Raw genomic sequence first — 69,729 nt, 5'->3', positions numbered from 1 at the left:
CGACCATGCTCAAAATGGTGCTTTTTACATGCCACTGCAATGACCACACTTGAATGGTGTTTTTATGTGTCACTGGCACAGGAGCCAGTCAGGCATCGACATGCTCAAATGGTGCTTTTTACATGCCACTGGCAATGACCACAACTTGAATGGTGTTTTTTATAATGTGTCCACTGGCACAGGAGCCAGTCAGGCATCGACCATGCTCAAATGTTGCTTTTACATGCCACTGGCAATGACGACACTTGAATGGTGTTTTTATTGTGTCACTGGCACAGGAGCCAGTCAGGCATCGACCATGCTCAATGGTGCTTTTTAACATGCCACTGGCAATGACGACATTTGAATGGGTTTTTATGTGTCACTGGCACAGGAGCCAGTCAGGCATCGACCATGCTCAATGGTGCTTTTTACATGCCACTGCAATGACCACACTTGAATGGTGGTTTTTATGGTGCCCTGCACAGGAGCCAGTCAGGCATCGACCATGCTCAAATGGTGCTTTTTACATGCCACTGGCATGACCACACTTGAATGGTGTTTTTATGTGTCACTGGCACAGGAGCCAGTCAGGCATCGACCATGCTCAAATGGTGCTTTTTACATGCCAGTGGCAATGACCACACTTGAATGGTGTTTTTTGTATTGTCACTGGCACAGGAGCAGTCAGGCATCGACCATGCTCAAATGGTGCTTTTTACATGCCACTGGCAATGACCACACTTGATGGTGTTTTTATGTGTCACTGGCACAGGAGCAGTCAGGCATCGACCATGCTCAAATGGTGCTTTTTACATGCCACTGGCAATGACGACACTTGAATGGTGTTTTTATATGTGTCACTGGCACAGGAGCCGTCAGGCATCGACCATGCTCAAATGGTCTGTTTTACATGCCACTGGCAATGACCACACTTGAATGGTGTTTTTATTGTCACTGGCACAGGAGCCAGTCAGGCATCGACCATGCTCAAATGGTGCTTTTTACATGCCACTGGCAATGACGACACTTGAATGGTGTTTTTATGTGTCACTGGCACAGGAGCCAGTCAGGCATCGACCATGCTCAAATGGTGCTTTTTACATGCCACTGGCAATGACACACTTGAATGGTGTTTTATGTGTCACTGGCACAGGAGCCAGTCAGGCATCGACCATGCTCAAATGGTGCTTTTTACATGCCACTGGCAATGACCACACTTGAATGGTGTTTTTATGTGTCACTGGCACAGGAGCCAGTCAGGCATCGACCATGCTCAAATGGTGCTTTTTACATGCCACTGGCAATGACCACACTTGAATGGTGTTTTTATGTGTCACTGGCACAGGAGCCAGTCAGGCATCGACCATGCTCAAATGGTGCTTTTTCATGCCACTGGCAATGACCACACTTGAATGGTGTTTTTATGTGTCCTGGCACAGGAGCCAGTCAGGCATCGACCATGCTCAAATGGTGCTTTTTACATGCCACTGGCAATGACGACACTTGAATGGTGTTTTTATGTGTCACTGGCACAGGAGCCAGTCAGGCATCGACCATGCTCAAATGGTGCTTTTTACATGCCACTGGCAATGACGACACTTGAATGGTGTTTTTATGTGTCACTGGCACAGGAGCCAGTCAGGCATCGACCATGCTCAAATGGTGCTTTTTACACATGCCACTGGCAATGACGACACTTGAATGGTGTTTTTATGTGTCACTGGCACAGGAGCCGTCAGGCATCGACCATGCTCAAATGTGGCTTTTTACATGCCACTGGCAATGACGACACTTGAATGTGTTTTTATGTGTCACTCACTGGCACAGGAGCCAGTCAGCATCGACCATGCTCAAATGGTGCTTTTTACATGCCACTGGCAATGACGACACTTGAATGGTGTTTTTTATGTTCACTTCACTGGCACAGGAGCCAGTCAGGCATCGACCATGCTCAAATGGTGCTTTTTACATGCCACTGGCAATGACGACACTTGAATGGTGTTTTTTATGTTCACTGGCACAGGAGCCAGTCAGGCATCGACCATGCTCAAATGGTGCTTTTTACATGCCACTGGCAATGACCACACTTGAATGGTGTTTTTATGTGTCACTGGCACAGGAGCCAGTCAGGCATCGACCATGCTCAAATGGTGCTTTTTACATGCCACTGCAATGACGACACTTGAATGGTGTTTTTATGTGTCACTGGCACAGGAGCCAGTCAGGCATCGACCATGCTCAAATGGTGCTTTTTACATGCCACTGCAATGACCACACTTGAATGGTGTTTTTATGTGTCACTGGCACAGGGGCCAGTCCAGGCATCGACCATGCTCGAATGGTGCTTTTTACATGCCACTGGCAATGACCACACTTGAATGGTGTTTTTATGTGTCACTGGCACAGGAGCCAGTCAGGCATCGACCATGCTCAAATGGTGCTTTTTACATGCCACTGGCATGACCACACTTGAATGGTGTTTTTATGTGTCACTGGCACAGGAGCCAGTCAGGCATCGACCATGCTCAAATGGTGCTTTTTTACATTGCCACTGGCAATGACGACACTTGAATGGTGTTTTTATGTGTCACTGGCACAGGAGCCAGTCAGGCATCGACCATGCTCAAATGGTGCTTTTTACATGCCACTGGCAATGACCACACTTGAATGGTGGTTTTTATGTGTCACTGGCACAGGAGCCAGTCAGGCATCGACCATGCTCAAATGGTGCTTTTTACATGCCACTGGCAATGACGACACTTGAATGGTTGTTTTATTATGTGTCACTGGCACAGAGCCAGTCAGGCATCGACCATGCTCAAATGGTGCTTTTTACATGCCACTGGCAATGACGACACTTGAATGGTGTTTTTATGTGTCACTGGCACAGGAGCCAGTCAGGCATCGACCATGCTCGAATGGTGCTTTTTACATGCCACTGGCAATGACCACACTTGAATGTGTTTTTATGTGTCACTGGCACAGGAGCCAGTCAGGCATCGACCATGCTCAAATGGTGCTTTTACATGCCACTGGCAATGACCACACTTGAATGGTGTTTTTATGTGTCACTGGCACAGGAGCCAGTCAGGCATCGACCATGCTCAAATGGTGCTTTTTACATGCCACTGGCAATGACCACACTTGAATGGTGTTTTTATATGTGTCACTGGCACAGGAGCCAGTCAGGCATCGACCATGCTCAAATGGTGCTTTTACATGCCACTGGCATGACCACACTTGAATGGTGTTTTTTATGTGTCACTGGCACAGGAGCAGTCAGGCATCGACCATGCTCAAATGGTGCTTTTACATGCCACTGGCAAGACGACACTTGAATGGTGTTTTTATGTGTCACTGGCACAGGAGCCAGCCAGTCAGGCATCGACCATGCTCAAATGGTGCTTTTTACATGCCACGGCAATGACGACACTTGAATGGTGTTTTTATGTGTCACTGGCACAGGAGCCAGTCAGGCATCGACCATGCTCAAATGGTGCTTTTTACATGCCACTGGCAATGACGACACTTGATGGTGTTTTTATGTGTCACTGGCACAGGAGCCAGTCAGGCATCGACCATGCTCAAATGGTGCTTTTTACATGCCACTGGCATGACGACACTTGAATGGTGTTTTTATGTGTCACTGGCACAGGAGCCATCAGGCATCGACCATGCTCAATGGTGCTTTTTACATGCCACTGGCAATGACGACACTTGAATGGTGTTTTTATGTGTCCACTGGCACAGGAGCCAGTCAGGCATCGACCATGCTCAAATGGTGCTTTTTACATGCCACTGGCAATGACGACACTTGAATGGTGTTTTTTATGTGTCACTGGCACAGGAGCCAGTCAGGCATCGACCATGCTCAAATGGTGCTTTTTACATGCCACTGGCAATGACCACACTTGAATGGTGTTTTTATGTGTCACTGGCACAGGAGCCAGTCAGGCATCGACCATGCTCAAATGGTGCTTTTTACATGCCACTGGCAATGACGACACTTGAATGGTGTTTTTATGTGTCACTGGCACAGGAGCCAGTCAGGCATCGACCATGCTCAAATGGTGCTTTTTTACATGCCACTGGCAATGACCACACTTGAATGGTGTTTTTATGTGTCACTGGCACAGGGGCCAGTCAGCATCGACCATCGCTCGAATGGTGCTTTTTACATGCCACTGGCAATGACCACACTTGAATGGTGTTTTTATGTGTCACTGCACACAGGAGCCAGTCAGGCATCGACCATGCTCAAATGGTGCTTTTTACATGCCACTGGCATGACCACACTTGAATGGTGTTTTTTATGTGTCACTGGCACAGGAGCCAGTCAGGCATCGACCATGCTCAAATGGTGCTTTTTACATGCCACTGGCAATGACGACACTTGAATGGTGTTTTTATGTGTCACTGGCACAGGAGCCAGTCAGCATCGACCATGCTCAAATGGTGCTTTTACATGCCACTGGCAATGACCACACTTGAATGGTGTTTTTTATGTGTCACTGGCACAGGAGCCAGTCAGGCATCGACCATGCTCAAATGGTGCTTTTTACATGCCACTGGCAATGACGACACTTGAATGGTGTTTTTATGTGTCACTTGGCACAGGAGCCAGTCAGGCATCGACCATGCTCAAATGGTGCTTTTTACATGCCACTGGCAATGACGACACTTGAATGGTGTTTTTTATGTTCACTGGCACAGGAGCCAGTCAGGCCTCGACCATGCTCGAATGGTGCTTTTTACATGCCACTGGCAATGACCACACTTGAATGGTGTTTTATGTGTCACTGGCACAGGAGCCAGTCAGGCATCGACCATGCTCAAATGGTGCTTTTTACACTGCCACTGGCAATGACCACACTTGAATGGTGTTTTTATATGTGTCACTGGCACAGGAGCCATCAGGCATCGACCATGCTCAAATGGTGCTTTTTACATGCCACTGGCAATGACACACTTGAATGGTGTTTTTATGTGTCACTGGCACAGGAGCCAGTCAGGCATCGACCATGCTCAATGGTGCTTTTTACATGCCACTGGCAATGACGACACTTGAATGGTGTTTTTATGTGTCACTGGCACAGGAGCCAGTCAGGCATCGACCATGCTCAAATGGTGCTTTTTACATGCCACTGGCAATGACCACACTTGAATGGTGTTTTTATGTGTCACTGGCACAGGAGCCAGTCAGGCATCGACCATGCTCAAATGGTGCTTTTTACATGCCACTGGCAATGACCACACTTGAATGGTGTTTTTATGTGTCACTGGCACAGGAGCCAGTCAGGCATCGACCATGCTCAAATGGTGCTTTTTACATGCCACTGGCAATGACCACACTTGAATGGTGTTTTATGTGTCACTGGCACAGGAGCCAGTCAGGCATCGACCATGCTCAATGGTGCTTTTTACATGCCACTGGCAATGACGACACTTGAATGGTGTTTTTATTGTGTCACTGGCACAGGAGCCAGTCAGGCATCGACCATGCTCAAATGTGCTTTTTACATGCCACTGGCAATGACCACACTGAATGGTGTTTTTATGTGTCACTGGCACAGGAGCCAGTCAGGCATCGACCATGCTCAAATGGTGCTTTTTACATGCCACTGGCAATGACGACACTTGAATGGTGTTTTTATGTGTCACTGGCACAGGAGCCAGTCAGGCATCGACCATGCTCAAATGGTGCTTTTTACATGCCACTGGCAATGACGACCTTGAATGGTGTTTTTATGTGTCACTGGCACAGGAGCCAGTCAGGCATCGACCATGCTCGAATGGTGCTTTTTACATGCCACTGGCAATGACCACACTTGAATGGTGTTTTTTATGTGTCACTGGCACAGAGCCAGTCAGGCATCGACCATGCTCAAATGGTGCTTTTTACATGCCACTGGCAATGACCACACTTGAATGGTGTTTTTATGTGTCACTGGCACAGGAGCCAGTCAGGCACGACCATGCTCAAATGGTGCTTTTTACATGCCACTGGCAATGACGACACTTGAATGGTGTTTTTATGTGTCACGGCACAGGAGCCAGTCAGGCATCGACCATGCTCAAATGGTGCTTTTTACATGCCACTGGCAATGACGACACTTGAATGGTGTTTTTATGTGTCACTGGCACAGGAGCCAGTCAGGCATCGACCATGCTCAAATGGTGCTTTTTACATGCCACTGGCAATGACCACACTTGAATGGTGTTTTATGTGTCACTGGCACAGGAGCCAGTCAGGCATCGACCTGCTCAAATGGTGCTTTTTACATGCCACTGGCAATGACCACACTTGAATGGTTTTTTATGTGTCACTGGCACAGGAGCCAGTCAGGCATCGACCATGCTCAAATGGTGCTTTTTACATGCCACTGGCAATGACCACACTTGAATGGTGTTTTTATGTGTCACTGGCACAGGAGCCAGTCAGGCATCGACCATGCTCAAATGGTGCTTTTTACATGCCACTGGCAATGACGACACTTGAATGTTTTTTTATGTGTCACTGGCACAGGAGCCAGTCAGGCATCGACCATGCTCAAATGGTGCTTTTTACATGCCAGTGGCAATGACCACACTTGAATGGTGTTTTTATGTGTCACTGGCACAGGAGCCAGTCAGCATCGACCATGCTCAAATGGTGCTTTTTACATGCCACTGGCAATGACCACACTTGAATGGTGTTTTTATGTGTCACTGGCACAGAGCCAGTCAGGCATCGACCATGCTCAAATGGTGCTTTTTACATGCCACTGGCAATGACCACACTTGAATGGTGTTTTTATGTGTCACTGGCACAGGAGCCAGTCAGGCATCGACCATGCTCAAATGGTGCTTTTTACATGCCACTGGCAATGACGACACTTGAATGGTGTTTTTATGTGTCACTGGCACAGGAGCCAGTCAGGCATCGACCATGCTCAAATGGTGCTTTTTACATGCCCCCTGGCAATGACCACACTTGAATGGTGTTTTTATGTGTCACTGGCACAGGAGCCAGTCAGGCATCGACCATGCTCAAATGGTGCTTTTTACATGCCACTGGCAATGACCACACTTGAATGGTGTTTTATGTGTCACTGGCACAGGAGCCAGTCAGGCATCGACCATGCTCAATGGTGCTTTTTACATGCCACTGGCAATGACCACACTTGAATGGTGTTTTTATGTGTCACTGGCCTGGCACAGGACCAGTCAGGCATCGACCATGCTCAATGGTGCTTTTTACATGCCACTGGCAATGACGACACTTGAATGGTGTTTTTATGTGTCACTGGCACAGGAGCCAGTCAGGCATCGACCATGCTCAAATGGTGCTTTTTCATGCCACTGGCAATGACCACACTTGAATGGTGTTTTGTTTGTGTCACTGGCACAGGAGCCAGTCAGGCATCGACCATGCTCAAATGGTGCTTTTTACATGCCACTGGCAATGACCACACTTGAATGGTGTTTTTATGTGTCACTGGCACAGGAGCCAGTCAGGCATCGACCATGCTCAAATGGTGCTTTTTACATGCCACTGGCAATGACCACACTTGAATGGTGTTTTTTATGTGTCACTGGCACAGGAGCCAGTCAGGCATCGACCATGCTCAAATGGTGCTTTTTACATGCCACTGGCAATGACCACACTTGAATGGTGTTTTTTATGTGTCACTGGCCAGGAGCCAGTCAGGCATCGACCATGCTCAAATGGTGCTTTTTACATGCCACTGGCAATGACCACACTTGAATGGTGTTTTTATGGTCCACTGGCACAGGAGCCAGTCAGCATCGACCATGCTCAAATGGTGCTTTTTACATGCCACTGGCAATGACCACACTTGAATGGTGTTTTATGTGTCACTGGCACAGGCCAGTCAGGCATCGACCATGCTCAAATGGTGCTTTTTACATGCCACTGGCAATGACGACACTTGAATGGTGTTTTTATGTGTCACTGGCACAGGAGCCAGTCAGGCATCGACCATGCTCAAATGGTGCTTTTTACATGCCACTGGCAATGACCACACTTGAATGGTGTTTTTATGTGTCACTGGCACAGGAGCCAGTCAGCATCGACCATGCTCAAATGGTGCTTTTTACATGCCACTGGCAATGACCACACTTGAATGGTGTTTTTATGTGTCACTGGCACAGGAGCCAGTCAGGCATCGACCATGCTCAAATGGTGCTTTTTACATGCCACTGGCAATGACCACACTTGAATGGTGTTTTATGTGTCACTGGCACAGGAGCCAGTCAGGCATCGACCATGCTCAAATGGTGCTTTTTACATGCCACTGGCAATGACCACACTTGAATGGTGTTTTTATGTGTCACTGGCACAGGAGCCAGTCAGGCATCGACCATGCTCAATGGTGCTTTTTACATGCCACTGGCAATGACCACACTTGAATGGTGTTTTTATGTGTCACTGGCACAGGAGCCAGTCAGGCATCGACCATGCTCAAATGGTGCTTTTTACATGCCACTGGTAATGACCACACTTGAATGGTGTTTTTATGTGTCACTGGCACAGGAGCCAGTCAGGCATCGACCATGCTCAAATGGTGCTTTTTACATGCCACTGGTAATGACCACACTTGAATGGTGTTTTTATGTGTCACTGGCACAGGAGCCAGTCAGGCATCGACCATGCTCAAATGGTGCTTTTTACATGCCACTGGTAATGACCACACTTGAATGTGTTTTTATGTGTCACTGGCACAGGAGCCAGTCAGCATCGACCATGCTCAAATGGTGCTTTTTACATGCCACTGGCATGACCACACTTGAATGGTGTTTTTATGTGTCACTGGCACAGGAGCCAGTCAGGCATCGACCATGCTCAAATGGTGCTTTTTACATGCCACTGGTAATGACCACACTTGAATGGTGTTTTTATGTGTCACTGGCACAGGAGCCAGTCAGGCATCGACATGCTCAAATGGTGCTTTTTACATGCCACTGGCAATGACCACACTTGAATGGTGTTTTTTATGTGTCACTGGCACAGGAGCCAGTCAGGCATCGACCATGCTCAAATGGTGCTTTTTACATGCCACTGGCAATGACCACACTTGAATGTGTTTTTATGTGTCACTGGCACAGGAGCCAGTCAGGCATCGACCATGCTCAAATGGTGCTTTTTACATGCCACTGCAATGACCACACTTGAATGGTGTTTTTATGTGTCACTGGCACAGGAGCCAGTCAGGCATCGACCATGCTCAAATGTGCTTTTTACATGCCACTGGCAATGACCACACTTGAATGGTTTTTTTATGTGTCACTGGCACAGGAGCCAGTCAGGCATCGACCATGCTCAAATGGTGCTTTTTACATGCCACTGGCAATGACCACACTTGAATGGTGTTTTTATGTGTCACTGGCACAGGAGCCAGTCAGCATCGACCATGCTCAAATGGTGCTTTTTACATGCCACTGGCAATGACCACACTTGAATGGTGTTTTTATGTGTCACTGGCACAGGAGCCAGTCAGGCATCGACCATGCTCAAATGGTGCTTTTTACATGCCACTGGCAATGACCACACTGAATGGTGTTTTTATGTGTCACTGGCACAGGAGCCAGTCAGGCACGACCATGCTCAAATGGTGCTTTTTACATGCCACTGGCAATGACCACACTTGAATGGTGTTTTTATGTGTCACTGGCACAGGAGCCAGTCAGGCATCGACCATGCTCAAATGGTGCTTTTTACATGCCACTGGCAATGACCACACTTGAATGGTGTTTTTTGTGTCACTGGCACAGGAGCCAGTCAGGCATCGACCATGCTCAAATGGTGCTTTTTACATGCCACTGGCAATGACCACACTTGAATGGTGTTTTTATGTGTCACTGGCACAGGAGCCAGTCAGGCATCGACCATGCTCAAATGGTGCTTTTTACATGCCAGTGGCAATGACCACACTTGAATGGTGTTTTTATGTGTCACTGGCACAGGAGCCAGTCAGGCATCAACCATGCTCGAATGGTGCTTTTTACATGCCAGTGGCAATGACCACACTTGAATGGTGTTTTTTTGTGTCACTGGCACAGGAGCCAGTCAGGCATCGACCATGCTCAAATGGTGCTTTTTACATGCCACTGGCAATGACCACACTTGAATGGTGTTTTTATGTGTCACTGGCACAGGAGCCAGTCAGGCATCGACCATGCTCAAATGGTGCTTTTTACATGCCACTGGCAATGACCACACTTGAATGGTGTTTTTATGTGTCACTGGCACAGGAGCCAGTCAGGCATCGACCATGCTCAAATGGTGCTTTTTACATGCCACTGGCAATGACCACACTTGAATGGTGTTTTTATGTGTCACTGGCACAGGAGCCAGTCAGGCATCGACCATGCTCAAATGGTGCTTTTTACATGCCACTGGCAATGACCACACTTGAATGGTGTTTTTATGTGTCACTCTGGCACAGGAGCCAGTCAGGCATCGACCATGCTCAAATGGTGCTTTTTACATGCCACTGGCAATGACCACACTTGAATGGTGTTTTTATGTGTCACTGGCACAGGAGCCAGTCAGGCATCGACCATGCTCAAATGGTGCTTTTTACATGCCACTGGCAATGACCACACTTGAATGGTGTTTTTATGTGTCACTGGCACAGGAGCCAGTCAGGCATCGACCATGCTCAAATGGTGCTTTTTACATGCCACTGGCAATGACCACACTTGAATGGTGTTTTTATGTGTCACTGGCACAGGAGCCAGTCAGGCATCGACCATGCTCAAATGGTGCTTTTTACATGCCACTGGCAATGACCACACTTGAATGGTGTTTTTATGTGTCACTGGCACAGGAGCCAGTCAGGCATCGACCATGCTCAAATGGTGCTTTTTACATGCCACTGGCAATGACCACACTTGAATGGTGTTTTTGTGTCACTGGCACAGGAGCCAGTCAGGCATCGACCATGCTCAAATGGTGCTTTTTACATGCCACTGGCAATGACGACACTTGAATGGTGTTTTTATGTGTCACTGGCACAGGAGCCAGTCAGGCATCGACCATGCTCAAATGGTGCTTTTACATGCCACTGGCAATGACCACACTTGAATGGTGTTTTTATGTGTCACTGGCACAGGAGCCAGTCAGGCATCGACCATGCTCAAATGGTGCTTTTTACATGCCACTGGCAATGACGACACTTGAATGGTGTTTTTATGTGTCACTGGCACAGGAGCCAGTCAGGCATCGACCATGCTCAAATGGTGCTTTTTACATGCCACTGGCAATGACGACACTTGAATGGTGTTTTTATGTGTCCACTGGCACAGGAGCCAGTCAGGCATCGACCATGCTCAAATGGTGCTTTTTACATGCCACTGGCAATGACCACACTTGAATGGTGTTTTTATGTGTCACTGGCACAGGAGCCAGTCAGGCATCGACCATGCTCAAATGGTGCTTTTTACATGCCACTGGCAATGACCACACTTGAATGGTGTTTTTATGTGTCACTGGCACAGGAGCCAGTCAGGCATCGACCATGCTCAAATGGTGCTTTTTACATGCCACTGGCAATGACCACACTTGAATGGTGTTTTTATGTGTCACTGGCACAGGAGCCAGTCAGGCATCGACCATGCTCAATGGTGCTTTTTACATGCCACTGGCAATGACCACACACTTGAATGTGTTTTTATGTGTCACTGGCACAGGAGCCAGTCAGGCATCGACCATGCTCAAATGGTGCTTTTTACATGCCACTGGCAATGACCACACTTGAATGGTGTTTTTATGTGTCACTGGCACAGGAGCCAGTCAGGCATCGACCATGCTCAAATGGTGCTTTTTACATGCCACTGGTAATGACCACACTTGAATGGTGTTTTTATGTGTCACTGGCACAGGAGCCAGTCAGGCATCGACCATGCTCAAATGGTGCTTTTTACATGCCACTGGTAATGACCACACTTGAATGGTGTTTTTATGTGTCACTGGCACAGGAGCCAGTCAGGCATCGACCATGCTCAATGGTGCTTTTTACATGCCACTGGTAATGACCACACTTGAATGGTGTTTTTATGTGTCACTGGCACAGGAGCCAGTCAGGCATCGACCATGCTCAAATGGTGCTTTTTACATGCCACTGGTAATGACCACACTTGAATGGTGTTTTTTATGTTCACTGGCACAGGAGCCAGTCAGGCATCGACCATGCTCAAATGGTGCTTTTTACATGCCACTGGTAATGACCACACTTGAATGGTGTTTTTATGTGTCACTGGCACAGGAGCCAGTCAGGCATCGACCATGCTCAAATGGTGCTTTTACATGCCACTGGCAATGACGACACTTGAATGGTGTTTTTATGTGTCACTGGCACAGGAGCCAGTCAGGCATCGACCATGCTCAAATGGTGCTTTTTACATGCCACTGGCAATGACCACACTTGAATGGTGTTTTTATGTGTCACTGGCACAGGAGCCAGTCGGCATCGACCATGCTCAATGGTGCTTTTTACATGCCACTGGCAATGACCACACTTGAATGGTGTTTTTATGTGTCACTGGCACAGGAGCCAGTCAGGCATCGACCATGCTCAAATGGTGCTTTTTACATGCCACTGGCAATGACCACACTTGAATGGTGTTTTTATGTGTCACTGGCACAGGAGCCAGTCAGGCATCGACCATGCTCAATGGTGCTTTTTACATGCCACTGGCAATGACCACACTTGAATGGTGTTTTTATGTGTCACTGGCACAGGAGCCAGTCAGGCATCGACCATGCTCAAATGGTGCTTTTTACATGCCACTGGCAATGACCACACTTGAATGGTGTTTTTATGTGTCACTGGCACAGGAGCCAGTCAGGCATCGACCATGCTCAAATGGTGCTTTTTACATGCCACTGGCAATGACCACACTTGAATGGTGTTTTTATGTGTCACTGGCACAGGAGCCAGTCAGGCATCGACCATGCTCAATGGTGCTTTTTACATGCCACTGGCAATGACCACACTTGAATGGTGTTTTTATGTGTCACTGGCACAGGAGCCAGTCAGGCATCGACCATGCTCGAATGGTGCTTTTTACATGCCACTGGCAATGACCACACTTGAATGGTGTTTTTTATGTGTCACTGGCACAGGAGCCAGTCAGGCATCGACCATCGACCATGCTCAAATGGTGCTTTTTACATGCCACTGGCAATGACCACACTTGAATGGTGTTTTTATGTGTCACTGGCACAGGAGCCAGTCAGGCATCGACCATGCTCAAATGGTGCTTTTACATGCCACTGGCACAGGAGCCAGTCTGTAACACTGGCAACGATCATGCTCGAATGGTGCTTTTTACATGCCACTGGCAATGACCACACTTGAATGGTGTTTTTATGTGTCACTGGCACAGGAGCCAGTCAGGCATCGACCATGCTCAAATGTGCTTTTTACATGCCACTGGCACAGGAGCCAGTCTGGTAACACTGGCAACGATCATGCTCGAATGGTGCTTTTTACATGCCACTGGCAATGACCACCACTTGAATGGTGTTTTTATGTGCCACTGGCACAGGAGCCAGTCAGGCATCGACCATGCTCAAATGGTGCTTTTTACATGCCACTGGCAATGACCACACTTGAATGGTGTTTTTATGTGCACTGGCACAGGAGCCAGTCAGGCATCGACCATGCTCAAATGGTGCTTTTTACATGCCATTGGCACAGGAGCCAGTCTGGTACACTGGCAACGATCATGCTCGAATGGTGCTTTTACATGCCACTGGCAATGACCACACTTGAATGGTGTTTTTATGTGCCACTGGCACAGGAGCCAGTCAGGCATCGACCATGCTCAAATGGTGCTTTTTACATGCCACTGGCAATGACCACACTTGAATGTGTGTTTTTATGTGCACTGGCACAGGAGCCAGTCAGGCATCGACCATGCTCAAATGGTGCTTTTTACATGCCATTGGCACAGGAGCCAGTCTGGTAACACTGGCAACGATCATGCTCGAATGGTGCTTTTTACATGCCACTGCAATGACCACACTTGAATGGTTTTTTTATGTGCCACTGGCACAGGAGCCAGTCAGTATCGACCATGCTCAAATGGTGCTTTTTACATGCCACTGGCACAGGAGCCAGTCTGGTAACACTGGCAACGATCATGCTCGAATGGTGCTTTTTACATGCCACTGGCAATGACCACACTTGAATGGTGTTTTTATGTGCCACTGGCACAGGAGCCAGTCAGGCATCGACCATGCTCAAATGGTGCTTTTTACATGCCATTGGCACAGGAGCCAGTCTGGTAACACTGGCAACGATCATGCTCAATGGTGCTTTTTACATGCCACTGGTAATGACCACACTTGAATCGTGTTTTTATGTGCCACTGGCACAGGAGCCAGTCAGGCATCGACCATGCTCAAATGGTGCTTTTTACATGTCACTGGCACAGGAGCCAGTCTGGTAACACTGGCAACGATCATGCTCGAATGGTGCTTTTTACATGCCACTGGCAATGAACACACTTGAATGGTGTTTTTATGTGCCACTGGCACAGGAGCCAGTCAGGCATCGACCATGCTCAAATGGTGCTTTTTACATGCCACTGGCACAGGAGCCAGTCAGTGGCTCCGGCAACAATCACTGATAAAAAAAGTGAACATAAAACAAGATATGTAATAAATTAAAACTGGATTCATTTGTATCAAAAATAATCAGGTTTTTCTTAATTAATTCTAATTACCTTTGGCCGAGCCACAACGATCATTACGAAGACAGCAACTTGTAGAGCAAGGATAATGGTCATTATTGTACTGTACTGGAAAATAAAAGACATAGGTTCAAATAGTACTGATTGCAGTGAGAAAAATGGGAAAAAACGTTGTAACAAAAACTATTTTGAATAATCCTTTTTACTATAAGCACAAGGTCTGAAATTGGTGGGCGCGGGGGGGGGGGGGTTAGTTTAATACATCGCCCCCCCCAGTGTGGCACTGGTACTTAATTTATCACCTCAAAAGGATGAATGGCAAAGTCGACCTCAGCGGAATTTGAACTCAGAATGTTGAGTAATAATAATAATAATAATAATCAATATTGGGGGAAATGGGGAAGAGTCAATTACATCGGACCCCAGTGTTCAACTGGTACTTATTTTGTATACTGTAAACAGCTTAATGCAGATAATTTTTATCGACAAAATCTTACATGGATCCCCAAGTGTCATATAACCCCTTGAGAATGACTGGGTTAAAAAAGGGAAATGTTGTAAGGGCTGTGGTGCCATGTTGTAAGGGCTGTGGTGCCATGTTGTAAGGGCTGTGGTGCCATGTTGTAAGGGGTGTGGTGCCAAGTTTTCTCCTGCTGGTTGCTGTTCTTAGAACCAACCTTGTTCGAATCCAAGGTAACATCATCACCCCACCTCACTCCTTTGAACAACATGCACCTTAATGGATTACTATGTTTGCAAGGAAGGGCGGTGAGCTGGCAGAATCGTTAGCACGCCGGGCTAAGTGCTTAGCGGTATTTCGTCTGTCGTTACGTTCTGAGTTCAAATTCCGCCGAGGTCAACTTTGCCTTTCATCTTTTCGGAGTTGATAAATTAAGTATCAGTTACGCACTGGGGTCGATGTAATCGTCTTAATCTGTTTGTCTGTCCTTGTTTGTCCTCTCTGTGTTTGACTCCTTGTGGGTAGTAAAGAAATAGGTATTTCGTCTGCCGTTACTGGGGTCGATGTAATCAACTTAATCCATTTGTCCTCTCTGTGTTTAGCCCCTTGTGGGTAATAAAGAAACAGATACACCTATAACATACGACCAACTGATTAAATTTGCTTCAGAACCATGAGGCCCTAGGTTCATCTCCACTGCTTGGCGTTTTGAGCAAATGTTTTTTTCTATAGCGTTGAATTGACCCAAAGCTCACAAGTGAAACTGAGCAGATGACAGATGAAAGAACTGCAATTGAAAGACGTAGCTATTCACATTCAAAATCAAAAATCAAAATCGATCAACATGAATGGAAATTGTAGCTGTGATGCCGGTGGCACATAAGAGAACCATCCGAATGTGGCCGTTGCCAGCGCCGCCCCGACTGGCCTCCATGCCGGTGGCACGTAAAAAGCACCATCCGATCGTGGCCGTTTGCCAGCCTCCCCTGGCACGTAAAAAGCACCCACTACACTCATGGAGTGGTTGGTGTTAGGAAGGACATCCAGCCGTAGAAACATTGCCAGATCAGACTGGGCCTGGTGCAGCCTCCTGGCTTCCCAGACCCCAGTTGCACCGCCCAACCCATGCCAGCATGGAAAGCGGACGCTAAACGATGATGATGACAGATTGTCACACTAATTCTACCTGAGAAATTAAGTTACGGATACACCTATCTGTGGAATGGTAAGGCATCTGCAAACACCTTACAGGTGCCATATACAAACAAACAAAAGGTATTTTACTCAGATTTTACATCACCGTGTTTGCTACATCATCATCGTTTAACATCTGTTTTCCATGCTGGCATGGGTTGGACGGTTCGACAAGGGTCTGGGAAGCCAGGAGGCTGCACCAGGCTCCAGTCTGATGTGGCAGTGTTTCCACAGCTGGATGCCCTTCCTAAGGCCAACCACTCCGTGAATGTAGTGGGTGCTTTTATCGTGCCACCGAGACAGGTGCCAGGCGAGGCCGGCAACAGCCACGATCGGTTGGTGCATTTTACGTGCCACCGGCACTGGTATCACAACTACAATTTCCATTGATTTTTGATTGATTTCGATTTCACTTGCCTCAACAGGTTTTCGCAAGCAGAGTTTTGTGTCCCAAGAAGAAAAGGTACAAGTACCAAAATATGTATGATAAATATATAGCATCTCGAAAGAGTCCAGAAGCTGGCTACCCGCATGGTTCTTGGTCTCAAGAATTTGTCTTATGAAGAAAGGCTGAAGACGCTCAACCTTTATTCTCTAGAAAAACGACGATGCCATGGTGATCTCATTCTCGCTCACAATATCATAAGCAGAAAGTGTAACCTCTCAAAAGAGCTGTTCTTCACTCCTGCTCCAGAGCATCGGCTGCGGGGTCATTCCGAAAAGCTCTTCCTGCGACGATTTCATCTCAATCGAAGGAGAGGGGCTTTCTCCGTCCAGGTTGCGGATCCGTGGAATAAGCTGCCGGACGAGATGGTGAAGATGCCGATGACCGCTCGGTTCAAAGTCTCCCTTGATCACAAGTGGCCTGAACTCTTTGCATGAACACCACCCTGTACATAACTCCATGTCCCCCTACATGGCCTTGCATTTTGCTTTTTGAGCCAAAAAATTAACTAATTAACCAACTAACATTCCAATCAAAAGACAAATTTGTCTTATTTTCCTGCCTAGGATTTCTTTACCATGCAAATCCCAAACCTATTTTATAAGGAAAAATAATAAAAACTCTCAATAATAGAAATATAAAAATTACTAAGTCTCTATAATAGAGATTGCGGCAGCGTTTACTTGAAATTAATTGTTATCGCCATATTAATATGGCATTCTTATAGATATAAGAATAATCGCTGCAGCTGGTCAGCTCCATGAGGCCACCGCCATCAAGATAGCTATTGATACACGATCTGTATCCATTATAACCTTCGAACAAGGGAGGTCAGCCGCTTCACACTGCCAGTCCGACAGCTACAGATGCGTTTCGGGGTATTGCCCCATGTCAATATAGTGCAGTCAGACCGCAGGTGTCGCCACTGACGTCTCTGTTCGAAGGTTTCTATTTACCTAGTTTATTTAGAAAGCAGGTAATATACTCACTGTTCCAAGCATCCAGATGTTCTCTTTCCATGTTCCAAAGCAACCGAAGAATGCAATAAATACAGCAACAACAGATGCAATTATCAGAACGATGGCAGCAGCCTTAATCGTCTCATTATCAAAGCCATCAAGAACACCTTCAATTTTAATTTCGTCAAGCCCCTCTAGTAAAAGGTCCTTTCTAGCCAGCAAGACGCTTCCGAGGGCAACACCAGCAATACCCAAGATCTGAAAAAAAAATAAAATCATTGCAGAATTGGTAACTGATCGTCAAGTAAAACAATTTAATGACAATTTTTAAATATGTAAAATTCTACTTACAAAGATGATCAAATTAAAGAAAAAAAGAATATATTTCATACAGTTTTCTGAAGATCCACCATCCATTTTGAATTTGGATCTGAAACGATTAAAATTTGGGTTTTAAAAACAGATTTTCAAGAAAATGTTTACAGTAAAATTTCAAAATAGTATTAGTGCTGCTCTGAAATTGCTTGCTGTTCTTGGAATTTAACAAGAATCTTTAAAAACTCACGTTACAAGGGAATTATTTCAGACATATCATGGCATTAGGAAGAGCAACCAGTCATATAAACCATACCAAAATTGAAGTGGAGGCGCAATGGCCCAGTGGTTAGGGCAGCGGACTCGCGGTCGTAGGATCGCGGTCGTAGGATCGCGGTCGTAGGATCGCGGTTTCGATTCCCAGACCGGGTGTTGTGAGTGTTTATTGAGCGAAAACACCTAAAAGCTCCACGAGGCTCCGGCAGGGATGGTGGTGATCCCTGCTGTACTCTTTCACCACAACTTTCTCTCACTCTTACTTCCTGTTTCTCTTGTACCTGTATTTCAAAGGGCCGGCCTTGTCACACTCTGTGTCACGCTGAATATCCCCGAGAACTACGTTAAGGGTACATGTGTCTGTGGAGTGCTCAGCCACTTACACGTTAATTTCACGAGCAGGCTGTTCCGTTGATTGGATCAACCGGAACCCTCGTCGTCGTAACCGACGGAGTGCTTCCATCCACCAAAATTGAAATACTGGAGTCAAATATCTCGGATTCACTGGTTCCTATCTAATCCAACCGTTCAACCCATGCAGGCCTAAAGGGTCATGACAAAGTCAAATATAACATTTTATGAATTTTTAAACATAAAGGATACTTCTATGAATGAATTCCAATATTTTGAATCCGGGTTTGTCCCCATTAACGGGAGGGGGTGGCCAGATTTACCTCACTTTTTACAGCAACTGCTCTCACACCATCTTGCCCATTTTTGGCAGTCCTTCATCCTCAAGCCAACCTTGCCAATCTCCTCCTCCACCTGTCCCTTCCATGTTTTCTTTGGTTGCGTGCCAGTGGCACATAAAAGGCACCATTCGAGTGTAATCGTTGCCAGCGTCGCCTTACTGGCACCTGTGCCCGTCCTAGTAGGGTGCCAAGAGCACCATCCGAGTGTGATCGTAACCAGAGCAGCCAACTGGCTTCCGTGCCGGTGGCACATAAAAGGCACCATTCAAGTGTGATCGTTACCAGCGTCGACTTACTGGCACCTGTGCCGGTGGCATATGTAAAAATATTCGAGCAAGGTCATTGCCAGTATTACCTGACTGGCCCTCATGCCGGTGGCACTTTAAAAGCACCCACTACACTCTCGGAGTGGTTGGCGCTAGGAAGGGCATCCAGCTGTAGAAACTCTGCCAGATCAAGATTGGAGCCTGGTGCAGCCACTGGCTCTCCAGACCTCAGTCAAGCCGGCCAACCCATGCCAGCATGGAAAATGGACATTAAACGATGATGATGAACCCTTTCGCTAATGGGGTACTTTGTCCTCATTCCTAAGACATTCTTTTTCTGTTGATATAATTTCCCAGCCCCTGCCTAGGATTGAACTCAGAACCCGAGGGTTAGTAGCCTATGCACTTATCCACCACTCTATATACCCATTGGCAAATATAGAGGTTGGGTTGGAAATTCCACCAGGGCACCTGATGAAGGCTGGAGAGTACATCAGCCGAAACGTTGTTGTAACAACAAACAAGATGAGGACACCTATCCATCCAATGTAAATAAGGCGCAGGAGCGGCTGTGTGGTAAGTAGCTTGTTTACCAACCACATGGTTCCGGGTTCAGTCCCACTGCATGGCACCTTGGGCAAGTGTCTTCTACTATAGCCTCGGGACGACCAAAGCCTTGTGAGTGGATTTGGTAGACGGAAACTGAAAGAAGTCCGTCGTATATATATATATGTATGTGTGTGTGTTTGTGTGTCTGTGTTTGTTCCCTTAGCATTGCTTGACAACCGATGCTGGTGTGTTTACGTCCCCGTCACTTAGCGGTTCGGCAAAAGAGACCGATAGAATAAGTACTGGGCTTACAAAAAATAAGTCCTGGGGTCGAGTTGCTTGATTAAAGGCAGTGCTCCAGCATGGCCGCAGTCAAATGACTGAAACAAGTAAAGGAAAAAAGAAAAAAAAATGTACATAATACCTCGTCTCAGAAATATAGAATAGAACAATGTGTGTGTGTGTGTGTGTGTGTGTATCATCATCGTTTTACATCTGTTTTCCATGCTGGCATGGGTTGGATGGTTCGACTGGGATCTGGGAAGCCAGGAGGCTGCACCAGGCTCCAATCTGATCCGGCAGTGTTTCTACTGCTGGATGCCTTCCTAACGCCAACATATATAACTATGGCACTACGTCGGTTACAATGACAAGGGTTCCAGTTGATCCAATCAATGGAACATCCTACTCGTGAAATTACCGTGCAAGTGGCTGAGCACTCCACAGACACGTGTACTCTTAAAAGTAGTTCTTGGGGAGATTCAGCGTGACACAGAGTGTGACAAAGCTGGCTTTTTGAAATACGGTAACAACAGAAACAGGAAGAAAGAATGAGAGAGAGTTGTGGTGAAAGAGTACAGCAGGGTTCGCCCACCCTCCCTGCCGGAGCCTCGTGGAGCTTTAGGTGTTTTCATTTAATAAACATTCACAACGCCCGGTCTGGAAAACAAAACCACGATCCTACGATCGCGAGTCTGCTGCCCTAACCACTGGGCCATTGCACCTCCACACACACACACACACACATTGAAATCTTGCAGCTATGAGATTAATGTAGAATTAATTCAAAGCAATGTAAACAAAACAAGGATTAAATATGAGTAATCCGAATGCTAAATGGTTAATCATTATGAAGTTGGATTTTTTTTTTTATCCAGGGGCATCCGAGGGATTCCAGAAATACCCATAATGTCTACAGTGCCAAGAATCTTAGGGCAATTTTGCAGGAGAGGGGGGGCATTTTCAGTTAATTTTTCTACCTTTTATCTTTTTATTTTCTACTTGTTTCAACCATTTGACTGTGGCCATGCTGGGGCAGTGCTCTGAAGGTTTTAGTTGAATGAATCAACTCCAGTGCTTATACTTTTTAAGTTTGGTATTTATTCTATTGGTAAGCAAGCTACTTACCACACAGCCACTCCTGCGGTAGAAAAGGGTGGCCACCACAAGTAAGAGAGTCTGAGGGAGGCCGTTGCAAGGGGAAATAAACTGTGGGAGTATAAAAGAGGAGCAAATGATGAAGAGGAAACAAAGTGGCATTCGTTGTGGTGTGTTAGTCATAGTGTTATAAGAATTTAATTGTTGGAAGGGCCAGTGAACCCTTCCAGCCCTTGTTACTCAATGAGGGCATTCGATAGATTTCTGTTTGTTGATGTGGTTCATTGTCTGTTGGTATAAGATTGGCGGCGAGATGGCAGAAAGGTTAGCACGCCGGGCGAAATACTTAGTGGCATTTCGTCTGCCGCTACGTTATGAGTTCAAATTCCACCAAGGTCAACTTTGCCTTTCATCCTTTCGGGGTCGATTAAATAAGTACTAGTTACGCACTGGGGTCGATATAATCGACTCTATCCGTTTGTCTGTCCTTGTTTGTCCTCTCTGTGTTTAGCCCCTTGTGGGCAATAAAGAAATAGGTATTTCGTCTGCCGCTGCATTCTGAGTTCAAATTCCACCAAGGTCAACTTTGCCTTTCATCCTTTCGGGGTCGATTAAATAAGTACCAGTTACACACTGGGGTCGATATAATCGGCTTAATCTGTTTGTCTGTCCTTGTTTGTCCCCTCTGTTTGGCCCCTTAAGGGTAGTAAAGAAATAGGTATAAGACTGGGAACAATTCTAAGGTGTTGAAATGATGTAGGCCAAGTATCCAGGATGGTTGGTGGTAACTAAAGGTTAGTTAAGGAGCTTGACATTAAGGGAATGTCAAAGAAGTAACCAGAGTTTGGTGAAATGGGAGAATCATTTAACCCTTTCGTTACTGTATTTATTTTAAGATTCTCTGTGTTTCTTTCAATCAATTTTAAATTTAACAAGTAATTTAGTAAGATAACTTAGTTATCATTAAGCTAGTGTTAGGGACATAAATTGTGTCTAAGGTTTGGTGGAAGATTTTAATTCAAAACTTATGAAAACAGAGCCAGAACTGGTTTCAGCCAGGTTGGTAACAAAAGGGTCAACGTTATTATGAATCTGAAATTAATCACAAGGAGGAACAGGGGTATGAAACATTGACACTAGAAGGGTCACAGGTATGACTTAAAATTCCCTATAGCAAAGGGGGCATTATCACTAGAAAGATAGGATATATGAAAGACTCTCCCCACCCCTCACTGAAAAAGGGAGCATTCATTTTCAGAGGGTGATAATGTATTTTCAAAATATTTCTTTGCTATTTTGGAGATTCCAGGATTTCTTTATTGCTATTGATGTTTCTATTTTAAAAGCTACCTTCTAACATTTCAGGTGAGTAAAGGTGGAAACCTGGCAGAATCGTTAGCGCATCAGGCAAAATGCTTAGAAGCATTTTGTCCACCTTTACGTTCCAAGTTCAAATTCCACCTGTCGACTTTGCCTTTCATCTTTTTGAGGTCAATAAAATCAGTACCAGTCAAGAGAATCAAATTAATCCCTGCACTGAAAATGCTGGCTTGGTGCTAAAGCTTGAAACATCATCATCGTCATCATTTAACGTCCGTTTTCCATGCTATCATGGGTTGGACGGTTCGACTGAGATCTGGGAAGCCAGAAGGTTGCACCGGGCTCTAGTCTGATTTGGCGGTGTTTCTACAGCTGGATGCCCTTCCTAATGCCAACCACTCCGAGAGTGTAGTGGGTGCTTTTTACGTGCCACTTTTTACGTTCGGATGGTTGATTTTTACGTGCCACCGGTACAGGGATCACAACTACAATTTCCATTGATTTTTTTATGTTGATGTACTTGACTCAATAGGTCTCCTCAAGCACTGGGTCGAAACGATGTTTCTTTACTTGCCACCTGCACAGGAGTCAGTCCAGCGGCACTGGCAACGGTTGGGTGCCAGTCATAGGATTTGGTTCAATTTCGATTTCACTTGCCCCAACAGGTCTTCGCAAGCAGAGTTTAGTGTCCGATGAAGGGAGGTTGGCATGGGTGCCAGTCATCGGATGTGAGTTAGATTTTCTGGGCAGGGAACACTGACAGGGTAGGGGGCGTGGATATACTTCTTGCAGAGAAATGGGTAGATAAGGTAATCGAGGTAGTCAGAGTAAGTGATAGAGTATTTAAGATTAGATTAGTGCTTCACCATAGGTCAGCTACCATCATCTCGGCATATGCCCCTCAACCAGGGCTACCGGAAGGACAGAAAGACCAATTCTATGACACCCTATTGTGGACTACCTCGTTGACAAATGACAGTGACCTTCTCTTTGTGGCAGGTGATTTCAATGGACATGTTGGCCGGCATGTCGGGGGCTTCCATGGCGGCTATGGTTTTGGCTCTCAAAATGAGGAGGGAACCAGGCTGCTGGAGTTCTGCAATGCAAATGACCTTATGATTTGCAATACCAACTTCAGGAAACCCACCTCTCACCTAGTCACCTAACGTTCTGGCAGACACACCAGCCAGATTGACTACATCCTTGCCAGAAAAAGGGAAAGAGGGCTGATTATAAATGCCAAAACCTTTCCAGGTGAAGAATGTACTCCTCAACATAGATTAGTAGTTAGCGACTTCAGGATCAGAGCTAAATGGTTGCCCAGAAGAAGACCAGCTTGGAGGAGAATGGTCTGGAAGCTTAAAGATCCTGCAAATGGACAGAGATTTAGAGACATACTACTCGAAGCCTTTGTCGAAATAGAAGGGGATATAGCTTCACTTAATGTGGAAGACAACTGGAGATTTCTACGGGACAATCTGCTGACAGCCACTGACCAGATCTGTGGATGGAGCAAAGTCCCGTCTCGACCCAGAGTAACGTGGTGGTGGAACAATGTGGTGGACAGGGCTATTAGACAAAAGAAACAGGCTTGGAGGGACTGGAAGAACGGTGGTAGCAGGGAATTGTATCAGACAGCCAGAAGGGAAGCTAGGAGACAGGTTTATTTAGCCAGAGGGGAAGCGGATAAGAAAAAATTTGCCAATTTTCTGAGCCGTGAGGATGAAAGACTTGAGGTATTTCGTGTTGCAAGACAGTGTGTGAGAGAGAATCGTGATGTGGTAGGAGAGAAGTGTGTTCGCATGGATGATGGTTCACTTGCGTTAAATGAGGATGCAAAGAGAGAGGTTTGGAGATGCCACTATGAAAGGTTGCTGAATAAAGAAAATGAATGGGATAAAGAGAGTCTGCCGAATGTCAACCCAACAGAGGGACCAGCCATCCGAGTTGAAAATTCTTTGGTAGTTAAAGCAATTAGAAGCATGAAGACAGGGAAAGCCCCAGGCCCATCAGGAATTACTGCAGAGATGCTCAAAATATCTGGCAGTGTCGGCTATAACCTAGTCACCCATATAGTCAACCAGGTGATACACGAAGGAGTCATACCCAATGACTGGTGTAGCAGCATACTAGTCAACTGCTACAAAGGTAAAGGTGATGCCCTAGATACAAATAATTACAGAGGTATCAAGCTGTTGGATCAGGTAATGAAGGTTACGGAGAGGGTCATAGCCCAACTAATTAGAGAGAGAGTTAGTTTAGATGAGATGCAATTTGGGTTCGTGCCAGGGAAAAGTACCACTGATGCTACATTCCTGGTAAGGCAGCTACAGGAGAAATACCTAGCCAAAGATAAGCCCCTGTACCTGGCTTTCGTTGACATGGAGAAAGCCTTTGATAGGGTCCCCCAATCCCTTATCTGGTGGTCATTGAGGAAACTAGGGATAGATGAATGGCTGGTGAGGGCTGTGCAAGCCATGTACAGAGATGCCGTAAATAAGGTTAGGGTTGGCAACATGTACACAGAAGAATTCAAAGTAGAGGTTGGGGTCCACCAGGGTTCAGTACTCAGCCCCCTCCTATTTATCATAGTACTCCAGGCAATTACGGAGGAATTCAAGACAGGTTGCCCCTGGGAGCTCCTCTATGCTGACGACCTTGCTCTAATTGCTGAGTCACTATCAGAACTGGAAGAGAAGTTCCAGGTGTGGAAGGAGGGTTTAGAATCAAGGGGCCTTAGAGTCAACCTAGCTAAAACCAAAGTCCTAATAAGTAGGAAGGTAGACAATCCACAAATGTCTTCAGGAAGATGGCCCTGCTCGATCTGTAGAAAAGGTGTAGGTAGAAACTCTATAAGATGTACCCAGTGTAAGCTATGGACACATAAGAGGTGCAGCAATGTCAAAGGTAGGCTAACTGGGAAGATAGTTTTTGTATGTGGCAGATGCTCGGGAGCATTAACCTCCGAAAATCTGCAGAAAACAACTTCCGTCACTTTCCAGGGGGAAAAACTAGAAGTAGTTGATAGCTTCCGTTATCTAGGTGACCAAGTCAGTAGTGGGGGTGGGTGCGCTGAAAGTGTAACTGCTAGAATAAGAATAGCCTGGGCAAAGTTTAGGGAGCTCTTACCTCTGCTGGTGACTAAAGGCCTCTCACTCAGAGTAAAAGGCAGACTGTATGATGCATGTGTACGAACAGCCATGCTACATGGCAGTGAAACATGGGCCGTGACTGCTGAAGACATGCGTAAGCTTGTGAGGAATGAAGTAAGTATGCTCCGATGGATGTGTAATGTCAGTGTACATACTCGACAGAGCGTTAGTACCTTGTGAGAAATGTTGTACCTAAGAAGCATCAGTTGTGGTGTGCAAGAGAGACGATTGCGCTGGTATGGTCATGTGGCGAGAATGGATGAAGATAGTTGTGTGAGAAAGTGCCAATCCCTAGCAGTTGAGGGAACCCGTGGAAGAGGTAGACCCAGGAAAACCTGGGACGAGGTGGTGAAGCACGACCTTCGAACTTTAGGCCTCACTGAGGAAATGACTAGAGACCGAGACCTATGGAAATATGCTGTACGTGAGAAGACCCGGCAGGACAAGTGAGCCCAGCCCACTTATGCATGCCTTTCCTCCCTTGGACACAAAGACCTGTTGAGGCAAGCCAAGTCGATATAGAACCTCATCCAACGACAGGCACCCATGCCAACCCCCCTTTGCTTGCGAAGACATGTTGGGGAAATCGAAATCGAATTGAACCAGCCAGGATCCCTGGTCTGGTGGTACGTAAAAAGCACTATCCGACTCGTGGCTGATGCCAGCGCCACTTCGACTGGTTTCCGTGCCGGTGGCACGTAAAATACACCAATCCAACCGTGGCCGTTGCCAGCCTCACCTGGCACCTGTGCAGGTGGCACGTAAAAAGCACCCACTACACTCACGGAGTGGTTGGCGTTAGGAAGGGCATCCAGCTGTAGAAACATTGCCAGATAAGACTGGAGCCTGGTGCAGCCTTCTGGCTTCCCAGATCCCCGGTCGAACCGTCCAACCCATGCTAGCATGGAGAATGGACGTTAAACGATGATGATGATGATGATGATAAATTGGAATCAGAACTGACACTTTGGGAATGGCCTTTGTTCCAGAAGTCTTTCAACGTATTCCTTTCCAATTTTGTTTTTTTTTCTCCAGTATTTACAGTTTTCTAGTCCTTAGTCTGGTTGTTCAAGAGTTACAAAAGCATTTTTCGGAGGTGACCCTCCTGGAAGAGGATCTTTAAGATTAGATTTCAGAACTTCTTGGAGTATTTTTGTATCTAACAACTTTTAGGTAGTGAGGTTATAGAGCCTTACTTCAGTTGAGATCAAATATAAATTTTGTCCTATTTTTACAGTCTCTCAGATTATTGCAGCTCATGTTTTTCATCAGGGGTTTCAAATCCTTTCTTGAACATCACTGTTGTCTCATTTGATGTTTAGGGTCAATCACATTCTTAACGCATGAAAATCTCTTCTCTAGCTGACATTATTTGCTGACATACCATCCATAGAGCAGTAGAGAGAGAGTTCAATTACTTGATACACCAAAATGTTTGAGGCCCCTGTCGTCAGAACCCAAACAGGGGTCAGAAAAGACTCAGCAGCTGTGATGGCAAAAGGATGTAACGTCTTTAACAGTTCACCAGCAAAAGTAATTTCAAAGACTACTTTTGACTGTGAGAAGTGACTGAGCAACAGTCTTCACTTTTGGGATGCTGACACCGAGGTCAAACATGCCATAAACACAAATGGAGGTGGGATTTTCTGAGATGTTCTGCAGGATTTTATAGACTCCCCCGATGATCGTGGCTGTTGCCAGCCTCCCCTGGCACCTGTGCCGGTGGCATGTAGAAGCACCCACTACACTCATGGAGTGGTTGGCATTAGGAAGGGCATCCAGCTGTAGAAACACTGCCAGATCAGACTGGAGCCTGGCGCAGCCTCCTGGCTTCCAAGACTCCGGTCGAACCGTCCAACCCATGCTAGCATGGAAAACAGACTTTAAATGATGATGATGATGATGTTCCTTGCAAGGCCTTGTTAACAGCACGTGACAGGAACTAGAGGAGGATATAAATGGTAGTCCCCTGAAATGCAGAAGAGAGAGAAAGAATCTCTTTCTGTGACATTCCCCATGGTACACAAAGAATTTGGAGCACTTTTTGCATGTTGGACGTCACTGAGGCAATGATTGAGAAGAAGACCCATGAAGCCAAGCAAAAATCACAGTTGTGGCAGACACCAGTGTCATGCAAACGGCACCTGTAGCGATGGCACATAAAAACACCCATTACACCCTCAGAGTGGTTGATGTTAAGAAGGGCATCCAGTTAGATACCATGTCAAATCGGACTGGAGTCTGATGCAGCCTTCCAGCTTGCCAGCCCCAGTCAAACCATCCAGCCCATACCTGCATGGACAACTGATGTTAAATCATGATGATGCACAACATTGTGGTATCCCTTAATCTACGGACTATGTTTCCAGGATGACAACCGATTACGCCATTAGTCTTTTGATGTGAATCCAATCCTAAGAACAATGAAGACCTTTCAGAATGTATAGGACATGGTATGGAAATTGAATTCAGTGGAATTGGACAGCGTTGTCTTTGGCATACTGCAACTCACAGATCACAATCAAGGATGTAGAATTCTTTCAATTTAAGCCGTTATAGTTAAAAGGTTCTCCACTCGCCTCACCGGCATGTGAACAAGACATTCGAGCGATGTCGTTGCCAGCACTGCTGGACTGACTCCTGTGCAGGTGGCACGTAAAAAGCACCAATTTCGAGCGTGGCCATTGCAAGTACCGCCAGACCGGCCCTCTTGCCAGTGGCACTTCAAAAGCACCCACTACACTCTCGGAGTGGTTGGCGTTAGAAAGGGCATCCAGCTGTAGAAACTCTGCCAGATCAAGATTGGAGCCTGACGCACCCATCTGGTTCGCCAGTCCTCAGTCAAATCATCCAACCCATGCTAGCATGGAAGGCGGATGTTAGTTAGTTAGTTAATTTTGGCTCAAAAAGCAAGGTCATGTAGGGGTACATGGAGTTATGTACAGGGTGGTGTTCATGTAAAGTGTTCAGGCCACTTGTGGTCAAGGGAGACTTTGAACCGAGCGGTCGTCGAGGAGGATGAATAGGAATTTTGGATTTAAAGTACAACCGATGCCTGTAATGAAGACAGTTGTCAAATGATGACGATGAATATGGTTAATTGTTTCAATCAGTACAGCAGTGATGGACAATGAAAATATGGTCCCACACCACAGTTGGCCTCAGTGCAACACTTGACCTCCTTGGTCATAAAACAATCGAACCATTTGGATGAAGTGATCGATGCATCGAAACATCAAGAACTCTCAACATAGGCGCAGGAGTGGCTGTGTGGTAAGTAGCTTGCTAACCAACCACATGGTTCCGGGGTTCAGTCCCACTGCATGGCATCTTGGGCAAGTGTTTTCTACTTTAGCCTTGGGTCAACCAAAGCCTTGTGAGTGGATTTGGTAGACGGAAACTGAAAGAAGCCTGTCATATATATGTATATATATGTGTGTTTGTCCCACTAGCATTGCTTGACAACCGATGCTGGTATGTTTACGTCCCCGTCACTTGGCAGTTCGGCAAAAAGAGACCGATAGAATAAGTACTGGGCTTACAAAGAATAAGTCCTGGGGTCGATTTGCTCGACTAAAGGCGGTGCTCCAGCATGGCCACAGTCAAATGACTGAAACAAGTAAAAGAGTAAAGAGAGTATGATGAGATTTGGTGCAGGGCCGAATGTGTCTGTGAGATGAAACAGATCGGTTTCTGTTACATCCCAGCACTTCCTTGTCATTCATCATCATCACTTAACGTCCACTTTCCATGCTAGCATGGGTTGGACGATTTTGATTGACAGCTCGCGAACTAGATGGCTGCGTCAGGCTCCAATCTTGACCTGGCAGAGTTTCTACTGCTTGATGCCCTTCCTAACGCCAACCACTCCAAAAGTGTAGTGGGTGCTTTTTACGTGCCACCGGCACGAGGGCCAGTCAGGTGGTACTGGCAATGACCTCGCTCGAATCTTTTTACACAGGCCACCGGCACAGGTGCCAGTAAGGCGATGCTGGTAACAATCACGCTCGAATGGTGACCTTTTATGTGCCACCGGCACGGAAGCCACTTGGCCGCTCTGGCAACAATCATGCTCAGATGGTGCTCTTGGCACCCTACTAGTACGGGCACAAGTGCCAATAAGGCGACGCTGGTAACAATCACACTCGAATGGTGCCCTTTTAAATTCCACTGGCATGGAAGCCGGTTAGCCGCTCTGTCAAACTATCACGCTCGTATGGTGCTCTTTGCACCCCACTAGCATGGATGCCAGTCATCGAATTCGATTTAGTATTTTAGATGATGCCTTGCCGAACATTGGAACAATATTGAACTGACAGAGAGATTAGCTTTGAAACATTTGAGTGGACAAACAGAAGATATAGTGGAAGAGCATTCAGATTAACAGAGAAGATGGATTTCATATGCAACAAGTCCCCTGGAGCAGTTAGCATGAAGAGAAATTGGCAAACAGATTCTCTAGAATGTTTGGATGGCTTCCAAGGAATCATCATCATCATCATCATCGTTTAACGTCCGTTTTCCATGCTAGCATGGGTTGGACGGTTCGAACGGGGATCTGGGAAGCCAGAAGGCTGCACCAGGCTCCAGTCTTATCTGGCAATGTTTCTACAGCTGGATGCTCTTCCTAACGCCAACCACTCCGTGAGTGTAGTGGGTGCTTTTTACGTGCCACCTGCACAGGTGCCAGGTGAGGCTGGCAACGGCCATGGTCGGATTGGTGTATTTTATGTGCCACCGGCACGGAAGCCAATCGAGGCGGCGCTGGCATCGGCCACGAGTCGGATAGTGCTTTTTACGTACCACCAGACCAGGGATCCTGGCTGGTTCAATTCGATTTCGCTTTCGCTTGCCCCAACATGTCTTCGCAAGCAAAGGGGGGTTGGCATGGGTGCCTATTAATAGCTTTTGTTACCTGGACAACCAAATGAGCAGAGGAGGCAACTGTTCTGAAAGTATGGTAGCCTGGCTGAAGAAAGTTCAGAGAGCTACTACCACTGCTGGCAACAAAGGGTTTCTCTCAGTGTTAAGGGCAGATTATATGATGCCTGTGTATGAAGTGTGCTACTTCAAGGCAGCCAAACCTGGCCTTAAAATCAAGGGGACCTGCAAGGATTGGAAAAAAAAACTAGTACTATGACCCGGCAACTCCGGGTCATAGTGCTAGTGCCTGCATATACAGCTGCATGCGTGCGCACATACACGCAAGTACTGTCCAAATCTCCGACCAATCACATACAGCTAGCTGGCATTCAATTGGCGTATCAAGTTTCAGGCATTTTGATTGGGTTTTGGATAGAAAATTCACAAAAAAGTCACTTTTCTTGATTTTTTAATGGCTTTGCGGGGTGACTGGGGAAATGTAAAGATGTGCACGACCACCCTTGGACGGTTTTGAATGACCATAGAAAATGTGAGCCTTCTAACTGAAAAATTGTGGATTTGTGTAAAGGACACACACAGACATTTTGCCGTTTATATATATACTAGCAGAATTGCCCGGCGTTGCTCGGGGCTGAATTGCTTGAAAGTACTGTTAATGATTGCACTGAATTATGATGAATATTCAGGCAAATATTGATATAAGTTTACGGTGGGAGATAAGGACTTAATGATCAAACGTGTGCCATTGCATTGTTTTGGGGGAACCAAATTTCTGATGAGCATTATAGGGGCACCAACTTTAAGTTTGAGAAAGTGTGGTGGTAGTCCGGGGTGCTCAGAGGAATTGAGTACCTCTATTGGATAGTTGATGACGTCCTCTGGGTCAGGAGTTGTATCGATAGACTGATATACATAGACTTCCCCAGGAATGAGTTTTAGCATTTCATCATTAATATGGTGAACAGTTTTATTACTCGGGGCGAGTATAGCCTTTTTGCCAATCCAATCCATATTCTGATAATTAGCTTGTAGATCTGGGAACACTGCATCTCTGAGATCAGAAGGCGTCTTAACAATGGTACAAATGGAATCGATGGCAATATTACCATTTTCATCCCCTGGTATTTTGCCTTCGCCAAGTGCAAGGAGGGAGTGAGGAAATGCTGCTGATGTGATATTACGTCGCATATGAGCACGCATATTGGTGTGAAGTTTGAGAGTTACTTCCATTTATTTTTAAAAATATGCATTAAAATGGAAAAAAATGATGGTAAATTATTTGTAAAATCGTAGACTCATCGTAGACGCGCGCTAATACCCAGAAGGGCTCGATATGAATCCGACTATAAGATACCCGGTTTTTGGTTAAACTGCATCGCAAAATGTGGGAGTAGTTAGGAATCTAAATCGGAGTAGACAGACACACACCTTCTTTTTTATATATAAATATTTTCGTCCTAAAAAACTTTGTATGGATTGAATGGTTACCTCTATGGAAATATATACACGCACATTATACATAAATGTGTGTATAGATGAATATATAAATACATTTAAATATCTATATACACTTTTGGGCGATCTTTCTGTTTCTTAGAGATAACTTTAGATCTTATTTTCGTGCTAAAAAACTTTGTATGGAGTGAATGGTTACCTCTGTGGAAATATATACACACACGTTATACATACATGTGTGCATAGATGAATATATAAATACATTTAAATATCTATATACACTTTTGGGTGATCTTTCTGCTACTTGGATATACTTTAGATCTTATATTCGTCCTAAAAAACTTTGTATGTATTGAAAAAGAAAATGAATTGAAATTTTTAAGAAAGGAATTTGTTTACATACATGTGTGAAATGGCAAATGTTTGTGCAGTTGTCCAAAATGGAACCAGGGTAAATGTGTGGAACTGATGTATTATAATGAATAGTCCTTCTTGTTGTGAATATTAATTTGATTAATCTCTTATTATAAAAGGCAGATTTTATCTGCCTCCCTTTGGGAGTTATACAAATCTACAATATAGGATTTCTTCAATTACAATTTACCTGGCAGTTTTAAGAGTACAATGCATCGCGTCATGCCAGGACCAGTTTTTAAAATTTAAACTCCAATTAAGCAAAATTTACAGAAAACTCACATTCTGGTGTGTGTGTCAAATGCTTTTCTTAGTCTGGTTTACACCACACGCAAACGCACACACACAGTGGGCAACGAATAAAATGAAAGTAAATGTAATATTTGTTTCTGTCTATCACGCTGATAGATATATGAGTAAAATGTATGGGAAGCTAACAGATAACAGTGAGTGAAAATGTTCTTGGAAGAGAGTAAATTAGCGACAGTGATTTGAGGAAGACTAAACTGAAACTATGAAACAGTGTTTATGTATAAACAGACGACACTTATATAAACCCTTTCGTTACCAAACCGCCCGAATTTACCTATTCATATTTAAATGAGAATATCAGAGTAAATCTCTTTAGTACATTCGTGAAAACACGTATTATACTTCGTAAACACTTCAAATACAGTTTTGTACAAAAATCGAAGTGTAATTTTAATTCCGTGAATTATGGGAGATTTTTTTCCGAAATTTGTTCCTATTGTGTTTTCAAAATTTGTAATTCTGACAAAAAATGGATACGAATTTCATTATATCAAGCAGCGAGTCAGAATTCGAAGGATTTTCTACTGAAGACCTTCATAAATCTAACTCTATGACTGAAAAAAAAAGCATCTTTATATAAGAGTGAAGTTGTGTGTCTGTCCCCTTCGATTTACATTCGTAATTACTCCCCATTTTGCGGTGCAGTTTAACCAAAAGCGGGTATCTTATAGTCGTGATTCATATCGAGCCCTTCTGGGTATTAGCGCGCGTCTACGATGAGTCTACAATTTAAAAAAAATTTACCATCATATTTTTTCATTTTAATGCATTTTTTCGCTTTTTATATAGGGAAGTAACTCTCTAAAAATATCTACGATGTGTCAACGATTTAAAAAAAATTTACCTTAATTTTTTTTCAATTTTTAATGCATTTTTTTTGCTATTTTTTGGCTATAACTCTCTAAAAATGCTTATATAGTTATTTCCCTTACAACCCGAGCAACGCCGGGCGATACTGCTAGTATGAACTAAAAACCAGTGGTGTAGCATATAAGACCATAGGTGATCTAGCAAAAGGATGACCAGTCTGACTATCTCATCCCTGTCACACACACGCACACACACACACACACTCACACACATGCACACACACACACACGCACACACACACACTCACACACACACACACGCTAGCTTACAATTTTATTTATATATTTGCGTGTCTATGTGTGTAAAGAGGAAGTGGGAGTAATATGCAGAGTGAAAGAGTGAAATGGTAAAATATTTAGTTTTCTCGAATTTTTTCTGAAATGGGGGTGAAATTGAAAGAAATTTTGTATGCCATGACCGAATGGAAGTACTTTGAAAAATCATAGGTAAACTCTAATTGAAGAAATTGTGTGAGGAGTAAATCGTTATGTATTTACTTGTTTCTGTTTGCTGTGTTGTTTTTTTTTTGAGTAGTGGTTTAAGGTACACTTCTCTCGTTTTATATAAATACTTTCACTTTAATCGTTGCACACTTGCAAAGAGAAAGGAGGAGAAATTAGGGTGATAGCATGAGTGAAGCATTTCGCTCCGTTTGTGTGTGTGTGTGTGCTGTAGCCCACACTAAGAAAAGCACTTCACTTACACACCACAATGTGAGTTTTCTCGAAATTTTGCTTAATTGGGGGTGAAATTTGAAAAACTCTACCTGGCACAACCCGATGTATTCTACTCTTAAAAATGCTAGGTAAATTGTAATTGAAGAAATCCTATATTGTAGATTTCTATAAGAGACAAAGGGAGGCAGATAAAATCTGCCTTTTATAATAAGATATATATATATATATATATATATAGAGAGAGATTCTTTAACATTTGCGCCCGTCATTAGACTGCCGGTACCAACTTGGAGCGGTTTTGAGTTGAAAGAATCGTTCCTAGTACTTTTTTTAAAACTCGGTACTTATTTTATCAGTCTCTTTTGCCGAACTGCTAAGTTACAGAATGTAAATGCACCAACACTGATTGTCAAGTGGTGGTGGAACACAAACACACACACATGCATATGTATATGATGACAGGCTTCTTTCAGTTTCCGTCTTCCAGATCCACTCTCAAGACTTTGGTAGGCCCAAGACTTTAGCAGAAGACACTAAGGCGAGCCCTTTAACTGAAAAATTGTGGATTTATATAAAGGACACACAGACATTTTGCCATTTATATATATATATATAGAGAGAGATGAAGCCTGCAGGTTTTGCTAGATGCATCAGTATTAATGTGTATGAATGCCAGAGCACAAATGAACTGAGAGACAAACTAAGTTTGATTGGGGACCAAACAAAATCTGTGAGAGAGGAGAGGATGATATGAAGAGGTGATGCGAATAGTGGAGGAAAACAGGGTGAGAAAATACCAAATAGTCTGAGGTGAATGGCATTTGTGGAAGAGGGAGACCAAAGAAAACTTCGGGTGACCTCAAGGTGTTAGCTCTGACAAAAACAACAGAAGAACCATGTTGAGTGAAGATATAGGTGGATTCTGCAGAAGCACCAACCTCCCTGGCGAGTTTGGTGAAATACTTAAAAAAGGGGCACAGTGCACAACACCCCACCAACCATTGTCCTTCGACACCCATTCACCACCAATTTATTAAATTAACCACTGTGCCTATTCAATGCTCTCATTTTCCCCTCCATCATCAGAAACTACTGTCCAACCCTTGCCAGCCAGCATGGTAAACAGACATAAAATGATATTAAAAATATTTTGACTGGACTGTCATGGCTGGAATGCCTCGCTGTTGTTTCTTTTTATAATTTGTTGTTAATATCCAAACAAAATTTTTAAGTAAACAATAACCATATAAGTGGTTCCAATAATATACTGTATTTCAAAGTCACTATACAGATTTATATGTGGAGGAGCGTGGTTTAGTGGTTAGGGTGTCAGCACCATGATCGTAAGATTGTGGTTTCGATTCCTGGACCGGGCGACGCGTTGTGTTCTTGAGCAAAACACTTCATTTCATGTTGCTCCAGTCCACTCAGCTGGCAAAAATGAGTAATGCTGCGATGGACTGGCGTCCCGTCCAGGTGGGGAACACATACACCATTGAAACCGGGAAGCCGGGCCCATGAGCCTGGCTAGGCTTTAAAAGGGTGCATTTATTTATTTTATACAGATTTATTAGGATACTCGTCTACAAAGAGGAAAACCAAACCATGGGCTATATTTGCCAAGCAACACTAGATATCCTAACAAGTGTGCACATTCTCTGCAGAAGGAATATTTTCAACCTCAAAAATACAAAAAAACAAAACAAAAAAAGGGCAGTAATCTCTCGCCATATCTCAGTTCACTTATTGCGGTTTATTATTTAACCCTTTCGTTGCTGTATTTCTGTTGAGATGCTCTGTGTTTCTTTCAATTAATTTGAAATATAGCAAAGAATTTAGTAAGATAACTTAGTTACCATTAAGTTAGTGTTAGGAACATAAATTGTGACTAAGGTTTGGTGGAAGATTTTAATTCAGAACTTATGAAAACAAGACATTTGTACTACAAAGCCAGAGGTGGTTTCAGCCGAGGTGGTAACTAAAGGGTTAATCTTACGTCAATTCCTCCATAGTATTGTTTTGCATTTATAATAAAATAAATACATACAAATTATCAAAATAATTTTTTAAAATATACAGTACAGTACTGTTTCTACTTCACGGATTTTCATCTATTGTAGGGAGTTTTGGACCATAACCCCTGTAATAGCCAAGGGGTTACTGTATTTTGTTTCGGCTTTTTGAGGCTCTCTTAGGATTTAGCTAAAGATATTTTCAACATTTGGAAAGTCTGCCTCTCCTAATTATACTTCAATCTTTTATATTTCACTTGTTTCAGTCATTTGACTGTGGCCATGCTGGGGCACCACCTTGAAGAATTTTTAGTTGAATAAATTAACCCCAGTACTTTCTTTTTTGAAAAGCTTGGTACTTATTCTATCAGTCTCTTTTGCTGAACCACCAAGTTACAAGGACGTTGACACACACACACACACACACATACATACAACAGGTTTTTTTTAGCCTCCATCTACCAAATCCTATCACAAGGCTTTGGTTGGCTTGAGGCTATGGTAAAAGAAACTTGGCCAAGGTGCCACACAGTGGGACTGAACCCAGAACCATGTGGTTGGGAAACATACTTCTTACCACACAGCCACACCTGTGCTATTTGTTCATACTTCAATCCCAATCCACCTGAAACCATCCCCACTTCTATGACAGCCCGGAACCATGTGTTTGAGAAGCATACTTCTTATCACATAACCACACCTGTGCTATTCATACGGTAATCACAACCCACCTGAAACCATCCCTGTTTCTATGACAACGCAAACTTCAGGTTTTAAACTGAACTAAATTAAAACTATAATAGAAATATTAAAATTACTAAGTCTCTCTAAAAGAGATTACGGCAGCGTTACTAGAAACTAATTGTTAAATTAAAACTTCCCATCAGAATCTCGTGCTAATTTAGGTTTCAAACACCAACTTAATTAGGACAAAATTATATTATGAAATTCTTCCTTACATTTAAAATTAATTTTATCATCATCATCATCATCATCATTTAACGTCCGTCAGGCGACACGTTGTGTTCTTGAGCAAAACACTCCATTTCACATTGCTCCAGTCCACTCAGCTGGCAAAATTGAGTAATGCTGCAATGGACTGGCGTTCCATCCAGCTGGGGAACACATATGTCATTGAAACTGGGCCCATGAGCCTGGCTAGGCTTTAAAAGGGCGCATTTATTTTTTTATTTTGTCCCCAGAGTGCTCAGTGATGAGTACCCTGGTAAGCAACTACTGGATAGAGATGGGCTTCAAAACTACCCCTCACTCTCCCTACAGTCCCAACCTTGCTCTCTCTAACTTTTAGTTGTTCCCCAAAGAGAACTTCTGAGACAATTGCTTTGAAGATGAAGGCGGCTATGACAAGGGTCCTAGACACCTCTCCATTTTGGGGGACCTCCACAGTGGAATTTATTAAGTGGTTGGAGAGCAACAACAAAGGCACTGAAGTCAGACGATTCTACTTTGAAGGAGAACAGTTTTGAACTTCTCTGAAATTAATAGATGTCTGTGTGTCTGTGTTTGTCCCCCTACCTACCCACCCACATCGCTTGACAACCGATGCTGTGTGTTTACGTCCCTGTAACTTATCAGTTCGGCAAAAGAGACTGATAGAATAAGTACGAGGCCTACAAATAATAAGTCCTGGGGTGATTTGCTCAACTAAAGGCAGTGCTCCAGCATGGCCACAGTCAAATGACTGAAACAAGTAAAAGAGTAAAGAGTAAGAGTTTCTCCTGAAAAAGTCTGGAAATAACTGGAATGTACCTTGTAATTATTTCAGATACATCTGGACTCTGTCAACTGACAGAAATATTTCAGCAATATCTTGACTGCAGGAGTGGCTGTGTGGTAAGTAGCTTGCTAACCAACCACATGGTTCCGGGTTCAGTCCCACGCGTGGCACCTTGGGCAAGTGTCTTCTGCTATAGCCCCCGGGCCGACCAAAGCCTTGTGAGGGGATTTGGTAGACGGAAACTGAAAGAAGCCTGTCGTATATATGTATATATATATATATATATGCATGTGTGTGTGTGTGTGTATATGTTTGTGTGTCTGTGTTCGTCCCCCTAGCATTGCTTGAAAACCGATGCTGGTGTGTTTACATCCCCGTCACTTAGCGGTTCGGCAAAAGAGACCGATAGAATAAGTACTGGGCTTACAAAGAATAAGTCCCAGGGTCGAGTTGCTCGACTAAAGGCGGTGCTACAGCATGGCCACAGTCAAATGACTAAAAAGAGTAAAAGAGTAAAGAGTGTCATGGTGTATCTTGCGTAGATTGGGGACGAGAAACCCTAGCTGATGCACCACAAGTATCACCGTCATCAGTTACAAGAGGGCCACTGGGTGGATTCCACCATCCCTAAAAATGGTAGAGTGGAAGATTCTTAAATGTGTTCTTGCATTTGCTCCTTAAAAAAGAAGACCAGTTGAGGCAAGTGAAATCAAAGTCAAAATCAAACTCGGTGACTGGCATCCGTTGCTAGTGGAGCATTAAGAGTACCATACGAGTGAGATCGTTGCCAGAGCAACAAGCTGGCCTTCATGCTGATGGCACGTTAAGCACACCATTCGAGCGTGATCATTACCTGCATCGCCTTACTAGCACTTGTGCTGGTGGCATGTGAAACATTCAAGCGAGGTCGTCGCCAGTGCCGCTGGAGTGGATCCTATGCAGGTGGCACATAAAAAGCACCATTTGAGCATGGCTGTTGCAAGTAACACCTGACTGGCCCTCATGCCGGTGGCACGTAAAAGCACCCATTACACTCTCAGAGTGGTTGGCGTTAGGAAGGGCATCCAGCTGTAGAAACACTGCCAGATCAGATTGGAGTCTGGTTCGCCAGACTTCAGTCAAATCATTCAACCCATGCTAGCAAAGTAGAATCGTTTGACTTCAGTGCCTTTGTTGTTGCTCTCCAACCACTTAATAAATTCCACTGTGGAGGTCCCCCAAAATGGAGAGGTGTCTCCATCGCCTTCATCTTCAAAGCAACTGTCTCTGAAGTTCTCTTTGGGGAACAACCAAAATGATGATGATGATGATACCACTGTCATCCATATCATTTGCCAATGGCCGTGTGCTCACCAGCAATGCTGGCAAAGATGAGTTGTATTTCATTCTAGTTCTTAACATACTTCCCTGAGAACTATGTTAAGGGTATGTGTGTCTGTGGAGTACTCAGCCACTTGCATGTTAATTTCATGGGGAGGTTGTTCCGCTGATCGGATCAACTGGAACCCACGTTGTTGAAACCAGCAGACTAACATTAAACAATGATGATGATGGTCACCAACTAACGAGGCAGCAAGCTGGCTGAGTCGTTAGCACGCTGGACGAGATGCTTAGCAGTATCTCACCCGTTGCTACATTCTGAGTTCAAACTCCGCCAAAGTTGACTCTGCCTTTCATCTTTTCAGGGTCGATAAATTAAGTACCAGTGAAACACTGGGGGTCGGTGTAATCAACTAGTCCCCTTCCCCAAAATTTCAGGCCTTGTACCTTTCGTAGAAAGGATTATTATCAGCAACTAGTGAACCATTCAATAATAAGGCACAGTCTGTCCTTGGCCAACCCCTACAACACATCATCACTCAAACACTTGTGTCTTGCAAGGTATTTGATGACCCTTTCAGTGCAGGGGACACACAAAAAGCACCCAGTCCACACTGTAAAGTGGTTGGTGTCTGAAAGAGCATCCAACTGTAAAATCCTCGCCAAAACTGAGTTTGTGCTACGTAAAAAGCAGGAAATCCACTCTGCTGAGTGGTTGGTGTTAGGAAGGGCATCCAGCTGTAAAAATCCTGCCAAAACAATCACAGAAGTCTGGCGCAGGCTTCTGCCTGCCTGGCTCTTGTCCAACCATCCCACCCATGCCAGTATGGAAGGCGCTCATTAAATGATGATGATGATGATGATGACTGAAACTAGAATTTAAAAAAGAAATATTCTATCATACATGGGACACAAGATGTTCCGATTCTAAATTCTCGACAAGAATTTGGTTGCATAGAAATCAAAACAACAACAACAACAACAACACCTAGGCAGGTTTTGATAAGGCGGTGGTGAGCTGGCAGAATCGTTAGCACACCGGGCAAAATGCGTGGAATCTTGGGCAAGTGTCTTCTGCTATAGCCCCGGGCCGACCAATGCCTTGTGAGTGGATTTGGTAGACGGAAACTGAAAGAAGCCTGTCGTATATATGTATATATATATATATGTGTGTCTATGTTTGTCCCCCTAGCATTGCTTGACAACCGAAGCTGGTGTGTTTACGTCCCCGTCACTTAGCGGTTCGGCAAAAAAAAAGAGACCGATAGAATAAGTACTGGGCTTACAAAGAATAAGTCCCGGGGTCGATTTGCTCGACTAAAGGCGGTGCTCCAGCATGGCCACAGTCAAATGTCTGAAACAAGTAAAAGAGTATAGTCACAGGAGTGGCTGTGCGGTTAAAAAGTGTGCTTCCCAGTCACAAGGTTCTAGGTTCAGTCCCACTGCATGGCACCTTGGGCAAGTATCTTCTATAGCCTCAGGCTGACCATGAAGAAAGGCTGAGGACGCTCGACCTTTATTCTCTAGAAAAACGCTGCCGCCGTGGTGATCTCATCTGGCTCACAACATCATAAGCGGAAAGTGTAACCTCTCGAAAGAGCTGTTCTTCACTCCTGCTCCAGAGCGTCGGCTGCGGGGTCATTCCGAAAAGCTCTATATGCGACGATTGCATCTCAATCGAAGGAGAGGGGGCTTTCTCTGTCTGGGTTGCGGATCTGTGGAATAAGCTGCCGACGACCGCTTGGTTCAAAGTCTCCCTTGACCACAAGTGGCCTGAACTCTTTACATGAACACCACCCTGTACATAACTCCATGTCCCCTTACATGGCCTTGCTTTTTGCTTTTTGAGCCAAAAAATGAACTAACTAAAACCTTGTGAATAGATTTGGTAGATGGAAACAGAAAGAAGCTAATCATGTGTGTGTGTGTGTGTGTGTGTGTGTGTGTATATATATATATATATATATATATATATATATATATATATATATACATACACACACACACATACAAAATTTAGAGGATTGACCACTAAAAGTGGACAGCCTGTATGCTACATATAGACCACTTTTAGTGGTCAATCCTCTAAATTTTGTATGTAAAAAATCTTTTAATCTTCAGATTTTTTTTAATATGCTAGGCCACTGGTTTTAATTGATTAATATCAATTTCTACCCTTATTTAATTTTATATATATATACACACACACGATGTTGATGTCCCAGTGTTGATTTGTTTGACTAAAGGTGGTGCTCCAGCATGGCCACAGTCAAATGAATGAAACAAGAAAAAAATTCATTGGGACATTCATATATATTTCATTTGATCTATATTTATTTCTTTATTGCCCACAGGGGGCTAAACATAGAGGGGACTGATAAAGGGAGTAAGTTGATTACATTGACCCCAGTGCATAACTGGTACTTATCTAATCGACTCCGAAAGGATGAAAGGCAAAGTCGACCTTGGCAGAATTTAAACTCAAAACGTAACGGCAGACGAAATACCTATTTCTTTACAACCCACAAGGGGCTAAACACAGAGGGGACAAACAAGGACAGACAGACAGATTAAGTTGATTATATCGACCCCGAAAGGATGAAAGGCAAAGTTGACCTTGGTGGAATTTGAACTCAGAACGTAGTGGCAGATGAAATACTGCTAAGCATTTCGCCCAGCATGCTAACGTTTCTGCCAGCTCGCGTCCTTTCATTTGATCTATATTACTCTAGAGTATAAAGGTGTGTAGCTTAATGGTTAAGGCATTCAGTTTACAGTTGTAAGGTTGGGAGTTCAATTCCCAGCAGCATCTTGCGCCCTTGAGCAAGACACTTTATTTCGTATTGCCCCAGTCAACTCAGCTGGCAAAAATTAGTAACATTTCTTCTTCAAAGAACCAGCCATTTCGCATTCTGTGTCATGGTGAATCTCCTGGAGAACTACATCTTCGTCATCATTGTTTAATGTCCGCTTTCCATGCTAGCATGGGTTGGACGATTTTGTCTGAGGGCTGGCGAACCAGATGGCTGCACCAGGCTCCAATCTTGATCTGGCAGAGTTTCTACAGCTTGATGCCCTTCCTAACGCCAACCACTCCGAGAGTGTAGTGGGTGCCCTTTTACGTGCCACCTTGCTCGAATCTTTTTACACATGCCACCGACACAGGCGCCAGTAAAGCGACGTTGGTAACGATCACGCTTGAATGGTGCCCTTTTACATGCCACAGCACAGAGGCCAGTTAGCTGCGCTGGCAACAATCACGCTCAGATGGTGCACTTGGCACCCTCCTAGCACGGGCACAAGTGCCAGCAAGGCGACGCTGGTAACGATCACACTCGAATGGTGCCTTTTATGTAACACAAAGCGCAACAGCTCACCCTCAGATTCTTTTATCAAGAGTTCTATACAAAATATATTTCGCTGCCTATACAGCAATCTGGTGGAGTGACTATATTGTATCAAACAATACTATCCATGTTAAATGCATTTATATACAAAACTTCTGACATTAAATTATATTTGCTGAAAACATTATTGTTAATGGCGCTTAGAAAAATTCCATGGTCTTTGTATTGTTCTAGTTTCTATTACAACCATCAAAAAACGTTCCTTTTTAGTCTAACCCTTTTGATACCAATCTGCCTGAAATTACTCAATTGTAGAATACAAACTTCCTATTTTGAAAGGGATCTAAACGAAAACCCTCCATTTGAATTTCATGTTGATTAACGTTCCAAATACCAGTTCAATAACGCCAATTATTTCACTGAATTCTTCATTTTTTAATTTTTTCCCCAGGGTATTGAGCCTCACGGAGGAAAGGTGGCCAAGTTCCTTTTGAGTACTGGGCCTCACTGAGGGAAAGTGGCTGAGCTCCTTTTGAGCACTGGGCCTCACTGAGGGAAAGTGGCTGAGCTCCTTTTGAGCACTGGGCCTCACTGAGGGAAAGTGACTGAGCTCCTTTTGAGCACTGGGCCTCACTGAGGCAAACTGACTAAGTTCCTTTTGAGTGTTGGGCCTCACTGAGGGAAAGTGACTGAGCTCCTTTTGAGCACTGGGCCTCACTGAGGCAAAGTGGCTAAGTTCCTTTTGAGCGTTGGGCCTCACTGAGGCAAAGTGGTTGAGCTCCTTTTGAGCACTGGGCCTCACTGAGGCAAAGTGACTAAGTTCCTTTTGAGTGTTGGGCCTCACTGAGGGAAAGTGACTGAGCTCCTTTTGAGCACTGGGCCTCACTGAGGCAAAGTGACTGAGCTCCTTTCGAGTGTTAGGTCTAACGGAAGCAATGACCAAGACTTGGCATTATGTCATGCATGAGATGACCCATCAAGCTGAGCAAAATCTCAGTCATGACAGATACTGGGGTCACACAAATGCACCCCAGTGTCGCTTAAATAGCATCCATGCCAAAGGCATGTAAAAGCACCCATTACAGTGGTTGGCATTAGGAAGGGCATCCAGCCATGCTGAATCAGACAGGAGTCTGGCGCAGCCTTCTAGCATGCCAGCACGGACAGCAGACGTTGATGATGATGATGATGAATTAAAACAAAGGCTGTATAATTCAACAGAAATATGATTACAAAAGCGGCATGGTGTTTAAAAACTGACGACTCGAGTTCACAGATTAGAATGCGCCTGTTTAAGTGGAAGTTGACTTCACCAAGATTTACAACATTGTTTATACAGAAAATTACTTCAAAAACAAAAACGTGTTTGTGTGAATAGGATTGGCTTTTCGTAGAAATCTCCAGATCAGACTTTTTACTAAAAGGCCTCACATTTAAAACAATTTAAAAATAAAAAAAATAAATAAAAGACATTCGAGAAGGAGACGAGTGAGAAATGTTAAAAATAATAACTTTAGTTATCGCTCCTCATGTATTTGCTGATATTTAACCTTTCCCAGATTTCACAGTAACTCAAGATTTTTTTTTTAATAATCTCATCTCTATATATATATGTAAACAGCAAAATGTCTGTTTGTCTGTGTGTGTGTCCTTTATACAAATCCACAATTTTTCAGTTAGAGGGCTCGCAGTTTCTATGGTCATTCAAAACCGTCCAAGGGTGGTCATGCACATCTTTACATTTCCCCAGTCACCCTGCAAATCTCATCTCACTATATATAAACAGCAAAATGTCTGTCTGTGTGTGCGTGTGTCCTTTATACAAATCCACAATTTTTCAGTTAGAGGGATCGCACTTTCTATGGTCATTCAAAACCGTCCAAGGGTGGTCGTGCACATCTTTACATTTCCCCAGTCACCCTGCAAATCTCATCTCACTATATATAAATGGCAAAATGTGTGTGTGTGTGTGTCCTTTATACAAATCCACAATTTTTCAGTTAGAGGGCACGCACTTTCTATCATCATCATCATCATTTAGCGTCCGTTTTCCATGCTAGCATGGGTTGGACGGTTCTACTGGGGTCTGTGAAGCCAGAAGGCTTCATCAGGCCCAGTCAAATCTGGCAAGTCATTCAAAACCGTCCAAGGGTGGTCGTGCACATCTTTACATTTCCCCAGTCACCCTGCAAAGCCATTAAAAAAATCAATTAGAAGTGACTTTTTTGTGAATTTTCTATCCAAAACCCAATCAAAATGCCTGAAACTTGATACGCCAATTGAATGCCAGCTAGCTGTATGTGATTGGTCGGAGATTTGGACAGAACTCGCGTGTATGTGCGCACGCACGCACGCAGCTGTATATGCATGCACTAGCACTATGACCCGGCGTCGCAGGGTCATAGTGCTAGTTGTACAATAATTGCTGTTTTCCATAGGTTCAGATCAATCGAGGGCCTGAGATAAGAGAGGAGAAATGAGAAATGTTTTTGGGGGAGATTGTTAGATGTCTTGTTAACTGGAACCCCCGTTGGTTACAATGACAAAGATTCCAGTTGATCAACAGAACAGCCTGCTTGTGAAACTAATGTACAAGTGGCTGAGTACTCCACAGTCACGTTGTACCCTTAACACAGTTCTCAGGAAGACTCAGTGTGACACAGAGTGTGACAAGGTTGGCCCCTTTTGAATCACAGGTACAACTCATTTTTGCCAGCTGGAGTGGATTGGCACAACATAACGTGTCTTGCTCATGGGCCCAGGAACAGGGTGTGCAGGGAGTGGGCATGTGACCCCTAAAATTTCGTATTGAAAGAATGTCTTTCTGTGAAGTGCAAAATCAAAATTTGCACCCACTACTTGCTTTTCTCAGGTTTAGAAAACAGTGAATGAAAAGGGATCTGTAAAAAGGACCTTGAATTAGGTTTCTTCTCAAAGAACAAAAATAACATATAGGCACAGGAGTGGCCGTGTGGTAAGAAGCTTGCTTCCTAACCACATGGTTCCAGGTTCAGTCCCACTGCATGGCACCTTGGACAAGTGTCTTGTACTAAAAGCCTTGGGCCGACCAAAGCCTTGTAAGTGGAAACTGAAAGAAGCCTGCCATATATATATATGTGTGTTTGTCACCTCCACCATCGCTTGACAACCGATGTTGGTGTGTTTACATCCCTGTAACTTAGCAGTTCAGCAAAAGAGAGCGATAGAACAAGTACTATGCTTACAAAGAATAAGTTCTGGGGTTTGACTAAAAGGCAGTGCTCCAGCATGGCCACAGTCAAATGACTGAAAAAAAGAATTTAAAAAAAAAAAAAGGACCTTATTTGTAAAGATGTTTGGACCTGGATTCCCCACCTCCAAGCAAATTTCATTCCCGAGCCAGTTGTCATGCTGAAGGACACGATACGCTGCCAGGAATTGAACTCACAACTTTATAATCGAGAGCTGAATACCCGAACCACTAAGCCATGCTCCTTCGGTCCAACCTTATTATACAGATTCTGCCAGTAATTTGAGGTTTTTATTCACTGGGTCTGGGAGAAAGGACCAGCTTCATAACCTTCTTTGCAGGCCTTTCCAGACAAGCAAAATTGACACCATTAACCCTTTCGCTACTGTATTTCTATTGAGATGCTCTGTGTTTCTTACAATTCATTTTAAATATAACAAAGAATTTAGTAAAATCACTTCGTTATCATTAAGCTAGTGTTAGGAACAAAAATTGTGACTAAGGTTTGGTGGAAGATTTTAAGTCAAAACTTATGAAAACAAAACATTTGTACTACAGAGCCAGAACCGGTTTCAGCTGGATTGATATCAAAAGAGTTAAAAATATGGTGACTTTAACTCTTTTGCTACCATATTTCTGTTGAGATGCTCTGTTTCTTACAATTAAGTTTAAATATAACAAAGAATTTAGTAAAATAACTTAGTTATCATTAAGCTAGTGTTAAGAACATCAATTGTGGTTAAAGTTTGGTGGAAGATTTTTATTCAAAATTTATGAAAACAAGACATTTATACTACAGAGCCAGAGCCAGTTTCAGCCAGGTTGGTAATGAAAGGGTTAATAAATAAACCAGTTTGTCGGTCAACAGCGAGAGGGGAAAAATGCATAAAAAGAAGGAATTCTGGGTGGTCAAAGAAGGATTGCATGGGGTGATTAGTAAAAAGAAAGACATAACAAGGATAATACGAGGGGAGGAGTGCCTGGATGAAGGTAGTATGAATCCAGCCAGCTCTGAAGAGCAAAGGCCATCGGAGCCGTGGTAGAAAAGAAAGAGACAGAGAAGAGTCAGTAAAATGTGGATCCAAAGCTGGAACAAGTCCGTGAGTGACTTTATGCTAATCAGTCAGGTGACCGTCTTCTATTTGCAGTCTAGGATGTGTGTGTGCAGAGCAGCAGGACTGGTCCAGGTGTGAGAACAATAATCAATTGTGAGCCTCACTTAAGCTTTTATAGAGGGCCAAAAGTCTCCTGCTCCTGAAGAGAAGGACCAGGATGTGTTCCCCGGTGATTCCTTGTGGCCCAACATTTGGAGGAATTTTGATGGCTCTGGCCGAGTGCTTCTCATGATTAGAAGGGTGTGGTGCAATGATATTTTCTTGACAGGAGTAACAGTGGTTTTGTTGCTGTTAAAAAAACAATGTTTGAGGTGTGGCATTTAGACTGAATCTGGGAATCTTATAGGGTGGGTGTGAAAGAGTAATGCTTTTGCGTATGGGGGAGAAAACGGTGACATAATTAAGCTTTGGAATATACAGGGATCGGCAGAAGAGTTCCGTCAATTCAGCAATTTGATTAGAGGCTAATTGATTGAAGAGAAGAGAGATTACAATGAGTAGGTTGTACGAGTGATCGATTAATGAGAAGCCTTATGAAAACCAAGCAAAAACCATTTTGCTTTAAAACAGTGGGGTACTACTTAAGAAGAGTGGTCCCGGTGCGCGCACTCGCGCTAGCTAGACGTGACTAGTCGATCCTACAACGACAACCTAGCAAAGTAAATAAAACACAAAATAAATAATTTTTTAAAACAAAGTAAATAATTTTTTTAAACAAAGTAAATAAAACACAAAAACACTAAGTAAGGATCGACTAGTCACGACTAGCTTACGCGAGTGCGCGCACCTGGACCACTCTTCTTAAGTAGTACCAACAGTGGTTCCCAGATTGGGCAGTGGAAAGATCCAGGGGACGATAATAGGGTGGTCAAAGAGGGGGGGCGATAGGAATGAGGCCCGGGTGTCAACTGGGTGGCAGCCTGAAAAAGTTTGGGAACCACTGTTTTAAAGTTAAAACACCCCCCGCATGAACTCTCGAGATCGAGAGAGGGAGTTGGGGGTTTTTTTCTGGTGGGTTTACTGGTCTTACAAAGAGACGTCAATGTATGGCAACTGTCTTGGTATTACAAAAAAAAATTCAAAAGGACCCTTGACCTGCAGTTAAATCTTTCTCAAATTCATATCATCCTTGTTTTAATAGGCATATTCGAGGATTAAAATCCCGATTATGATTAGGGTGCCTTGACCAGAACTGATATACTACAAAATAATAGTGATGTTTACTTCAATCTTATGAAAGGTGCCCGTGTAGTGAGACGATTCGCTGCTAGAAATAACAGCCTAATTTTCCCCCAAAATCTGATCCCACTGTCGTAAATGAAGGGTTTTTTGGGTCATGTAGTCTGATATATACAAAATATTACATGTTGGGAGAAATACTGCCCAGAGAGAGAGGGGTTTCTGTTATAAATTCTAGAATTAATTTTGAACAATAAAATCTTGAAAAAAAAAAAAAACCCTTTAAGTGCCTGTTACAGCCCTGTTAAACCCCACTAATTCATAGAAGTGAGTTTCCTTTCAAAGCAAAGATATTAATTTTTAATTAGGATCGTTTTCAAACATTCAATAAAGTTTGAAAACTTTATATGGATCCAGTAGATCAGCTCCTACGATCGATATCTGTTCAATTTTACACATCTCGAAAACAAATTTTTACAAAGTTTTAAACTTAATTCAAAGGCAATTACTTTCCTAATAAAAAGATAAAAGGGGTAAGATTAGGAGCGAAGAAAGACCAGGTTTTTTTTTTTCTCAAACAGAGCAGAACTTGAAAAGAACGAACGACACGATTTGAGTATCAATGTTTGACCATTTTGGATTGAAAGTGGCAGCAAGTCTGTGAAGACATCGTATTTCAGGTGAAAATAGGAATTAAACGAAATATCTTAAAGTTAGAAATAAGATAATAAGTCTTCATTTTGATAAAAGTTATCAAAAAGTAGGTTAAAATAATCCGTCGAGAGCCTTGGTCACCTCAAACAAAGCGATAGTAACAAGAGAAAAGACCAGTTCTATGAAGGATCTTAAAAACTGTGTTAAAGAAAAGCTAAAAAAGTTCTAAAATGTTCGCAAAAAATATCTTCACTAACTAACAAATTAAAAAAAAAAGGAAAAAATCGAAATAATTATAGTAGTATGCCTGTTTTAATTAACTTACCTGTTGGCTTAAAAAAATCTCCGTGAAAAAGTATTTCAACAACAATCAGAAGTGAAAGTGACAACTGGGACGTGACTATTGTCAGTTGTGCGTGGAGGGGGGTTAAGGATGTCGAACCGAGCAGGCTACTTAGCTCTCTCTCTTTCTTTCTCTCTTTCTTTCTCTCTCTTTCTTTCCCTATCTTTCTTTCTTTTTCTCTCTCTCTTTCTTTTTTCTTTCTCTCTTTCTTTCTTTCTCTCTCTCTCTTTCTCTTTTCTTTCTGTCTATTTCCTTTCTCTCCCCTCTCCCTTTCTTTCTTTTCTCTCTGTCTATTTCCTCTCTCTCTCCCCTTTCTTTTCTCTCTATCTATTTCCTCTCTCTCCCCTCTATTTTCTCTCTGTCTATTTCCTCTCTCTCTCTTTTTTCGCTCTGTCGATTTCCTCTTTCTTCCCTCTCTCCCCTCTCCCTATCTTTTCTCTCTGTCTATTTCCTCTCTCTCTCTCTCTCTCTCTGTGAAAAACTTCACAAGTTATAAAACACTACCAGAATTGCCCGGCGTTGCTCGGGGCTGAATTGCTTGAAAGTTCTGTTAATGATTGCACTGAATTATGATGATTATTCAGGCAAATATTGATATAAGTTTACGGTGGGAGATAAGGACTTAACGATCAAACGTGTGCCATTGCATTGTTTTGGGGGAACCAAATTTCTGATGAGCATTATAGGGGCACCAACTTTAAGTTTGAGAAAGTGTGGTGGTAGTCCGGGGGGCTCAAAGGAATTGAGTACCTCTATTGGATAGTTGATGACGTCCTCTGGGTCAGGAGTTGTATCGATAGACTGATATACATAGACTTCCCCAGGAATGAGTTTTAGCATTTCATCATTAATATGGTGAACAGTTTTATTCCTCGGGGCGAGTATAGCCTTTTTGCCAATCCAATCCATATTCTGATAATTAGCTTGTAAATCTGGGAACACTGCATCTCTGAGATCAGAAGGCGTCTTAACAATGGTACAAATGGAATCGATGGCAATATTACCATTTTCATCCCCTGGTATTTTGCCTTCGCCAAGTGCAAGGAGGGAGTGAGGAAATGCTGCTGATGTGATATTACGTCGCATATGAGCACGCATATTGGTGTGAAGTTTGAGAGTTACTTCCCTTTATTTAAAAAAATTTGCATTAAAATGGAAAAAAATGATGGTAAATTATTTGTAAAATCGTAGACTCATCGTAGACGCGCGCTAATACCCAGAAGGGCTCGATATGAATCCCGACTATAAGATACCCGGTTTTGGTTAAACTGCATCGCAAAATGTGGGAGTAGTTAGGAATCTAAATCGGAGTAGACAGACACACAACCTTTCTTTTATATATAAATATTTTCATCCTAAAAAACTTTGTATGGATTGAATGGTTACCTCTATGGAAATATATACACGCACATTATACATACATGTGTGTATAGATGAATATATAAATACATTTAAATATCTATATACACTTTTGGGCGATCTTTGTGCTACTTAGAGATAACTTTAGATCTTATATTCGTCCTAAAAAACTTTCCTGTCACACACTCACGCACACACACACACACACACACACGCACCCTCACACACACACACACGCACACACACACTCACACACACGCACACACAGACAAATACATTTAAATATCTTTATACACTTTTGGGCGATCTTTCTGCTACTTGGATATACGTTAGGTCTTATATTCGTCCTAAAAACTTTCCTGTCACACACTCACGCACACGCACACACACACACACACACACACACACGCACCCTCTCACACACACACACACACACACACACACACACTCACGCACACACACACACACACGTTAGCTTACAATTTTATTTATATATTTGCGTGTCTATGTGTGTAAAGCGGAAGTGGGAGGCAGAGTGAAAGAGTCAGTCACTACAAAAAGTGAATTACTTTCACTTTATTCGTTGCACACTGTGTGTGTGCGTGTGCGTGTTCTGTAGCCCACACTAAGAAAAGCATTTGACTCATACACCACAATGTGAGTTTTCTCTAAATTTTGCTTAATTAGGGTTGAAATTTTAAAAAGTGGACCTGGCAAGACCCGATGCATTCTACTCTTAAAAATGCTAGGTAAATTGTAATTGAAGAAATCCTATATTGTAGATTTCTATAAGAGACAAAGGGAGGCAGATAAAATCTGCCTTTTATAATAAGAGATCCCAGTTATTCATACGCCACTCACTTCACAATAACAAACGGGTGGCCAATGGTAAGTTGTATTCACTCGGAATACAAGCGAAGCTCTCAGCCACTACTACTACGATGTCTCCCCTCTCCCCTATCGAGTCACATAGAGCAAGTCGAAAGTTATTTAACCACAGGCCAGTATTCTCGCAGGAGACTAACGAACGTGTCCAACATTTGATCGCCCCATCGATTCTCTTTTTCTTAAGAGTTCGAGTGTTGAGGAATACGTAGGAACAAATGAGACATTCACTTTTACAACGGTAGAGTGTGATTTCAGGGAGATTTGTGGAGTTTTGGCTACTATGTCTAGCAGATTAGACAACTACGTCGTGGAATATCGCAACGATGATTATTGAGGATAAAAAAAAAGAAAACAAAGATTTTTCATTCACCACAAGCAACCAGGTTCATTAGAAAGAATAATGGAGAATGTCTTTGGACGGCCCTTTATTTCATCTCCATCGTGATTCACAAAGCGTTACGCCTTTCAGAAAATCAAAAAAAAAATGTGTGTAATAGGTGTAAAACAACTTCCTATGAACGAATATGAAAAAAAAAATGCACGCACGCGAAAGGGGGGTGGGGGAGAGGCCTCGGAAAATTCACATCGGGAAGTTCCGAAAGCGTCTGAGGGGCTGACCCGGGCACCAAAACAACTTGCTCTAAACGAATATGACAAAAAAAATGCGCACTCGCGAAAGAGGGGTGGGGGAGAGGCCTCGGAAAATTTATATCGGGAATTTCCGAAAGCGTCTGAACCGGGCACAAAAACAAAAACAAAAACAGCGTAATAGGTGTAAAACAACTTGCTCTAAACGACTATCATGAAAAAAATGCGCGCTTGCGAAAGGGGGGTGGGGGAGAGGCTTCGGAAATTTCCCATCTTCAGTCCACGGCCTTTAAACTAAGAAAAAATAGTGTAATTGGTGTAAAACTACTTGTTCTAAACGAGTATCAAGAACACACACTCACACACGAATCATAAACTCCGTATTTTTGTACATATTTCGCAAAAAAAAAAATAAAGAGAAGAAATTCTGGAAAAAGTGAAGAAATGTTGGATCTCCGCCATGTGAATCAAAATACGTGTCAGAAACATCTTGAAATACTACAGAAATTATGTTACGAAAATGATAATGTATACATACCTCTTTGAGTGGTCCATCGACAGTGTTGATAAAGAAATGAGATGGGTTGCATTTGGAGGAAAAAATTATCTCTTTTCAAGTCCAGGCCCCTAAGGACAGTTGTCCTTAAGGACATTTGATAAGAACTTGGTACCAACAATCGTCTTGTAAACAACTGTTCTTAGACAAAAGACTGACCTTTCATTGACCAGTGTTTACTCATCCCATCTTCTGGTGTGGAGGATTTCCCGCTCCTTGGTACCAACAAGTTCTTATTCATTTCAGTCGTAGATACACAAGCGTTAAGTTGTATGATAGAGAATGGCACTTTGCAATTCATGTGAATTAACATTACAGGATGGGATTCGCCGATTTACTAATGACAGTGAGGCATTAGATTTCTTTCGAAAACATAATATCATTTCCAGCACAGTTGACTGCCCTAGATGCAATTTACCATGTACATTGCGCGAAAATACAAACATCTTCCGATGTGCAAAGGCCAACGCAATGTGGATATTCAATATCCCTATACAGCAACACATTTTTGGAGCGGAGTCAGATACCACCCAGTAAAGTCCTGTTATTTGTGAATTACTTCCTTACAGACTGTTGGTCGCATGCATTAGTCGTGGAAAATTTGAACATTTCGTATCCGACCTCAATTGATTGGCGATCCTTCTGCTCCGAGGTTTGTCAGCATTGGGTAGAGAATTACCAGGACCAAATCGGTGGACCAGGAGTTGAAGTAGAGATCGATGAAACAGTTATTGTAAGGAGAAAATACAATCGTGGAAGACTCACAAAAACTATCTGGCTTTTCGGTGGGATAGAGCGAGTAGGCAAAAAAAAAGTTTTGATACCTCTTTCATAGGAGTGTGGTGAAGAGGAAAGGCGAGATGCCTTAATTACCCGATATATACGCCAAGGGTCTGTAGTATATAGCGATTCTTGGGCTGCGTATAACTCTCTTGGAAATCTCGGGTATACCCACTTCCGCATCAACCACAGTGAAAACTTTGTGGATCCGACAAACGCATCGGTGCACACACAGACGATAGAGAGATTGTGGGGGTCAGTTAAGAGATCGTTTGTTCGCCCAGGCATTCGTGCCTGTTACTTAAAACAATACCTCGCCAAGTTCCTTTTTATGGACAGCATTAAACGTGCTGCCAAGAGGATACACGTATTCTTATTGGCAGCAGCAAGTCTTTATCCTGGCCCGAGATAATTTTTTCCTCCAAACGCAACCCATCTCATTTCTTTATCAACACTGTCGATGGACCACTCAAAGAGGTATGTATACATTATCATTTTCGTAACATAATTTCTGTAGTATTTCAAGATGTTTCTGACACGTATTTTGATTCACATGGCGGAGATCCAACATTTCTTCACTTTTTCCAGAATTTCTTCTCTTTATTATTTTTTTTGCGAAATATTACAAAATACGGAGTTTATGATTCGTGTGTGAGTGTGTGTTCTTGATACTCGTTTAGAACAAGTAGTTTTACACCAATTACAACTATTTTTCTTAGTTTAAAGGCCGTGGACTGAAGATGGGAAATTTCCGAAGCCTCTCCCCCACCCCCCTTTCGCGAGCGCGCATTTTTTTCATGATAGTCGTTTAGAGCAAGTTGTTTTACACCTATTACGCTGTTTTTGTTTTTGTTTTTGTGCCCGGTTCAGACGCTTTCGGAAATTCCCGATATAAATTTTCCGAGGCCTCTCCCCCACCCCTCTTTCGCGAGTGCGCATTTTTTTGTCATATTCGTTTAGAGCAAGTTGTTTTACACCTATTACACTATTTTTTTTTGTTTTGGTGCCCGGGTCAGCCCCTCAGACGCTTTCGGAACTTCCCGATGTGAATTTTCCGAGGCCTCTCCCCCACCCCCCTTTCGCGTGCGTGCATTTTTTTTTTCATATTCGTTCATAGGAAGTTGTTTTACACCTATTACACACATTTTTTTTTTGATTTTCTGAAAGGCGTAACGCTTTATATTAACCATATTATTAACCACACGCACACACACACACATGTATATAGACACACACACTCAAATATATATATATATATATATATATATATATATATATATAGAGAGAGAGAGAGAGAGAGAGAGAAATATATATATCTTCTCAGGTGGTGCTATAAGTTAGACATGGCGGACCAACTTTGGTCGAAACATATCTAAGTTTAATATAGACAAATATATATATATATATTGTATATATATATAGAGACAAATATATATATATATATGTGTATATATATATATAGACAATATATATATGTATATGGTCTGGTGTGGTGTGGTGTGATGTTGTTGGGAGGTGAAGGAGGCGAGAGTGGGGAGGGTATAGTTGGGGTGGGTAGGCAGAGGGTGGGGGTAGATGTGGTGTATGTGGGAGAAGGTGTGGGGGATAGGATGGGAGGATGGGATGGGAGGGATGCGATATATATATGTATCTAGCGTCTGACCACTGCCCGACACCATGATAGATCGTTAGCTCCTACACGCATTTTTTCTCTCCTTGTTTTTTCTGTATATCTTTCTGTCGAAGAGCGTAGGCTCGAAACGTAAAAGACTTGTTTTATTTATATTTCCTGAGCGCCATACTAATACAATTGTTCGTTTGTTTTCCACCTGCCTTCGTCTTTTGTCTATTTTCATAAAGCTTCCCGTTATATAGACAAGTATATATATATATATAGACAAGTATATATATATAGACAAATATATATATATATAGAGAGAGAGACAATATATATATATATAGACATATATATATATATATATATATATTATATATATATATATATATATAGACAAGTATATATATATATATATATATATATATATGTGTGTGTATATATATATATAGACAAGTATATATATATATATAGACAAGTATAATATATATAGACATATATATATAGACAAGTATATATATATATAGACATATATATATAGACAAATATATGTATATATATATAGACAAATATATATATGTATATATAAAAAATTTTGGTTAATGTGACCAAGCCACCCGAATTTACCTATTCATATTTAAATGAGAATATCAGAGTAAATCTCTTTAGTACATTCGTGAAAACACGTATTATACTTCGTAAACAGTTCAACTACAGTTTTGTACAAAAATCGAAGTGTAATTTTAATTCCGTGAATTATGGGAGATTTGTTTCCGAAATTTGTTCCTATTGTGTTTTCAAAATTTGTAATTCTGACAAAAAATGGATACGAATTTCATTATATCAAGCAGCGAGTCAGAATTCGAAGGATTTTCTACTGAAGACCTTCATAAATCTAACTCTATGACTGAAAAAAAAAGCATGTGGTATTTGATAATGAATCTGATGTTTCATTTTCCGAAAGTGAAAACAGTGAATCCGAGATCTCCGACAGCGATAAAGAAAATGATTTGGCACCTGAATGGAGTGAAAATTTAAAAACTGTTTCTTTCGGTGATTTTTCTGAAGAAACTGGACCAAGCCACAGACTTTCCCAGAAGAGTAAAGCCTTAGACTATTTCTTTTTACTTTTTTGAATGAGCCTATTTGAAATCATTACGGCGGAAACGAACTGTTACGCTCAACCTAAACAAAGCGAAAGAAACGATAGTTTGTTATTTCCCACAACCTTAAATGAAATTAAGGCCTATTTTGCCATAAATATTATTATGGGTATTAGAAAGTTACCCAGAATAACAAATTCTATCGTAAAATTTTGTTGTATACCCAATTGAATATTAGCTAATAACCCATTTTCTATAGCGATGTTTGAACAAAATTTTAATAATTTTATATATTGTTGAATTTACCTGTATCTACCTGCAATTAGAGTCACTTTGTGACAAAAATTATAGTATAGAATTGGTTGAGAACATTTCACTAAATTATCTTCCAAAAATCAGATTAATATATTCATAAATAAAAAAGTTATAGTTGTTTAATGAAACCAGACTAATTTATGATTACGTTAGAAATTAATTGAAACACATAAGGGGTGTATTTTGGTCAGAAATATAGTAACGAAAGGGTTAAGAAAAACCAAAAAATATTTTATTCTTTGTAAATGTTGTGTTCAAAATAACATTTTCTTTTAAGAATGTGTATATAACAAAGTATGTGTATATAACTACGTGGCTTATATCTTTATATATAAAAGTGAAGTTGTGTGTCTGTCTCCTACGATTTAGATTCGTAACTACTCCCACATTTTGCGGTGCAGTTTAACCAAAAGCGGGTATCTTATAGTCGTGATTCATATCGAGCCCTTCTGGGTATTAGCGCGCGTCTACGATGAGTCTACGATTTTAAAAAAATTTACCATCATATTTTTCCATTTTATGCATTTTTTTCGTTATTATATAAGGGAAGTAACTCTCTAAAAATATCTACGATGTGTCAACGATTAAAAAAAAAATTACCTTAATTTTTTTTCAATTTTTAATGCATTTTTTTGCTATTTTTGGCTATAACTCTCTAAAAATGCTTATATAGTTATTTCCCTTACAAACCGAGCAACGCCGGGCGATACTGCTAGTATATATATATATATATATATATATATTATATATATATATATATATAATATATATATATATAGTTATCCGTAATAATGAAGGGTGAAATTAATAATTTGGAAAAATTATCAATTACACCAAGTAGTCTTCGGCATGTAAAAGCCTCATTCGAGGAAAATTTAAGTAATACTAAGCAATAAGGGTTTAGCAACGAGTTGCCTTACCACATACCGAATTTAGAAATAGCAGTCAAAGGGTTTAGCTATTTCTTCTACTAAAAAGGGAGATCTCAGTAAAAACAGCATTTGGAAGGCACAAACAGGTAGAAGAATGAATTGACTGCAATCTATCATACATTTTTTTAGTTATCCACGGACGTACGTTTCGAATCAAGTTTTAAGGAAAGCATACGAATTAAATATTAAATATTAAATAATAAATAATTCTATCTTACCGAAACTTCTTTTCTCTTCAGCGTAGAATACTATAATCATAAATGATTATATATTGAATTTTGAGATACCAGAAGGCACCAACTCCACTTAGTATCAGAGCGAGCTAAAACCCGCAACTGGTATCACCGAATTCAATTTGTGAATGAAACGATTGTGTCAACAGCCCCTTCCCACCCGCGTGTAGCCAAAACAAGATGCTGTGGTCATCTACTGAGATAAAATATGGTTATCCGTAATAATGAAGGGTGAAATTAATTAATTTGGAAAAATTATCAATTACACCAAGTAGTCTTCGGCATGTAAAAGCCTCATTCGAGGAAAATTTAAGTAATACTAAGCAATAAGGGTTTAGCAACGAGTTGCCTTACCACATACCGAATTTAGAAATAGCAGTCAAAGGGTTATAGCTATTTCTTCTACTAAAAAGGGAGATCTCAGTAAAAACAGCATTTGGAAGGCACAAACAGGTAAGAGAGAATGAATTGACTGCAAATATATATATATATATATATAGACAAATATATATATATATATATATATGATGATGATGATAGACACACATATATCTCTTATTATAAAAGGCAGATTTTATCTGCCTCCCTTTGTCAGTTATAGAAATCTACAATATAGGATTTCTTCAATTACAATTTACCTAGCATTTTTAAGAGTAGAATGCATCGGGTCATGCCAGGTCCAGTTTTTAAAATTTCAACCCCAATTAAGCAAAATTTACAGAAAACTCACATTGTGGTGTATGAGTCAAATGCTTCTCTTAATGTGGGCTACAGCACTCGCACACACACACACACATAAAAAGGGAGCGATCTCATTCACTCACGCTATCACTCATTTCTACGATTTTCTCTTTGCAAGTTTGCAGCGATTAAAGTGAAACTAATTCGATAAAACGAGAGAAGTGTACCTTAAACCACTACTAAAAAAAAAAAAACAGCAAACAGAAACAAATAAATACATAACGATTTACTCCTCACACAATTTCTTCAATTAGAGTGTTCCCATGATTTTTCAGAGTACTTCCAGTGGTTGATGCCATAAAAAATTTCTTTCAATTTTACCACCAATTAAGACAAAATTCGAGAAAACTCAATATTTTAACATTTCACTCCGAAAGCATTGATGTACATGTGTGCGTGCGTGAGTGTGTGTGTGTCATTCCTCACACACACGCATACACATACATATATGAGAGTGGCAAACACAAACGTTTCAAACAACTACATACAAACACGTGTGTGTTTGTTATTAGTAAAAAAGGCGCCAAAACACAACTCACTTATCATTCCAACACATTTGCAAAGACACACGGACGGTCGAATTGCTATAACAATACAGAAAAGGTAAATAGGTTTTTATTTTACTCTGTATATATTTTATTATATAATATTATATATAGATATATGTATATATAATTGCAGTATGAAACAGTGTTTATGTATAAACAGACGACACTTATATATAGTTATTAATAAATGTATGCATCCGTTTAACCCTTTCGTTACCAAACCGCCCGAATTTACCTATTCATATTTAAATGAGAATATCAGAGTAAATCTCTTTAGTACATTCGTGAAAACACGTATTATACTTCGTAAACACTTCAAATACAGTTTTGTACAAAAATCGAAGTGTAATTTTAATTCCGTGAATTATGGGAGAGATTTTTTTCCGAAATTTGTTCCTATTGTGTTTTCAAAATTTGTAATTCTGACAAAAAATGGATACGAATTTCATTATATCAAGCAGCGAGTCAGAATTCGAAGGATTTTCTACTGAAGACCTTCATAGATCTAACTCTATGACTGAAAAAAAAAAGCATCTTTATATAAGAGTGAAGTTGTGTGTCTGTCTCCTACGATTTAGATTCGTAACTACTCCCACATTTTGCGGTGCAGTTTAACCAAAAGCGGGTATCTTATAGTCGTGATTCATATCGAGCCCTTCTGGGTATTAGCGCGCGTCTACGATGAGTCTACGATTTAAAAAAAAATTTACCATCATATTTTTCCATTTTAATGCATTTTTTTCGCTTTTATATAAGGGAAGTAACTCTCTAAAAATATCTACGATGTGTCAACGATTAAAAAAAAATTTACCTTAATTTTTTTTCAATTTTTAATGCATTTTTTTGCTATTTTTTGGCTATAACTCTCTAAAAATGCTTATATAGTTATTTCCTTTACAAACCCGAGCAACGCCGGGCGATACTGCTAGTGTATATATAAAGCAAAAGTGAAAATTATACAAATTAGGTACTACTCAAGAAGAGTGGTCCAGGTGCGCGTACTCGCGCATCCGCACTAGCTAGTCGTGACTATTCGATCCTTACTTTGTGTTTTTGTTTTATTTACTTTGTTTAAAAAAATTATTTACTTTGTGTTTTGTGTTTTATTTACTTTGCTAAGTAGGCGTTGTAGGATCGACTAGTCACGACTGGCTAGCGCGGATGTACGAGTGCGCGCACCGCGACCACTCTTCTTAAGTAGTACCTACAAATTATAAGGTAAAATTACAGATTAACACCCGCACGATTTTCACTAAGAAAAAAAAAAAAAACTCGGATTTTTTGCGTGGAATCAAGTACCCTGACCTCCTAATATGCTGCAAATCCCATATTTTGGTCCGGAAAGGAGGGGGGGGGTTAACCCCCCCCCCGGAATTTTCACATGGAAAAAAAAATCAGATTTTTTGCGTGGAATCAAGTAACCTGACCTCAAAAACAAAAAAAAAAACCCGGATTTTTTAGATACCTTTCTGCTTTTTAAGACAATAAAGTGTTATTGGAGGGAAATCTGGCTGCTATTTCTAGCTGCCTGAATGACAACATAGCGATTTACAGATAAATGAATTAATTACTATTTTACAGAATAAAATTAATGAATTAATTATATGAATTAAATAATTCTTGAAAATTAATTAATATTAATAATATTTTTTGAACAAAGTAAATAATTTATAAAACTTGAATAATAATTTTTTTTACACAAACGCGAACGTATATAATTTGTGAAACTTTTTTTGGTTCTGCTATAGTATGATATCTACCAACTGTTGCTAGAGAGAAATATATTAAAAATCATTAAACACTTAACCTACCGAAGGAAAGGAGCATAATAAACAGTTTGTAGTATAAAATTTATTAAAAATCATTAACACCTTATAATACGAAATTTTAAAAATTCATCAAATATTGATTTTAGTGTTTGTAAATTGATCTGATATCATTTTAAAAAGCAGCATTTTCTAACAATAATGATCTAAATGTGATTGAAAATGTTGGTGCGCCTCTGTTTCTTTTCCTTGAATATTTCATTCTTGGCATCAAGCTACGATCACTCAATAGCTTGTATATGGGCTCCTGATGTTGGGTCCACATAATGCACTTGATGACGGACGGTTTTGTGTTGACAGCCGATATTCCTTAAGCAATGGTAGGCCGGGTCACTCATCGGAATAAATCACAGAGCCAAGCTTACATTCACATTCTATGATAAGAATCAAAGTGTCCCTATTTCTTTGTTGAACTTGAAAGTTTTTTTGTTCCTTCTCGAGCCACGCCTGGCTCATAAGGGCCGGTTTCCAGGTTTCCTTGGCGTATAGGCTCCTCACCTGGACAGGACGCCGGTCCGTCTCAGGTGAGCTGCAAGATGCAGGAGGAAAGAGCGAGAGAAAGTTGTGGCGAAAGAGTCAGCAGAAGTTCGCCATTACCTTCTGCCGGAGCCGCGTAGAGCTTAGGTGTTTTCGCTCATAAACACACACATCGCCCGGTCTGAGATTCGAACCCGCGATCTCTCACCGCGAGTCCGCTGCTCTAACCACTAGGCCATGTGCCTCCACTGAACTTAAAAGTACCTATTTCTTTATTACCAACAAGGGGCTAAACATAGAGGGGACAAACAAGGACAGACATAGGTATTAAGTCGATTACATCGACCCCAGTGCGTAACTGGCACTTATTTAATCGACCCCGAAAGGATGAAAGGCAAAGTCGACCTCGGCGGAATTTGAACTCACAACGTAACGGCAGACGAAATACCGCTAAGCATTCCGTCCGGCGTGCTAACGATTCTGCCAGCTCGACAACTAAATGGGTTAGAATTAATTGCTGAGGCCGTAAGTGGGGTTGTTTGGGAGAATGCATTGTCATTTACAGTAAGTAAGGTCGCAAAGACCTATTCAAATGCATTGGTAGATATACTATAGTAGAAAATTAATAGAAGATATATGTAGATTAATAGAAAATTAATATTATATATATAAATTAATAGTAGAAAAATGGGTGGTAGATATCATGCTTATAGTAGCATCGAATGAAATAAAGAATCCCCTTGAAAAGGCAAATGCGCGTGAATGGGACGACAAAAACACTTCGTAGACCAGTTCAGAAATTTATTCGTCACAATTCAATTCTTATTCTCCGTCTGAGCTTCTATATTTATAATAGGCTTCAATGAAAATTTATCTGTTTATCCAGATGAAATATATATATTACAACCGATGTCTATGGCAACGATAGTATAAATATGCTCATTAATGCACAAGCGATTGTTATTGAGTCAATTAAAATAAATAATCGACCCCCATGAAGCTGGTCTGATATTTATTGTTTGTTCCAAGAGGAGCAAGCAAACCTTTCCTGTTCAACTTGTTACTATTTTATGTTCTCAAAATGATCAAATTATTCTTGCTACAGCCGCAACGGTAAGAAACTCTCAAGAGAGCTGAAACAACAGAATATCTGCAGAAAAGGACACCCCACCCCAGGGCAGGTGATTCGACCATTAACTTCTTACACTCTAAGGGGGTCGGACCGCATCCAGATCATTATTTCAGGGGGGCCATTCTGTGGACACTTTTCAGCAACTTGGATATTTAAATCGCATGGAAATTTTCCATTCTTGCTTCGAGTTTCCCATTCCAGTAAGTTTCCCATTGCATCAACCAGTCAAATATCTCCTCGTTCTGCAACTGACCGCATTCTATACGATGCACTGCCCTGGCGCAGGACGAAGTTTACTTCGACCTTTGATCAACAGAATCATTGTTTTTACTCGGTGGTTTTTAAACTCAAATCTTTTACGAACGTAAAAAGTCGTGGAATTTGGTGAAAAGAACAATTGGTGAAAAGAACAGTTCAGAGAAAAGTACGATAAAAGTTGTTATTCTGCCTTCATTTGAAACGCACGGCGTTTGAATTAAATTTGCTCAATGACATTTAAATCTGGGATAAATGTATATGTGAAAATATGCAAGTTTCTTTTTCGAAGGCATTGCAGAACTGAAGGAACTCTGTTAAAAAGGTAATTAAAACTAATAAGGAATTTACTATGAACCAAATTGTATTAATTTAATGTAGGCATAAAAATCGATTCTATAAAAAGAAAATGATACAATATAAAACTTATTGAATGCTTTCACAGAATTGAAGAACCTCAGACCACAGTGATTTCGAGTTTAATTCTTAGTCAGTGAGTTTTATTTGGGATTGCTAATATTCCTGCTACATAAGGCAGCGAGCTGGCAGAATCGTGAGCACGCCGGGCGAAATGCTTAGCGGTATTTCGTCTGCCGTTACGTTCTGAGTTCAAATTCCGCCGAGGCCGACTTTGCCTTTCATCCTTTCGGGGGTCGATAAATTAAGTACCAGTTACGCACTGGGGTCGATATAATCGACGTAATCTGTTTGTCTTCTCTGTGTTTAGCCCCTTGTGGGTAGTAAAGAAATAGGTATTTCGTCTGCCATTACGTTCTGAGTTCAAATTCCGCCGAGGTCGATTTTGCTTTTTATCCTTTCGAGGTTGATAAATTAAGTACCAGTTGCATTCTGGGTCGATCTAGAGTAGAAAAGAATATTCCTGCTACATAATTCCCCTACCAGGGAAACTTGATAATGCAGGAAATATTGATATCATAGGAATATGCACAGGAATGGTTGGAAGCAGTATTTGAGATTCGAAAAGCTGCGTAGCCAGGACTGTGAAACATAAGCAAGAATATAATTTTGGGATCTTTTCGGTTTGAACGGCAGTTTTTTCTAGCGGTGTCATATGAAATTGTCACCCATAATTATGACCCTAGTATCGATCTATTGCATTTCAATCTGTTTTAGGGTTAGGGTAGGGAGGGTATCTTTTTTTCTTCAGAAATGTAAATAAACCCAATCTGTTTCTTAAACGAGGGACATATTCATACGGCACAGAATGTTTTTTTTTACCTCAATAGAGGTAATAGTATTAGGGAAGATGTATTAGGGAAGATGATCTGGTAGATTTGAGAAAACATTTATATTCTTGAATCAATTGTGTGCAGCCATTCATGTAAATGTGAATGACTCGTACCTAGCCATGTGCGTTTACACCTGTGGGTCGGTGTAGCACACACCTGTCGCTTTGTATAATCTCCAAGTTGTAAGCATATTCACGAGTATCTGAATCTCTGTTGTATACTCTTTGCTCTTTTACTCTTTTACTTGTTTCAGTCATTTGACTGCGGCCATGCTGGAGCACCACCTTTAATCGAGCAACTCGACCCCGGGACTTATTCTCTTTTTGTAAGCTCAGTACTTATTCTATCGGTCTCTTTTTGCCGAACCGCTAAGTAACGGGGACATAAACTCACCAGCATCGGTTGTCAAGCGATGCTAGGGGGACAAACACAGACACACAAACACACACACGCATATACATATATATACATATATACGACGGGCTTCTGTCAGTTTCCGTCTACCAAATCCACTCACAAGGCTTTGGTCGGCCCGAGGCTATAGTAGAAGACACTTGCCCAAGGTGCCACGCAGTGGGACTGAACCCAGAACCATGTGGTTGGTAAACAAGCTACTTAACACACAGCCACTCCTGCGCCTATGTGAACTAATTTATCTATTTTCCAAGCTTCTGAATGAAAAGCAGTTGAAGTTGGCTGGAATCTTCTATCCGTCGTATATTACTGGCAATGAATGTATGTTTGTGCGTTTGCGGTGATGCCTCTGCTCATGTTGTGTATATGCAGGGTTGTTGAATCCATGGTAAATGCCTGAGAATGTATACATGTTGATGTGTATGCGATGTATATGTAACGGAGAGAAGTGTTGGGGGTTGTCTCAAGTTGCTGACAGTAAACTTCATTTCTCCCTCTGACCAAGGCTGGTCAGCCAGACCTCATTGAGTCGTCACCGACTGTGACTGACTTTGGTTGAGTCGTCACCCGGCTGGTGACTAACTGATTTTTGCTTGGGATGTGCTTGCTTATATAACTATCCAGAAGGATAGATATATCGTTGAGAACAATAGATTTAGTTGGTGGTCTTGTTATCTATTCTAGCTTTTGGTGAAGTAGAAGAGGTTAGACAGGGTCAAGTGATGAAGACATTATTTCGGCCTAGCTAAAGGCATCTGGGGATCTTTTCGGTTTGAACGGCAGTTTTTAACATAATTTCTAGGTAACTAAAAAATTTTAAACTTGGTAGAATGTGTTTATAAAACATCTTTTTCTCTTGGCTTTATTGAGAAAATTCTATAGTTTGTAATGGTATTTGGTCTTTAATTTCTTCAATTTCTGCAATTTCAACCAATCAGTGATGTGTATTGAGGTAAAAAGCATTCCGTGCTGTATGAATATGTCCCTCGTTTAAGAAACAGATTGGGTTTATTTACATTTGTGAAGAAAAAGAGATACCCTTCCCCCCATCCCTAACCCTAACCTTAAAAGAGATTGAAATGCAATAGATCGATACTAGGGTCATAATTATGGGTGACAATTTCATATGACACCGCTAGAAAAAACTGCCGTTCAAACCGAAAAGATTCGCATCGGGAAAATGTAAAAACTGCTGTCAGAGAAAAACCATTGTTCCACTGTGGGAAAAGTTCTGTAGCCGTGTTGATTTAAATTTGGCTATGTTGGATCGAATCCACTCCATGCATGCAGGGTTCGTTACACACATGTATTCAGATGTCGACGTGCGGGCAGAAAGTGAAATCAATCTTCAAATATAACCTTGAAGAAACAGCTTTTTTCTTTAACAAGAAGAGCCTACTAGTTGTTTTAGTGTCACTTGTATAACTTAAAACGGGGTTTTGAAGCTTCTCGGATGTTCTCTGTCAATTTAGCAAACTCTGCTATGCTCGTTGACTCCATGGTGGTAACTAGGAAGTGTTGCGTCTGAGTTGGCAGTCGTTTAATGAAAAGCTGCTGGAAATGAGCGGATCCATGGTGTTATCTCACTGTAGTTGCTTCGTACGTCGGAGAGGCTATGACGGGCTTTTGTTGTTCATCTCTTCTGGGATAAATAATTGGTGCAACTGTTGCTGCTTGTTTGTTTGTTGAGCGAAGCGGTCTTCGTCCCAGCAGTGGGAGAAGTCTGAAACGTGATCCTTTGCTATTCGTAAGACCAGCAGAAGAGAAAGCAGGTCAACCCCCGACACCGAGAGCATCGACGGATGGATGAATGCGCATTCAGGCTCAGCGGTTGGGTAGGAAGTCAGGGACAAGAAACAGGAAGAAAGAGTGAGAGAAAGTAAGAGTGAAAGAGTACAACAGAGGTCGCCACCGCCCCCTGCCGGAGCCTCGTGGAGCTTTAAGTGTTTTCGCTTAATAAACACAGGTCTGGGAATCGAAACCGCGATCCTCCGACCGCGAGTCCGCTGCCCTAACCACTGGGCCATTGCGCCTCCACAACTGTTGCTGCTGCGACTCTGGCATCCGTTGGATAAATTCTCATTTGAGAGTTTCCTATGAAAGAACGCATGACGTGAATGTTATCAAATTTCGGGTCTCCTGCAGGATGTCTGGCGGATAACAAACGAAGTGTGGGTGTTGTCTGATGTGATGCGCTGAGACGAAAACAGCACACCCGGATCGTGTGTCCAGAAAGTGGGGACTTCCAGGGACAGAGAAGCTTCGGTTGGTGTGGATAATGTTAGAGGTGTTGATAAAATAGAGAAGGAAATGCTTCTGTTGTAAGGGGTCCTAGAAATATACCAGAACTTATTTTAAACAAAAGGGCTTGATTTTAAATATTCACCCGGGAAAACATTCCTACGGCATTGCCTATGATTTCCGCAAAACCCAAGACTCACACAGACTTATAAACAAACTGGATTTTGATATTAACTTAGATAAGTTATTAAGCAACTTTCATTTGACAAAAGGAAAAGCTGTCAATGTAACGCACGCACGCACGCACATCTACATATATTTACTCTCTCTCTGTCTCTCTCTTTCTTTCTTTCTCTCTCTCTCTCTCTCCCACCTTTTATCTTTTACTTGTTTCAGTCATTAGACTGTGACCATGCTGGGGCACCGCCTTGATGAATTTTTTGTCGAATGGAATCTACCCAGTACTTTCTTTTGAAAACCCGGTACTTATTATATCGACCTCTTTGCTGAACCGCTAAGATACGGGGACGAAAACACACCAACACCAGTTGTCGAGCGGTGGTGGGAGACAAACACAGACAGAAACACATCACACACACACACACACACACACACACACACACACACACACACACTAAGGGCGGGTGAAAAGTAGGCATTAAAAATTGTTAATTAAATCCATATTCCTTTTGGAAGTTTGTTGATACAAATGGTACATGTTCTTTATTACGTAGGAAAATGAAAGTAAATCTTCAAATTCCAATGTAAGCATCGGTGGCTTCAACAAGTTTCCTCTAGCGGCCAGGGATGGAATGAACGAACTTCTGAAGGACGTAGTCTGGGATATCATTGAGAACCTCCTGAATCTGTGTCTCCAAGTCTTCCCGTGTGCGAGGTTTTGTGTTTTGTGTAACCCCACTGGTAAAGATCACAAGCAGTGAGAACTGGACTTCTTGGAGTTCTGGACTTCTAGACTTCTGCGGTCATAGTCTTCAGGTTTAGGATCCTGCATATGATGTGGTTTCCACACCCGCAAGTTCACTTTAGGCAACACTGTACGTATAGTTTTTTTTCTGTTAGTCCACTTTCACAAGTTGCTTGATGTATTAATTTTCTGCACTGTTGCCACGTTCTCCGCTGATCGGGATGTGGCTGGACTGCCACTTCTTCTTGCATTGTTGACAGAGCTCGTGCTCATCAGCTTTGCATGACAACTTTTTATTGTCTCCAGACGTAGTGTTGCATGCTTGCCTTTCCATGCACATCACCATCTCTGAACCAAAACAATGGAATTCCACATGTCATAGCGTACTGCTATCTTAGATCGCTTAAGCGACCGGCCATCAGGAAAATAAGACAGAAAGAAATCCCTATTAGTGTTGTCTGTGTAATAGCAATAATTAATTTGGTACACAATATTATGAATTATCGGAGACAGCAGTTGTATGTTGTAGGATGTAAAAGATGGACAATGCATGAAGTTTTAAGGAAATGTTTATTTACCGTTACATTACAATACCTTGCCTCGATGGGTAGGTTTTGATACATCCAAAAGCATGCGAAGTAAAGTTTGTGTATGTGTCCTCATCATTGTTTAGTAGTAGTAATTACCAAGAGAGATAGAATGACATTGTAAGGGACAGAATTAGAGCTAGAGAGAATTGTAGGGTGTTGTCTGACAGTTGCTGCTAAGGATTTTCATTTCTCTCACTGACCATTATATTCTAGCAGTCCTTTCCTTAACTAATTGAGTCGTCGCGAGCTGCCTTGTTCAGTTGTTGACAAGTGACTAACTGCTTTTTGCTTGGGGGTGTGCTTGCTTATATAAAGATCCAGAAGGATAGATATATCCTTGTGAACAATAGATTTAGTTAGTGGTCTTGTTATCTCTATACTAGCTTTTGGTGAAGTAGGAGAGGTTAGAAAGGGTCAAGTGGTGAAGACATTATTTCGGCCTAGCTAAAGGCATCTGGAAAATGTTAAACTGCTGTCAGAGAAAAACCATTGTTCCCTCGTGGGAAAAGTTCTGTTGCAGTGTTGATTTAAATTTGGCTATGGTGGATCGAATCCACTTCATGCATGCAAGATTCACTACATCTGTTTAAAAAATGTTTTCGTCATGACTTCAGTGATACTAAAAATTCTATGAGCAATCTCTAATGCCGAGTTACTTGCCAGCCACCCTGTATGTATACGACGGGCTTCTTTCAGTTTCTGCCTACCAAATCCATTCACAAGGCTTTGGTCAGCCTAGGCACTTGGCCAATGTATCATGCAGTGGGACTGAAACGAGGAGAAGGGGAGGAAGAGGAGGGGGAGGAGGAAGAAGAAGAAGAAGAAACTAAACTTTCACGAGTCGAGGGAAATGACTCTTCGATACTTAGTCATGACTTACGACTCTATTTACTGGTCATATTGAAAATTTTTCCTTTTTACTTTTACCTTTTCTGAAAGGTTTTGTGCACAAGAAGCCCGCATGTATTTGTAAAGTTTTATCAAATAATGTTGACAGAGCGGCTAACCGGCTTCCGTGCCAGTGGCACATAAAAGGCACCATTCGAGTGTGATTGTTACCAGCGTTGCCTTACTGGCACTTGTGCCCGGGCTAGTAGGGTGCCAAGAGCACCATCCAAGCGTGATCATTGCCAGAGCACCCAACTGGCTCCATGCCGGTGGCACGTAAAAGGACACCATTTGAGCGCGATCGTTACCAACGTTGCTTCACACTGGCACCTGTGCTGGTGGCACGTGTAAAAAGATTCGAGCGAAGTCATTGCCAGTACCGCCTGACTGGCCCCTGTGCCGGTGGCACATAAAAAGCACCCACTACACTTTCGGAGTGGTTGGCGTTAGGAAGGGTATCCAGCTGTAGAAACTCTGCCAGATCAAGATTGGAGCCTGATCTGGTTTGCGAGCCCTCAGTCAAAATCGTCCAACCCATGTTAGCATGGAAAGCAGACTTTAAACGATGATGATGATGATGATGATGATGATGATGATGATGATGATGATGGTGGTGGTGGTTGTGGTGGTGGTGGTGGTGGTGGCGGTGATGGTGATGATGATGATGTACGTGTTCAGAATCAACCCCCGGGAGAAATTCAGAGACACTTTAAGTAGTTTATGCCTGCGTGGTGCAACCAGTCCAGAATTCCTGTTGCTTAGTTCATCCTCAGTTAAAACAATGCCTGTTCTCCGTAATATGTTTTGCCTTTCGTTACCATACTCCGGTTCAAC

At 42.4% G+C, this 69,729-nt stretch overlaps 1 protein-coding gene across 1 annotated transcript; it reads right to left on the bottom strand.

Moving 5' to 3' along the window:
• Window positions 1-14,640: 14,640 nt before the first annotated feature.
• LOC115209164 (CD81 antigen-like) lies at window positions 14,641-49,298 on the bottom strand. The gene is made up of 4 exons (XM_029777391.2): window positions 49,222-49,298; window positions 18,095-18,173; window positions 17,774-18,001; window positions 14,641-14,793 (listed from the first exon to the last, which is right to left on the bottom strand). The coding sequence occupies exons 2-4, from the start codon at window positions 18,158-18,160 to the stop codon at window positions 14,701-14,703; spliced, it is 387 nt and encodes a 128-aa protein (XP_029633251.1). The 5' UTR covers window positions 18,161-18,173; window positions 49,222-49,298; the 3' UTR covers window positions 14,641-14,700.
• Between the last annotated feature and the right edge of the window lie 20,431 nt (window positions 49,299-69,729).

This window comes from Octopus sinensis, linkage group LG3, assembly GCF_006345805.1.
Source record: "Octopus sinensis linkage group LG3, ASM634580v1, whole genome shotgun sequence".
NCBI lineage: Eukaryota > Metazoa > Mollusca > Cephalopoda > Octopoda > Octopodidae > Octopus > Octopus sinensis.
The sequence above is the reverse complement of the archived record's forward strand: the minus strand, read 5'-3'. Positions and strand labels throughout refer to the sequence as shown.

Coding starts and splice junctions, on each gene's coding strand:
- LOC115209164 (XM_029777391.2), bottom strand. CDS start 18,160: ATGGATGGTGGATCTTCAGAAAACTGTATGAAATATATTCTTTTTTTC. Junction 18,002..18,094: donor TCTTTAATTTGATCATCTTT/GTAAGTAGAATT, acceptor TTTTTTTTTCAG/ATCTTGGGTATTGCTGGTGT. Junction 14,794..17,773: donor ACATCTGGATGCTTGGAACA/GTGAGTATATTA, acceptor TTTATTTTCCAG/TACAGTACAATAATGACCAT.